This window comes from Schistocerca cancellata, chromosome 1 (assembly GCF_023864275.1).
Source record: "Schistocerca cancellata isolate TAMUIC-IGC-003103 chromosome 1, iqSchCanc2.1, whole genome shotgun sequence".
Classification (NCBI taxonomy): Eukaryota; Metazoa; Arthropoda; class Insecta; order Orthoptera; family Acrididae; genus Schistocerca; species Schistocerca cancellata.
Genome location: NC_064626.1, coordinates 260,856,690 through 260,928,778, shown reverse-complemented (window position 1 = coordinate 260,928,778; position 72,089 = coordinate 260,856,690). Strand labels below are relative to the sequence as shown.

Sequence of the window (72,089 nt, the reverse complement as noted above, 5' to 3'; positions counted from 1 at the left end):
GCGACAAAATATGATGTATGAATAAAAGGGATAGGGAGTCCGGGATGAAAATTATGTGTGAAAATTGGGTCGAGAATATCGAAAGGTTGAGAAACGCTGGGTCATGTCATAACTGATGTACGGATATACAGATTCATTTGGGCACTGCAGAATCATCAAGGGACACAGATACGTGGATGACTTTACTGTTATTCTTTCTTATAATACCGATTTTGTAATTCCACACCGTAAGACATGTAGGCCCACGGAATAATTTTATGTGTTGTTTATATTTTTTTTAAAAACTGATGTCTTTTGCTTGGTATCGTATAGATATTTTTAAGGCAGATGCGTCTCGATTTTTATGTTAAAAGAATCTTCAGCGGGTCGTCTGAAATATATGAAGCACAAGAAGGAAGAATAAAGTTAAACTCCGGCGACGACGAGATCATCAGAGACGGAAGTGAGCAAAGGTTGCCAATCGCGCTAAAACACAGTCCATTCGACGTTTTTCCGTATTCATATTGACTCTGGTCGTTTTCATGTGTTCACTAGAATTTATGCGGTGTGCACTTTGTAGCTGCAAAAAGTTTTATTAGTGGTGTATCCATTAATTCGTACGTTTGACATGAGAACTGTTTTAATTTAGGTATCACATTTGTTTGTTTTGCTGGTGCCAGCTGTTTTATTGCGTGAGCAAATATTGCCAATTTTTCGTTTCTCTCTTTCTATCTACACTGCGGCACACAAAATGCAGTTTTGTTTCTGTAGACTAAAATGCAACAACACAATAACAGTAAGAAATAGATACTCTATCAATCTTTTTTATAGGACAATTTATATACTTTTGTTCTAACGGGCGTCTGTGACTATGGAGTGTGAATTAAGAAAACGAAGTCATATGCCTACACTTTTAAGAATGCATTCGGAAATATAAAAATGTGAACTGAAAAATATCAGATGAAAATAATAATAATCATCATCATCATCATCATTTAAGACTGATTATGCCTTTCAGCGTTCAGTCTGGAGCATAGTTCCCCTTATAAAATTCCTCCATGATCCCCTATTCAGTGCTAACATTGGTGCCTCTTCTGATGTTAAGCCTATTACTTCAAAATCATTCTTAACCGAATCCAGGTACCTTCTCCTTGGTCTGCCCCGACTCCTCTTACCCTCTACTGCTGAACCCACGAGTCTCTTGGGTAACCTTGCTTCTCCCATGCGTGTAACATGACCCCACCATCTAAGCCTGTTCGCCGTGACTGCCACATCTATAGAGCTCATTCCCAGTTTTTCTTTGATTTCCTCATTGTGGACACCCTTCTGCCACTGTTCCCATCTACTAGTACCTGCAGTCATCCTAGCTACCTCAACCTTATTGATACGGTAACCTGAATCCACCCAGCTTTCGCTCCCATACAACAAAATCGGTCGAAAGATTGAACGGTGCACAGATAACTTAGTCTTGGTACTGACTTCCTTCTTGCAGAAGAGATTAGATCGTAGCTGAGCGCTCACTGCATTGGCTTTGCTACACCTCGCTTCCAGTTCTTTCACTATGTTACCATCCTGTGAGAATATGCATCCTAAGTACTTGAAACCATCCACCTAACTTTGTTCCTCCTATTTGGCACTCAATCCGTTTATATCTCTTTCCCGCTGACATTACTTTCGTTTTGGAGATGCTAATCTTCATACCATAGTCCTTACATTTCTGATCTAGCTCTGAAATATTACTTTGCAAACTTTCAATCGAATCTGCCATCACAACTAAGTCATCCGCATATGCAAGACTGATTATTTTGTGTTCACATATCTTAATCTCACCCAGCCAGTCTATTGTTTTCAACATATGATCCATAAATAATATGAACAACAGTGGAGACAGGTTGCAGCCTTGTCTTACCCCTGAAACTACTCTGAACCATGAACTCAATTTACCATTAACTCTAACTACTGCCTGACAATCCGTATAAAGACCTTTAATTGCTTCCAAAAGTTTGGCTCCTATGCCATAATCTCGTAGAACAGACAATAACTTCCTCCTAGGAACCCGGTCATATGCCTTTTCTAGATCTATAAAGCATAGATACAATTCCCTGTTCCACTCATAACCCTTCTCCATCATTTGCCGTAAGCTTAAGATCTGGTCCTGACAACCTCTAAGAGGCCTAAACCCACACTGATTTTCATCCAATTGGTCCTCAACTAATACTCGCACTTTCCTTTCAACAATACCTGAGAAGATTTTACCCACAACGCTGATTAAAGAGATACCTCTGTAGTTGTTACAATCTTTTCTGTTTCCATGTTTAAAGATTGGTGTGATTACTGCTTTTGTCCAGTCTGATGGAACCTGTCCCGACTCCCAGGCCAATTCAATTATCCTGTGTAGCCATTTAAGACCTGACATTCCACTGTATTTGATGAGTTCCGACTTAATTTCATCCACCCCAGCTGCTTTATTGCACTGCGATCTATTGACCATTTTCTCCACTTCCTCAAATGTGATCCTATTTCTATCATCATTCCTATCCCATTGTACATCGAAATCTGAAACATTACTGATCGCATTTTTACCGACATTGAGCAACTCTTCAAAATATTCCCTCCATCTGCCCAAGGAATCCACAGGATTCACCAGAAGTTTTCCTGACCTGTCCAAAATACTTGTCATTTCCTTCTTACCTCCCTTTCGAAGACTGCTAATTACACTCCAGAATGGTTTTCCAGCAGCTTGATCCAAAGTCTCCAACCTGTTTCCAAAGTCTTCCCAAGATTTCTTCTTAGATGCTGCAATTATCTGTTTGGCTTTGTTTCTTTCTTCAACATAACTTTCTCTGTCTACCTGAGTTCTAGTATGTAGCCATTTTTGATACGCCTTCTTTTTTCCTTTTACAGGCTGCCTTGACTGTGTCATTCCACCAAGCTGTTTGCTTCATCATACCTTTACACACTACTGTTCCAAGACATTCTTTAGCCACTTCTAGCACTGTGTCCCTGTACCTCGTCCATTTCTTTTACAATGACTGTAATTGACTACATTCAACTAACTGGTACCTTTCTGAGATCACTATTATGTACTTGTGCCTGATTTCCTTATCCTCCATCATATGGACCTGACCTCCTGCACTTTCGGCCTCACAATACCAATTTCACTGCAGATTAAATAATGATCAGTGTCATCAAAGAATCCCCTGAATACACGTGTGTCCCTCACAGCCTTCCTGAATTCCTGATCTGTTATTATATAGTAAATGACAGATCTGGTTCCCCTGCCTTCCCAAGTATACCGGTGAATGTTCTTTGTTTAAAAAAGGAGTTTGTGATTACTAAGCCCATACTGGCACAGAAATCCAAGAGTTGTTTCCTGTTCCTGTTGGCCTCCATACCCTCTCCAAATTTACCCATAACCTTTTCATACCCGTCTGTTCGATTTCCAATCCTGGCATTAAAATCACCCATGAGCAGAACACTGTCCTTGTCCTTTACTCTAACAACTACATCACTGAGTACATCATAAAAACTATCCATCTTATCTTGATCTGTCCCTTCACAATGCGAATATACTGACACAATCCTAATTTTCTTGCTAGACACTGTCAAATCTATCCACATCAGTCGTTCGTTTACATACCTTATTGCAACTACGCTGGGTTCCATTTCTTTCCTGATGTAAAGCCCTACACCCCATTGTGCTATTCCTGCTTTGACTCCTGACAGGTAGACCTTGTATTCTCCCACTTCCTCTTCTTTCTCAACCCTTACCCGAATGTCACCAACAGCTAAAACGTCCAGCCCCATCTTACTTGCAGCCTCTGCCAGCTCTACCTTCTTCCCAGAGTAGCCCCCATTGATATTAACAGCTCCCCATCTCATTACCATTTGTTTGCCAAGTCGTATATTAGGAATCCCTGGTTTGTCAGTTAGAGGTGGGACTCCATCACCTCCAAAGGTCCGAGGCATTTTGCTCTGATTGTTGCCAGCATCATATTTAAAGTACCAGGGAAGCAGGTTGCTAGCCTTACTTGCCCCAGTCCCGTTGAGTTTTACCCCTAACGGTTGAGCGACTAACCGGTGGATTTGGTAGTCTATGCCGTATGAGCACAAAGGTGACCACGATTCAGAATATGTCCGAGATGCCCAGCCTTATTGCAAAGTAACTGGTTTCCCGACTGTCGGGACCACTTACTTGGCCACTCATACGTTGCCCGTGGTTCATGAACTAGGACATGACAACAGGGACCCACACCATGAACCACGAAAATAATGATAATAGTAATAAACATTCAACATAATAATTTACGTCACTTTACTAGCCTTAATAATGAGCAAGGAATGTGAAAGATGCCTCCCTTTCTCTTCTGCAATATTACCCCATAATTAAGCTGATGTATTTTAATCTTAGGGTGAAAATGAACATCTCAGCTGTTCTAAACTACGAAATCTCACCAACGTGTGTTCATTATTGTGGTTTTGATCATATCGAATGATTTCAATCACCTTTTGGTGACATAACTACGTTATTGTAATGTGTTCATGCATCCAAACTACTAGACACTCTATAACCCTCACTTTCTTTTGTATCATCGATCTGCTGACTGGTTTGATGAGGCCCGCCATGAATTCCTGCATGTATTCCAATCACTGTTTTTCCCTGCAGTTTTCACGCTCTATAGCGCTCTCTCAAAACATGGAAGATGTTCTCTGATATCTTACAGATGTCCTATTATCCTGTTCCTTTCTCTTGTCAATGTTTCCGATACATTCCGTTCACTCCCGATTTTTCGAGGGTCCTCCTCATCCCTTACCTTATCAGTTCACCTAATTTTCAACATTCGTCTGTAGCACCACATCTCAAATGCTTCGATTCTCTTCTGTTCCGGTTTACCCACAGTCATGTTCCACTACCACACAATGTTGCGCTCCAGACGTACATTCTCAGAAATTTGTTCCTCAAATTAAGGCCTATATTTGGTATTAGTAGACTTCTGTTGGCCAAGGAACGCCCTTTTTGCCAGTGCTGGTCTGCTTTTTATGTCCTCCTTGCTCCGTCTTTCACGGGGTTATTTTGCTCCCTGGGTAGCATAATTCCTTAATACCGTCTACTTCACGATCTCTAATTCTGACATTAAGTTCCTCGCAGTTCTCATTTCTGCTACTTCCCATTACTTTCGTCTTTCTTCGATTTACTCTCAACCCATATTCTATACTCATTACACTGCTCATTCCATTCAACAGATCTTGTAATTCTTTTTCATATTCACTGAGGATAACAGTGACATCAGTGAATCTTATCACTGATCGCTTTCACCTGGAATTTTAATCTCTTTCTTGAAACTGCCGTTTACTTCCGTCACTGCTCCTTCGATGGATAGATTGAACACTACGCGCGAAGAACTACGTCCCTGTCTCACCCCCTTTTTAATCCGAGCACTTTGTTCTTGGTCTTCAAATCTTATTCATCACGCTTTTTTCTTGTAGCTATTGTTTATCACTTGTCTTTTCGTATAGCTTTCCTCAGAATTTCGTACATCTTGCACCATCTAACAGTGTCGAACGCTTTATCTCGGGAGACAAGTGCTACGAACGTGTTCTGATTTTTCTTCAGTCTTGCGTCTCTCATCAACCACAACGTCGGAACTTCTCTCAAGTGCCTTTACCTTTCCTACCTTCCCTAAAGCCAAACAGATCATTACATAACAGAACCTCAATTTTCCTTTCCATTCTTCTGTATATTAACTTGTCAGCATCTTGAATCCATGAGCTGTTAAACTGATTGTGTCATATTTCTCGCTCTGATTAGTTCTTGCTCTCTTTGGAATTGTGTGGATGATATTTTTCCGAAAGTCTGATGGTATATCGCCAGTTTCACACATTCTAACCTGAATAGTCGTTTTGTTCCCACTTCCCCCATTCATTTTAGACATTTCGATGAAATGTATCTATCCCTTCTGCCTTATTAGATGTTATGTCATACAAAGCTCTTTTTAATTCGGATTCTAATACTAGGTCCCCTATCGATTCCCTGTCTATCCTTGTTTTTTTTTTCTATCACGTAATCAGACAAGTCGTTTCACTTATAGAGGCCCCCAGTGTCCTATTTCTATCTATCCACTCTCCCCTCTGTACACAACAACGACAGACTCATTGCACTCTTAATGCTGTTATATTCACCGAAGGTTATTTTGCCTTGTCCATATGGTGAGTCAGTTCTCCTGACAATCATTTCTTTTTCGACTTCACATTTATCATGCAGTTATTTCGCCTTAGCTTCCCTGCACGTCTTAGTTATTACGTTCCTAAGTGACTTGCATTCCTGAATTTCCGTGAACATTTTCGTACTTCCTCCTTTCGCCCATCGTCTGAAGTATTTCTTGGGTTGCCCAATGTTTCTTCGCAGTTACCTTCCTTGTACCTACATTTTTCTTTCAACTTCTGTGACTAAACTCCTTAGAACTGCCCACTGAACTTCCTAATGAGCTATTCATATCGCACCCATTGAACTTCCTACTGAGCTATTCATATCGCAGTATCTATAGCCTCGGAGAATTTCAAGTGTGTCTCCTCATTATTTAGTACTCAGTAATTCCATATCCCACTTCACTGATTCTTCCTGATTCGTCTCTTGAACTTCTAATTGCTATCCGAGTCTTTATCTGTGCCTGTAATATCCCTGTAATATCTGATTTCGGAATGTCGGCTTGACCATGATGTAGTCTAACGGAATCTTCCTGTACCTCTCGTTCTTTTGCAGGATGCATCCTACTATTGTGATTCTTGAACAGATTATTCATTATTAGTAACTGAAATTTATTGCGCAACTCTTCTCATTCGTACTATCAAGCACATATTTCCCGTAACCCTTTCTTCTACTACTTCCACTGCAACCGAGTTTCAATCCGTCATGACTATTACATTTTGTCTTTCCTTCTGTATTGAATTATGCGTTCCGTATCCTTATGCTTCTTTATCTATTCATCCTCTGCTTGCAGCATCGGCGTTGCCTGTTGTTGTCGGCAGCCCTCGATGGTCACAATATATCTTCAAAACCTAGCGTGCTATGTTGCTTAAGGACATCTTTTCGCCTGATTTTGCTGTCTTATACTTTTTGCTTCTTACCTTCAAGAGTTACATGGATCATAGATACTATTTCAAATAAGTAATAACCCTAAACCGTTTACAAAGTCTCAGTTTAAAGAACTGAATCGTCTTGTCTCGTGTTATCGATCTTCTGCTGGCGTAAAGATGAAGTTTTCATAACAAAATAAACTTTCTGTAAGTGCCGAATTCGAGCCTGAATCTCCTCCTATTACAATTTAAATATTTTTCTTATTTTAACTTGGTCTTCGTGAAAGTTTCGTTGATTTTGATCCTGGTTGTCGTTCCATGTAGTCAACGTTTAATGATGCTGGTAAAACAGGGATTAAATTGTAAGTGTGACAAAATTTATGGAAGATATCCCGACCGTATAGTAAGCATTTCCAGTGTCTAAAAAGGAGATGATCAGTAAAGTATTAACTGCCCCTGTCATATCTTTGTGCTGCTAGAATATCTAAAACTGAGCGGACCATTATCGCATACCTTGAATATACGGTTAAACTAGTTTCAACCGACTATTTATGATGTGTATCAGAAGCTTGAAATATGAATTAAATAAGTTTGTTTGTCGTAAATAAAGTTGTTAAAAATTTGAAGGTTGTGGCAGTTAACAAAAAAACTTTCTAAAGCCAGTATAGCATAAAATTTTCTTTATTTACAAACAACTGGTTTCGACGGACTCTGCTCTCATCTCCAGGTACGCAATTTTTTGTCATAAAATGTGTGTGAAGAACTGAACAGATTTTCTAATAAAAGGTTTTGAAGACCCGAAGATGACAGCAAAAATGTTTGTAAATGCAGAAATTTTTATGCGATGTTGGCCTTAGAAAATTTTTACCAGGCAAAACAGATCGATCCGTCTGATTCCTCAACACGAGAAAATTCAATTACCACAGTATCCCTTCTGTAAAATACCTTGGAAATATAGCACTCAGAAAAAGGTCGTTGTACTGCCCTAACATTTGAGGTCCATACCGTGGGGGCTATTGTGAGAGGCCGCTTGAAGAGTGCTTTAAAATACTCAATCATAGCAGGAACACTTTATTAATTGAGTTAGCTTTAGTGGTTCTTAATACATAGGAGCAATTGTCCATGTGACTATACTGCACCAGATGATAATTACACATGTATATCAGCGTTTAATATGCGACGATATTGTGCTTCCTTATCTGCTTCTGCTGAGTATTTCGAGCGCCTCAGTTTTGTATGGCCCAGTTAGATGGATACGTGTGCGGCGGTGTTCTTGAATAACACGCTGTACAGATAAGATCGAAACAGTTGGTCTATGAAACCTCTAGTGCCAAGTCAGCGTTCAATTCCAGATCTTCCTATAATGTTTGTGATCTTTACCTTTGGATCTTTGTACTCTTGTCGTAGTACTGCCATTAAGTTAAAATACGACTATTCAGAAAACAAGGTGTAATAGATCGCGAAATGGAAACAACGGTGAAAATCTGATTAAGCTTTCTGCAGATTATTGAGCAGTGTCTCTAGTAAGCCTGTCGATTGCGTTACGTTAATCTTTTCCGTTCTGAGCACCAGTGAGCATGTAAAGATGCCTAGAACGATAGTGTCTTCCACCAAGTATGGATACCCTTTGTGAAGTTTCTCCTGGTTTCATGCATCCACACATAACGTACCAGTAATGCATTTCCTTCTTCATGACAAATCTCCGCCGCACACTGCAAGGCAATGAGGTCGCCCCTGCAGCGTTTTCGATGGGAAGTGTTTCATGACCAACCATATACCCAACGGTTGGGTCCCTCTGATGTTCATCACTGCTCGCACGGTTCGCTGGCTATGAAGACAACGCTTTGGCACAGATAACGAACTGCAGACCGGTGCAGAAGTGGCGGAAGTCACTGGCAGCTGCCTTCCACGACGAGGGTATTGGAAGTTGGTACAATGCTACGACAGATGTCTAAGTCGGAGCAGTGATTATATTCAGAAGTAGCTGGCAGGTATAGCAAATTGTTGCAAATAAAACATTTTTGATTTTCAATGTGGTTTCCATTTCGCGACCGATCGGACCTTACTGTCCGAATAGCCTTCGTACTTCGTGTACCTTTCCCAGTATTCCTAAATTATTGCATAACATTTTAAACATATCGTACGTTTCTTTCTTCACAAGGTTGGTACTCAAGATTAACCGAATGAGCTTGTTGCCGTAATCTACTAACTGCTGTCCTTCAGTATCCGAAAGTTAATGTGTCACAAAATAGAGCACTTGTGTATTACACATGCATGATATGCCATGTGATTAGGAAAATTCTTAGGCGAATATTTGTATTTGCAAGGAGTGTCATATCTAGATAAACATGGATTTTGACTAGTTTACTAACATATATCACTGTTATATAGCGATATGGTAGCTATCTGGTGTCTGCGATGAGGATGATGATGGTTGGTTTGTGGGGCGCTCAACTGCGTGGTTATCAGCGCCCGTACAATTATCCAATCTTTGCTCAGTCCAATTTCGCCACTTTCCTGGATGATGATGAAATGATGAGGACAACACAAACACCCAGTCATCTCGAGACAGGTGAAAATCCCTGACCCCGCCGGGAATCGAACCCGGGACCCCGTGCTCGGGAAGCGAGAACGCTACCGCGAGACCACGAGCGGTGGACTGGTGTCTGCGAGATTCAGTTCTCGGATAAGTGTGTAGATTTCTTCACAGTAATTGTAGTTAGGTGTCTGATCCTCTCTTGAAATGGCGTAATTGGATACACTGTTCCCTGCCCCAAATATAATTTGGATATAAGTATTAGTGAACGAATCGGACATGTTACCTTAGGTTAAGTCGCAATGCTCCACTTACGAACCTGAAGGGATGTTGATATCTATAGGTATTTCTCTTAGGGACTGAGGATTGTGTGCTGAACAACAGTCCATCAGTGTTTCCGCGATTAGAAGACTAATAATTATAGCTACTACAAGTTGTATGTTTTTAGGTTGGATAGTACTTCCATGTACATGTGGCAAGAGCAAACCATTAACGCTTAACTTCCCCTGGGCAGAAGATCGGGTATTTCAGTGAGGATGTGTGTTTGTGTTAGTGTATACTGACAGGCATAGGTCACTTAGTGGTGCAGCTACGACCATGCAGAAAACATCAGGTCATAAAGTTTATGACACGTTTGTGGAAAGACTGCTCGATGAAGAGAAAAAAACAACCACCACAATGATGTGTGTAAATATTAAGGTACCACATATAAGATTATCTGCACTTATACCAACTACATCCTGTAGAAACTGACTGCAACACTCCACATGCTGGGAAGAATGACCTGCATGGCTTATCGAGAGGTTTGCTTATATAGCAAAATTGTACCAGCATCATTATGTATATTTGTAATGGAAATTAAGCCTAAAACATAATCCACTTTTTGAGTCCAAATTTTTACCCAGTCCAATTTTTTTATACAGCCCAATCTAGCCATTGTCACAAATAATGATGATGAGGATGATGAAATGACGAGGACAACACAAACTCGCAGTCCCCAGACCGAGAAAATCTCCAACCCGGCTAGGAATCGAACCCGGGACGCCGTGATATGAGAAAGTTGTACGTTTGCATCACCGCTGTTTGGTATTCAGCCTCCTTTATTGTTTGTTCACTGCTCGATCACAGGTTCTCTTCGTTTTCTGCATCACGTTTGTTGCTTTTATTGTTTAATTTATGAGGTAGTTTACATCAGTGTAGACATAAAGAGGTCGACGATGGGAAATAATTCGTATAGTCACAGATTTAAAATCCTGAATGGTGGGGGGTGGGAGGAGATGTGGTTGGAGGTGCAGTTCAAAATAACTTATGTACGTTTTTCTCAAATAACTCAAAAACTGTGGGCTGTAGCGAAAAGTATCTCTGTACGAACTTAGGCCTAATTCACACAGAAATGGCGTGGAACGGACGTCTGGCGCGGACGTGGCGCTAATTTGCGCCACCTCCACATTAACAAATAGAACAATTCACACAAAGATGGGGTGGCAGGGAGGCGTCGCTTCGTGATCCGCGCCACGTCCGTTTGGCCACTAGTGGCGCACAGAAGGCACGCGTGGCGGAAACGTCCGAGTGGCGCGATGCTGTTTTCATTAGTTTGAAGTCATCCGCGCAGCCTGTAAAAATTGTTTTACGTAGATGAAGCGAAGCTACATCCGTCTGTGTAGCCAGTTTCTCAACAAAACCTTTACTTTTTGAGTAAAAAAGTAAAAATCACTGTTTTGGGATTTGCTCGCCGTCCCTGGTATCCACACTTCTTCATTAGATTTTGGGGAAATTATTCGGCAGACTGATTGTTTGACATCTTATAGTCTGACACCACAGCTTGAGAGTGAACTTGTTTTATTTTCGTTATTTCCCATAGTTATTGTAATACTTTCCAAATACTTAAACCACTGGGCGTGTATTGAAAAGTTTGCATTAAAAAATGTAGTTACTGTTCGTTTTACATTCAGTGTGTTTCAGGACATAGGTTGCTACCTAAGAAGTCTATCTAACGTAACAAAACTGTTTTCAACTGTGGAAGATGAGTGATACTTCTTTCCAGTCCCAAGAAAATAAATGACATATTCTGGCGTTTGGCTGTGATGACCTACGACACGTAACACTTGATATTGTGACCAAGCATTAAGCGGATTTGTGGCTCATGTTTCTCTTTCGTAAGTGGTTTATGAAGTCGGTTACAATAACATTTAGATTAACATCTCATCAAGAGTCATTTTAATTTTCGGTGGCCGAGCGGTTCTAGGCGCTTCAGTCCGGAACCTCGCGACTGCTACAGTCGCAGGTTCGAATCCTGTCTCGGGCATGGATGTGTGTGATGTCCTTAGGTTAGTTAGGTTTAAGTAGTTCTAAGTATGGGACTGATGACCTCAGATGTTAAGCCCCATAGTGCTCAGAGCCATTTTTTTATTTTAATTTTAAAACTAAAGGTACACAATGGCAGATACAGTGGCAGAGTTAGCTACATAGTATATACGTAAATTTCTGTCTACATCAATAGTTTCATTCATGAAACAATCAGTAGTTCGCTTGTTGTCGTACAGATGGCGTGTGTTCCGAGAGCAATGAATGAGAAATGGGATTCTGCGATTGATGTAAGTAAAATATTCTGTGTTCCGGACGTTTTAGGCTTACATAATTGCTATGGCAAGGAAAGCGTGTAAGTAGGCTGTTTATGTTTTCTTATCGGCAACGTTGCGTAGCGCTCGGTATGAAAATCACTGGCTGTGCTGTGTGCAGTCTGTGGCTAGTTTGCATTGTTGTCTGTCATTGTAGTGTTGGGCAGCGGCAGCTGGATGTAAACAGCGCGTAGCGTTGCGCAGTTAGAGGTGAGCCGCCAGCAGTGGTGGATGTGTGGAAGGAAATGGCGGAGTTTTGAAACTACATATATTATGACTATTAAGGTAAATACATTGTTTGTTCTCTATTAAAATCTTTCATTTGCTAACTATCCCTATCAGTAGTTAGTGCCTTCCATAGTTTGAATCTTTTATTTAGCTGGCAGTAGTGGCGCTCGCTGTATTGCAGTAGTTCGAGTAAGGAAGATTTTTGGTGAGGTAAGTGATTTGTGAAACGTATAGGTTAATGTTAGTCAGGGCCATTCTTTTGCAGGGATTTTTGAAAGTCAGAATGCGTTGCGCTAAAAATATTGTGTGTCAGTTTAAGCACAGTCATGTATAATTTTTTCTAAGGAGACGTTTCATATGTCGACCCTTAGCCGAGGATACCTCACTGGAATCTTCTGATTTTTTCTTGTAGTTCGTGTAATTAGTGTAGATTTTGTTTATTGCTATTGAGTAATTGTAGAGAGAATCTCCTTTGTAGTTGCAGTCTTTCATTCTTGTACAGTAAAACAGTTGTGGCATGCATGTAGATTTGCACCAAGTATTTCGCAGCTGCGCTTGCAATTAACTAGATATTATTTTCAGTGCTATGTTAATGTGTTCCCCTAATTTTGCTCTTCAAATTGTGTTTTTCTGTGTTGTCGTGTGAAATATTGTGACAATAACAGTGTGTGAAAAACGTAACACTAGGCTCCAAAGTAAACTGAGAAATGACAGTGAAGACGAAAGCAGTGTGTTAACGCCACCATGTAATGAATTAACTAATATTCAAAGTAGTAATTTGGTAACTGTGCATAGGGAAACGGAGCGGGCGTCAAATAATGGTGTAGACAGTGAAACAGGTAGTAAACAGGGAAGCATTATCGATCGATCGGTCGGCAACAGCTCGCCTCAGGAATTGGGAATGACAGAACACAATATTGCAAATACTGTAGACTCAGGTTTTGGGTTCTCACCGTTTTCTCAAATGAGTCAAGACACATTTTCCGCTTGTCAAAATGTGAATGTTGCCGATGCAAATGCACTGCCGAAAAGCGTAGAGGAACAGATTCGAGACACTAATGCATTGTTATTACAATTAATGCAACAAATGGGACAAAAGCTTCAAAAGTTAGACACAATGGAACAGAATCTTCTAAAGTTAGACACAATGGAACAAAATCTTCGGAAGTTAGACACCACGCTTGAACAAACACGTGAAGATTTAACTACTGAGTTACATAAAATCGAATCGAAATGTCAAAAAGTCTGTAATGACGTAAAAACACAAATCTGTGAGCATTTCCACCCTATTTTTTCGCGTCATGAAAATGCATTACAGAATCACGAAGCAGCCATAAAAGAACTGCAAACCATTGTTCATGAAAATCATGAGACCTTGTGGGCTAAAATTGACTCAGTTGCATCTACCGATTCGGTTACACAACTTGCAAAAACTCAGGAAAACTTAAAGAACACAGTAGATTCGATTTCAACACAAATGGACACTCTGAAACTTGGTTCAGAAACACACATGGAGGAAATTAGTTCATTATCAGAGAAAGTAGTTGAACCTTCGGATCAGCTAAATAATTTATCTACGAATGTAGATGATAATCTGAATGACACAAAACCAGTAGTCTTTAATGACACAGAAGAGTGCGAACAAATTAAGAAACTGAAACAAAATCTGAATCAAATTAATACGCAACGCCAAAGAGAAATCCGCGAAGTACAAGATCAGCTGACACAGGTAATACAAGAATTACGTATTTCAGAGGACACTCGCGCTCCAATACGGGAAGAGGGACATAGAAATACGGAACAGCCACAAAATAATAACTCAGGGCACTTCGGAAATTATGAAAGAAATTGGCAAGGTACACCGAATTTTGAGATGGAACCGCCGACACAACGTAACAATGACCAATATGCTACTCGCCGACACGATGATTTTAACTATAAGCTGTTCATTACTACACGTAAATTCAAAACATTTAAGAATTCTGCCAACGACATTCATCCACAAGCGTGGCTCCATCAATTCTCTCATTGTTTTCCTCCCAACTGGTCATTGGAGCACAGGTTAGAATTTATGTGTGGCTGCTTGGAGAATGAACCAGCTGTAAGAATGCGATCGGTCATTCACGATTGTCACAGTGAAGGAGAATTTTACCATGCATTCCTCTCAGCATATTGGTCTCAAGCTACACAAGACCGAGTAAAACATAGCATCATAATGATGAAACATTTCGAACAATCTGAATTTCCAGTCTTGTGAAATATTTTGAAGACATGTTGCACAAGAATCAGTACCTGTCAAACCCATACAGCCCCTCAGAACTCATACGCATTTGCTTAATCAAATTACCTGAACATTTACGACATATTATTTTGGCAGGACGTTGCAAAGACGACATTGAAACTTTTCAGGGACTGTTACAAGAACTGGAAATTGACACTGACAATCGCAGAACGCGAAAACAGGAGCACAACAATTACAGATCACATCCGTCACAATTCCGCGATGACAGAAATAATATACGACAAGGCTATTCTTTCAATGTAAATCATGACCGTAACAGACACCACCCGTATGACAACCGTTGGCAAGGTAGTAATAATTACAGGGAAAGATCACCTCTCCGCGGTAATGACTATCACAGAGACAATCAGAGAAACAGACAATATGGGAACCAAAATAATTATTATCAAGGGAGACAGAATAACTTTAGACGCAACGGTCCAGCGCGCAGTTACGATTCAGGGAGAAATTCTCCACCACGTGACCGACAAGAAAGAAACTATGGAATCTACCGACATGACGACAGACGATATGATCGTAACGACAGACCTGAACTGCATCAGAACTGGCGGGTTTTAAACAGGGCAGGGCCCTCTCATCACGGTGAATTTGTAGAAGTTAGGTCTCCAAATCCCACTAACGGCGCACGCCAACAAAGAAACAGACAATGACTCGCACCGCAGGCAGCCACCTGCGCCCGCTGGCTCAGGGAAAAATAACATAGACGCTAGCCTTGAGAAAACTTCCAGTATCCTTTACCGACGTATACCACATGATAATTGCGTTAAAGTTGAAACTCTGCGTACTAGGAAGAGCAAAGGGTTACACCACATTTCACATGTAAAACCGTTTATTGAGAGATAATCTGCTTTTTGACTTTGTCTTTGCCATAAAACGTTTCACTTCACATTTCTAGTATGCATTGTCAGACTTAGAAACTGTTACCATGCAACAATGTTTGAAGTTAAATATCCAGTCAAGAACCAAAAGAACTTATTTAAAATATATATATATATGAAAGCATTGTTATTGTGAACAGATGACACAGTGTTAATGTGTGTGTGCATTCTTGCTTGTTAGTTGCACGATTACGTAACGACTATAAGGCTCACATACTTAGAACATTTACCAGTACTGCTAATGAGATTTTAATGCAACATTTTGGTTTACTTGAAAATACATTCTGAATTAAAGTACTTTCTGAGAGATACCAGATGACACAGTGGTTAGTTTATGTGACAGCGACACGATTTGATCACGACGCTACTAATGAATGACCATTTACAATGTTGCTTTTGCAGTGTTTCTGTTTTATATCTGCACAGTTTTTCTGAATTCTTCTGGAAAGGAAACCATGTTTTAGTAGTAACTTTTGTTGTATAGCTACAATGAGACAGCCTTTTCCGTAGCACAACAATACGTTACAGCACAGTACTTTCTTCATCACGGCAATAAGCGTGATAAGTAAGATATCTATACGCAAAGCATTTCACTTTTGTGTATCATGAGGTAAGTACATTGACTGCAGCAGAACTTTGCTTACAGAGGATGATAACTACGACACTTCCATAGAATTAGCCTACAGCAAGACGCACATTTAGCGCTACAGGACATGCATTTGAGTGATTAATTTTGTACTTAAACCATTTATTTTTCAAGATTTTTGAATTACAAAGAAAGTTTTCCGTGATACATTTCATTCCATTCTTGTAATCTGTAACACCTGAGGGTATAATTACATTAATCCTCAGGGGGGTACATGCTTACTTTGTGTATCATGTGTTTGGCAAGCACAAGGAGCCCTAGCTAATATGGTATTTGCTTATACAACTTTACACATCGGTACCATATTTCTCTAACACATAAATTACACAGCTATCTGATCATTTAACTGAGAGAGACAAAGTTTTTTACTACGGCAGTGACAGATGTTTATGTAATTACACTGTTGGATAACTTCACACTTAAGAAATTGAATTTTGTCTGTACTTTGTGAACTTTTCATATTTTTTCAGACCCATTGTGATATTATGAGAACTTTGAATGATATATTTGGTATGGGATCACGATTTTTAAAGTACGTTTGAGGCAGATGACACTACTGAAATGAGCAGAAAATTTCCTTTAGGTTTTGAAATTATTGTAGAAAGCTACGACGGTTTTGAGATTTGACTGAGGTGTTATGATGTTATTTTTACGATGACGATGTGTATTATGCTGTTGAGGTATGTTTATGATCAATAAGCTGATGCTATATGAGTTATTTGATTATGCTACATATCTGTTGTGTTGAAATATTGAAGAAATGTCGACGAATATGTATATGTGTAATAAGATAAGGAATAATGAGTAGTGGTTAGGGACTCTGGTTTGTGAATAAGGTTGTTAGAAACCAAGAATCGTACTTCAAGAGTTATGAAATGTGTATATATGCGTAAATGCATCACAATGCCGACGAAAACGTTTTGAACACTGTTATGTTCATAGGATTTTGTTTCTACACATTTGCAACGTAAATTCTCGACCGGTGAAATTTTTTTATATGAGACTGCCACTGTAGCGGAAACTGCTGTCATAAATATTTCAGTAAGAAAGGTAAGTGACCTTGACATAATGCGTTTTGGGCGCCCAGCTGAGAGGTAGTCGTCTGACAAAAGAAAGCCATTAGTGTGTGCGCCTTTCAGAGGCAGAGGTGGAGAAAAAAAAAAGAGACCATTAACCTCGCTGTTGACATTCCTTTGTAGAAAGCATCGCAAATATGACACGCTCATTACTTGAAAACATATGATTACTCGTACTTTGTGCTAATTACTGAAATGCTTATGAATTGATGGAAATATTCGTACATCTGCACACCTGATAATGACAAGTGTCTTTCTACGAGAGTTGAGAGCTACTGACTTACGAAATGCCACATAGCTATTGAATGATGTTTTTATGCTTTGGTTTGCGTAATTGCTTATTTCATTTGATACCTGTTTTCCAGCTGTGTTGCAGCATTGGTTTTATAAAATAAACTTAAATGCATCTGCTAATGTGAACACTTTCTGTCAACAGATTTATTAAATAATTATTTTCTGATCTACATTCTTCGAAAAAGGAGCTCTTGGAACGGAGAGAACAATAGGAAGGGACTAATAACAGTAACTGCATCTATAATTTTCTTTTCAGGTACTTGGTAATTTTTTGTAGAATAATTTGTGGTGTACGATTTTAATTACATAGACATTAAGATGTGAACATACATTTCCCTTGTCTGCATTATTGTCTTTAGTGTAATGTTTTTTTCTGCTTGAGCTTTGTCATGTATAGATATAAGTTTTATATTTTTTTATATTTGCTGCTGCTGTTTGCCAGGCATAGTGCTACTGAATTTTAATTTGTCTTACTCTTCTAAGCTAGTTTTACTACTGATTTATTTTTCTTGTTTGCTGCACAGTGCCTTATCTTAGTTGTAATATTGTTGCTTCACCAATTTCCATTTTTTTGTCATTGCTGTTTGTATTAATTGTTTTGTGCTGCTGCATTGCCTCGTCCCGTAGTTTAGCATCTGAGCCCAGTAGATTTAAGTTAGCTTAAGAGGGGGTAGACTATATAAGAAACTAACTATGATGAATTGGAAGAAATGCATTGAGAAGCTACAAGAAAATGGTGTGGCCAAAAAAAAAAAGAATTTTGAAAGAGGATATAAACAAAAAAAAGTAGGGTTTAGGGACAACAGGTTTAGGTAGGATTTTCTTGGAAATAAATGTTGAGGTAAGATAATGGTAAATAAATAATGAGGTAAGAAATGTGTGAACAGAATACAGAAAGCATGCTTGGATAGAATTTTTTGGCTGGAGCAAATATCGAAATAAGACGAAAGATCTATGGAATGAAGTTTTGGGTTTGACTGCAGTACCAAATGTTACACTGAAAACGAACCCTGTCCTTTCCTTTTGTGTTATTCCACTATGTGTTTGTGTACCCTTGTGTATTTGTTTTCTTCCTGTCTCTGTGTAGTTTCATAGAATTTTTTCTTCTTCTAATACTAAGCTACATTCACTATGATGAGGAATACTGTTATCCTCAAATATAATTGGCATTAATAATATGTTATTTACCTTGTAAATATGCTTAGACATTATTTATTCTGTTTTGTTTTAATGCTCATGTGTGAAGTTGGTGTTTTAAAATTTATTCTGATCTTTTATGTATCTACTTATCTCATAATTCCTGTAACACTGATGTATATGTTTAGTTCTATTATTTTGTTAAGCCTGTATTACTACAAATGTTATCTGTATTATTATGTTTTTAATTATGTATTTTGTACCTTTGTAATTATATTCTTATGTTATAAACTTGTAATTGACAGCAGTTCATCAAATTAAGTGACTTGTAAGTTCCATTTCACTGCACACTTTCCTGTTGGTCATAGTATATGGGCAATATGTGAGAAGTAGGGACTGTTAGTGTTTGCACGTGTGTTAATAATTCAGCAAGGGACTGGATAACAGCATTGCTGGTTCTAAGGACAATTCCAAAAAGTTTGTGAGTGCACAAATGGTGGTTATGGACTTGCTATATTATCCGCAAGACTCTTCAATGGTGATTGTGCACCTGCACAGTCACAACAGATGGCTGCTGGCCATCTCTACAAGGACTACAGTGGGTCTGCATCTTTGATGACCCATCAATACCATTATTTCTACAAGGACTACAGTGGGTCTACACCTTTGCTGACTCACCAGTACCATTATTTCTACAAGGACTGCAGTGGGTCTGCACCTCTGGTGGCCCGCCAATACCGCAATCTCTACCAGGACTACAGTGGTCTGCTCTGAGATGACCTACCTACCAATATTCTTCAAAACTTCGACTGACTCTGCTGTGGGTTTGCTCTGTTGTGGCCCATTACCTGTCTGCATGTCAAGAGTCAGCACTGTCTTTCCGTTGGAAGGACAACACTACTTCTTCAAGACTGCATGGAAATCCACTACTTCTGTGTGCAATTTCTTTTACTAATGAGACTTTGGAAAAAAACTGTAATTATTATTATGACGAAAGATCAGGACTATCTTTATGGACTGTGAGAAAATTTTAGCTTTTGACCAACATTGTATCAATAAGTGTGTGCATTTGATTTCTTTGTTATTGTAATTACGATTATGAAAAATTTTAACAAATATGTATTGCCCAGTGCCCAAAACAATTTGTAAAATTTTTTTGTGGGGAGCATGGGGGCTATGTAAGTAGGCTGTTTATGTTTTCTTATCGGCAACGTTACGTAGCGCTCGGTATGAAAATCACTGGCTGTGCTGTGTGCAGTCTGTGGCTAGTTTGCATTGTTGTCTGCCATTGTAGTGTTGGGCAGCGGCAGCTGGATGTGAACAGCGCGTAGCGTTGCGCAGTTAGAGGTGAGCCGCCAGCAGTGGTGGATGTGTGGAAGGAAATGGCGGAGTTTTGAAATTACATATATTATGACTATTAAAGTAAATACATTGTTTGTTCTCTATTAAAATCTTTCATTTGCTATCTATCCCTATCAGTAGTTAGTGCCTTCCGTAGTTTGAATCTTTTATTTAGCTGGCAGTAGTGGCGCTCGCTGTATTGCAGTAGTTCGAGTAAGGAAGATGTTTGGTGAGGTAAGTGATTTGTGAAACGTATAGGTTAATGTTAGTCGGGGCCATTCTTTTGCAGGGATTATTGAAAGTCAGATTGCGTTGCGCTAAAAATATTGTGTGTCAGTTTAAGCACAGTCATGTATAATTGTTCAAAGGGGACGTTTCAAGCGTTTCTGAACAAGATAAATTTATTAACATCAGGTATAGATTCAAGTATTGGGAAGCCTTTCCTGAAAGTATTTGTATGCAGTGTAACTGTATATAACAGTGAAACATGGACGATAAACAGTTTTCACAAGAAGAGAAAAGAAGCTTTCGAAATATGCTGCTACAGAAAAATGCTGAAGGTTAGATGGGTAAGTCACGTAACTAATGAGGAGGTACTGAATAGGACTGGGGAGGAGAGGAATTTGTGGCACAATTCGACTAGAAGAAGGAATATGTTGGTAGGACAGGTTCTGAGGCATCAAGAGATCACCAGTTTAGTAATGGAGGGAAGCGTGGATGGTAAAAATCGTAGAGGGAGACAAGAGATGAATGTGCTGAGCATATTTACAAGGAAGTAGGTTGCATTAGCTACTCGGAGATGAAGAGGCTTGTACAGGATAGCGTAGCATCAAACCAGTCTCTGGACTGAAGACCACAACAACAACGATTGCTTACCTGTTTTATGCTTACATACATGAAATTTCTTGATGCAGGCGCTGTATGCAAGACAAACTGCGCATTTCATGTTTCTGTGACAGTTACACAATTACTTATGTCGTCTTTGAAAGAATAACAGTATCTTAGCCGGCCGGGGTGGCCGAGGGGTTCTAGGAGCTACAGTCTGGAACCGCGCGACCTTTACGGTCGCAGGTTCGAATCCTGCCTCGGGCCTGGATGTGTGTGACGTCCTTAGGTTAGTTAGGTTTAAGTAGTCTAAGTTCTAGGGGACTGATGACCTCAGCAGTTAAGTCCCATAGTGCTCAGAACCATTTTATTTGCTGGAAACTTTCGGGATATATGTTCAGTTCTTTCATTACGAAGAAAGTGCCACATTTATTCACTTTTTTGCCGTAAAGGTTGTAGCCAATATCTTCTTCGCTGCCCAGTACTTACGAGTTGCAAAACATCCAGTGCATCAATATCTTCGTCCGATGATGACGTCACATTCTGATCCATTCGTAGCACGACCGTTCCGCATCTCTCTGACGTCCCATCCGCGCCATGTCCGCAACTCGCCGCCGCCAGGCGTCTGCGCCACACCATTTCAGTCTGAATTTGGCATCAAAATACATTCAGTTTACTACAAAAATGGTCCTATTCATTTTTTTCTCTAGAACTAATAGCTTGCGCTTAGAGAGGATGAAAATCTCTCGCAACGCGCATACACTGTAACGTAGACGATTTTTTAGGCCAATTCGATGTATTTAAACCGATTTGATAAACCACAAGTGTTAAGTATTAAACTGTTCGTCTCGATTTCCTCCACTGTCGTACGTTGTAAATAATTTATCGTTTACATCCTGAGTAAATGACTTGTTCAAATGGCTCAAATGGCTCTGAGCACTATGGGACTTAGCAGCGAAGGTCATCAGTCCCCTAGAACTTAGAACTACTTAAACCTAACTAACCTAAGGACATCACACACATCCATGCCCGAGGAAGGATTCGAACCTGCGACCGTAGCGGTCGCGCGGTTCCAGACTGACGCGCCTAGAACCGCTCGGCCACACCGGCCGGCTGACTTGTTCAGTTACAATACGAGTGGCGCTACAAAAACTGATAGAACTAAATATATACACCAGAGAACTGATGGTTATCCACTCACTTCTAGACGTGTATGAGGATTTTGTAATGAATAAATGCAGCAATCACATAAATTTGTCTTATCCAGAAGTTTATGTATGGTGTACAGAAGGCTTTGACCTCATGTGACATTTGGTAAATTTTGGAGGGCGTAATCACCTCATCTACTGAGCTAGGAGGTACACTATGTGATCAAACGTATCAGGACTCTTGGCTGAAAATGATCTACACGTTCGTAGCGCCCTCCATTGCTAATAGTGCAATTCAATACGGTGTTGTCCTACCCTTATCCTTGATGACAGCTTCCACTCTCGCAAGCATACGTTCAATCAGGTGCTCGAAGGTTTCTTGGCGAATGGCAACCCATTCTTTACGGAGTGCTGCAGTGAGGAGAGGTATCGATGTCGGTCGGTGGGTTCTGGCGCGAAGTCGGCGTTCCAAAACATCCTAAAGGTGTTCTTTAGGATTCAAGTCAGGACTTTGTGGACGCCAGTCCATTACAGGGATGTTATTGTCGTGTAACCACCTCGTCACAGGCCGTGCATTATGAACAGGTGCTTCATTGTGGTGAAAGATGCAATCGCCATCCCCGAATTTCTCTTAAACGGTGGGAAGCAAGAGGTGTTTAAAACATTAATGTAGGCCTGTGCTGTGTTGGACCACGCAAAACAAGAGGGTGCAAGCCGCTTCCATGAAAAACACCACCACACCATAGCACCACCGCCTCCGAATTTTACTGTTGGCACTACACACGCTGGCAGATGACGTTCACCGGGCATTCGCCATACCCACACTCTGCCATCGGATGCCGCATTGTGTACTGTGATTCGTTACTTCACACGACGTTTTTCCGATGTTCAATCGTCCAATGTTTAAGCTCCTTACACCAAGATAGGCGTCGTTTGGCATTTACCGGCTTGAGATGTGGCTTACGAGCAGCCGCTCGACCATGAAATCCAACTTTTCTCACCTCCCGCCTAACTATCATAGTACTTGCAGTGGATCCTGATGGAGTTTGGAATTCCTGTGTGATGGTGTGGATAGATGTCTGCCTACTACACTTTACGACCCTCTGCAACTGTCGGTGGTCTCTGTCAGTGAACAGAAGAGGTCGGCCTGTACGCTTTTGTGCTGTACGTGTCCCTTCACGTTTCCACTTCACTATCACATCGGAAGCAGTAGACCAAGGGATGTTTGGGACTGTGGAAATCTCGCGTACAGACGTACGACACAAGTGACACCCAATCGCCTGACCATGTTCGAAGACCATGACTTCCGCGAAGCGCCCCATTCTGCTCCCTCACGATGTCTAATGACTACTGAGGTCACTGATGTGGAGTACCTGGCAGCACAATGCACCTACTATGAAAATCGTATGTTTTAGAGGGTGTTCGGATGCTTTTGATCACATGCTGTATAATTCGTGCTATCTTTTATCCTTAAATCCATACAAATCGAGTCGTTTGCACACGAATCCACATGCGCGTCCGCAGAAACTGTTCCTGAGGGACGAAGTTGCTCAATTTTTTATTTTTTATGCAACACATTTAACTAATTTGAAGATACTTCATTCACCAAGTTCTAAATATGTCAACAAGTACATGGAAAAGCAGTGAAAAATCAAAACCAATGAACTAACTACTGACGCAAACAGGTTGTTAAGATTACATGAAAATATTTTGTACGGTAACGTCGGATAAAATCCGCTACTAGTCATAATTGATGGTAGTTTATTTACATCCCGACCTGTTTCGGGATTATACTCACCTTTTGGTGATTATACGTTCAGTTTCATGCTTCCACGTTCAGTTGGAGTTCACTGTTCATCCTAAACAACTAATTCGAACAATGAATGTGGAAAAACATGAAACTTAATGTATATATCTGAATACAGGCATAATCCCGAAAAAGGTCGTGATTTATATGAAACAGCTTCGTTTCCGACTGGTAGCAGATTTTGCTAAAGGAACCGTCACAGTACGAACTTATCCGTAATAGAAAAAATGCACAAAATATTTTAGTTTATTTTTATTATTATTAAAGTACTAGACCTCTGTGTTCCGTTCAATTTGAGGGTGAACTAGTTATATTTTGTGGGTACGGGATTGGTGTGGTGGGGGAGGGGGACTCGGGGAGGGGGGGCATATACCGACATTAAAAAACTATGAACCTTCTCCAAAACTGACCTCTGGATCGACACCTTCCTCTTAGAGGAAGTGACACCATTTCGGCGCTGTTCTGTAAAGGTTTCCGCAACTCTTGAGTGTTGGACAACTTCAAAAGCACAGCTGCGCCAGAAACCAACACTTCCCATAAACACTATGACAGAGAACCAGATCCATGTTACTTATTGATAGCTGAAGCCACAGTGTTTCCCATCATGGTCGCCAGTACTAAATCTGCAATTTTGCAGAGCCGAAGAGAATTATGTCTACAAATGGGTGAGAATTCATAATTAATTAAAAGACTGCACCCAGATTCCAGGAAGGGGAAGCGCTCCATCTTGCCCCCTTGCGGACACCTATGCTTGCATGTCACGTGGCATTCTTGTAACCAAGACCGCCTTTATGGTATGGTATACATTGATTACAAAAGATACTTTAAAATAATTTGCACGGGTTTTAACCGCCTTATAAATGGACATAGCCTGCAGATGTATCTCTTGTGCGTTGTTTAAAAGTTGTTCTACGAAGGTGGGGAACGGAAAGATGTTTTTGAGGCACTGCGGACGTTTAGCACGTTATACACTGCGGTGGACCGTCGTGTGCACGTATACAGATGGTGGTGGTATCGCCTGCACAAGGTGTATATGGGCAGTGCATCGGTGGAGCTGTCATTTGTACTCAGATGATTCATGCGAAAAGGTTTCCGACGTGATTATGGCCGCACGACGGGAGTTAATAGTAGCTGGCTCTGGCTCTGAGCACTATGGGACTCAACTTCTGAGGTCTTCAGTCCCGTAGAACTTAGAACTACTTAAACCTAACTAACCTAAGGACATCACACACACATCCATGCCCGAGGCAGGATTCGAACCTGCGACCGGAGCAGCAGCGCGGTTCCGGACTGAAGCGCCTAGAACCGCTCGACCACAACGGCCGGCGCTGAATGGTAGTTGGAGCTAGACGCATGAGACATTCCATTTCAGAAATCGTTAGGGAATTCAGATCCACAGTGTCAAGAGTGCGCCAAGTTATCAGATATCAGGCAGTACCTCTCACCACGGACAACGCAGTGGCCGACAGCCTTCACTTAACGACCGAGAGCAGCAACGTTTGCGTTGAGTTATAAGTGCTAACAGACAAGCAACACTGCGACAAATAATCGCAGAAATCAGTTAGGGACATACAACGAACGTATCCGTTTGGACGCTGTGGCAAATATGGCGTTAATGGACTATGGCAGCAGACCACCGACGTGAGTGGCTTTGCGAACAGCACGACATTGCCTGTAGTACTTCTCCTGAGCGCTTAACCATATCGGTTAGACGCTACTCGAGTGGAAAACCGTAGCTAGGTCAGGTAAGTCCTGGCAAGAGCTGATGGTAGAGTTCGAGTGTGGCGCAGACCCCACGAAACCATGGTCCCACGTTTTCCACGAATCACTATGTCAACTGGTGGTGGCTCCATAACGAAGTGTGGACTCTGTTTACGTGGAATTCATTGGAAATGGTTAAGTTTAGCTATCGGAGACCATTTGCTGCCATACAACGGGCTTCATTTTTCCGTCTAGCGATGGAATATTTTTGGATGACAGTGCACCGTATCAATAGGCCTCACTTATTAGCGATTGATTTGAAGAACATTCTGGCAATTCGAGCGATTCATTCGGCCACAGAGACCGCCAGACTTGAATCACACCAAACATTTATGAGACATAATCGAGAGGTCAGTTCGTGCACAAAATCCAGCACCTGCAAGACTTCTGCAACTGTAGACGACTATAGAGGCAGCCTGGCTCAATACCTCTGCAGGGGACTTCCAACGACTTGTCGAGTCCACGCCACGTCGGGTTGCTGCACTACGCTGGAAAAAAGAAGGTCCGACGCGATATTAGGAAGTATCACGTGACTTTCGTCAGCTCAGTGTAGAACTACGTTGATTACATAACCGTAACGTTCTGAGCGGGAGTTGCTATCTTGAAGCCCGCCTTAATTCAGTTATCGAAAATAGTTAACTATTTTAATACCACGCTTCTTTGGAATGACTAGAATAATTCCTTCTGTAAGTCTGACGAGGAAGTTGCTCGCGAATAGTAATTTGTTGAACATATATGTTATTTTTCCCCCCATCAGATGTTATAACGAAAATCAGATTCTATTACTACTCCTTCTCGTCTACATCTACATCTACATCCATACTCCGCAAGCCACCTGACGGTGTGTGGCGGAGGGTACCTTCAGTACCTCTATCGGTTCTCCCTTCTATTCCAGTCTCGTATTGTTCGTGGAAAGAAGGATTGTCGGTATGCCTCTGTGTGGGCTCTAATCTCTCTGATTTTATCCTCATGGTCTCTTCGCGAGATATACGTAGGAGGGAGCAATATACTGCTTGACTCTTCGGTGAAGGTATGTTCTCGAAACTTTGACAAAAGCCCGTACCGAGCTACTGAGCGTCTCTCCCGCAGAGTCTTCCACTGGAGTTTATCTATCATCTCCGTAACGCTTTCGCGATTACTAAATGATCCTGTAACGAAGCGCGCTGCTCTCCGTTGGATCTTCTCTATATCTTCTATCAACCCTATCTGGTACGGATCCCACACTGCTGAGCAGTATTCAAGCAGTGGGCGAACAAGCGTACTGTAACCTACTTCCTTTGTTTTCGGATTGCATTTCCTTAGGATTCTTCCAATGAATCTCAGTCTGGCATCTGCTTTACCGACGATCAACATTATATGATCATTCCATTTTAAATCACTCCTAATGCGTACTCCCAGATAATTTATGGTATTAACTGCTTCCAGTTGCTGACCTGCTATTTTGTAGCTAAATGATAAAGGATCTATCTTTCTGTGTATTCTCAGCACATTACACTTGTCTACATTGAGATTCAATTGCCATTCCCTGCACCATGCGTCAATTCGCTGCAGATCGTCCTGCATTTCAGTACAATTTTCCATCGTTACAACCTCTCGATACACCACAGCATCATCTGCAAAAAGCCTCAGTGAACTTCCGATGTCATTCACCAGGTCATTTATGTATATTGTGAATAGCAACGGTCCTATGACACTCCCCTGCGGCACACCTGAAATCACTCTTACTTCGGAAGACTTCTCTCCATTGAGAATGACATGCTGCGTCCTGTTATCTAGGAACTCCTCAATCCAATCACACAATTGGTCGTCCCGTCGATTAGTACCGGAAAGAGCTCTTGCCAACGGCTATTAAAAAAAATGGCTCTGAGCACTATGGGACTTAACTTCCAAGGTCATCAGTCCCCTAGAACTTAGAACTACTTAAACCTAACTAACCTACGGACATCACACACATCCATGCCCGAGGCAGGATTCGAACCTGCGACCGTAGCGGTCGCGCGGTTCCAGACTGTACAGCCTAGAACGGCTGTTATTGCGTCTTATGTGAACTGGGTGAGAGTGTTACTTTCCTGCTTTCCGTCTAAGTGGTTATTTGCAGGTGGCCTGATACGTATTTATATTAATATTGGGTTATAGGTTACTGAAATATTCCAGTATGTGATCACGTACCTTGATGAGCCAAAACATTGTGATCACCTGCTTAATAGCTTGTTTGTCCATCTTTTGAACGAAATACTGCACTGATTCTGTGTGTCAGGGATCCAACAGTTCATTGGTAGGTTTTTGGAATTAGAAGTCTACTCACAGGTCATGTAATTCGCATAAATAAAGGGCCGCCGATTTGCGTAGGCGGTGATGGCGCCCGATAGAGACCCAGATGGGTTCCATAAGATTTACATAATGCGTGTTTGGTCACCGAGACATCAACATGAGTTCACTATAATGTCCCTCAAACCACTGTAGCAACGCTCTGGCTCCGAGACACTGCTGAAAGATCGCATCGCCCTCGGCGAAGATATCAAGCATGAAGGGAATCAGGTGGTTCGGAGCTGTTAGCCTGTCTTCAATTACTGCCACAACCCCCATGCGAGAGCAGGAGAATGTCTCCTACAGCAAAATACTTCTACCACCAGCCCGCATCCATGGAGCGCTGGACGTTTCGAGCTGCCGTTCACAGTAGCAAAAAACTGATTCACCCGAAGAGCCCACGCGTTTCAATCGACCGACGTCCGAATCCCGATAGCCCCGTGCCCCCTGCCGTCGTAACCGACGTTTGGTCAACATGTGAACACTAGGGGTGGCCTGCTGTGGAGCTTCATGTTCAACAGTGTACGATGTATGGTGTGCTCCTAAACACCTGTGCCTGAAGGAAAAGTATTTTGGTTTTCTAGCTGTCAAGAGCTGTACAACTCTGGCAAATTCAGCATGACACTTCTCGATCTGTAAAGGTTGATAGAATTCAAGTTGCTGTAGTGAAATGAAATGATCGTGTGGCATTGTTTGCCCCGTGGCCCCGTCCGGGGAAGTACGGCCGCTGAGTGTCTTATTTCAGGTGAGACCACATTGGGCAACTTGCGCGTCGTTGATGATAAAGACAACACGACATCAAGGTCCACGGACGGAGAAAATCTCCAACCCGACCGCAAAGCGAACCCGGGCCCACTGCATGGTAGGCAAGCATGTTACCACTCAGCTAAGCAGGTGGATAGTTCCTCTAACTGTAGAATGGGTCGGAGGAAAACACGTGCTCAGAAACACAGGGTTATAATTATTCGATTCTATGATTGATCCAAATGGCTCTGAGCACTATGGGACTTAACATCTGTGGTCATCAGTCCCCTATAACTTAGAACTACTTAAACCTAACTAACCTAAGGACATCACACACATCCATGCCCGAGGCAGGATTCTAACCTGCGACCGTAGCGGTCACGCAGTTCCAGACTGTAGCGCCTAGAACCGCACTGAAACAACGGCCGTGTTATTCGATGATTAGTTTCCGAAAAACTAAGAAACTGATTAAGTGCCACATTAAATGATTTCTAAGCCATATGTTATGGTAGATCATTCCCAACAACTGTGTTTTCTGTAAAAAGATTACACAATTATACTACCTGATGAGCTAACGCCCCTTTCTGTTTTTTAGATCTCCCTCCAAGTTGTCGTACCGATTATGGTTACAGGTGCTTTTTTTTTTTTTTTTTTTTTTAGAATGTTGAACAGAGTAACATGAAATCGACAGAAAACAAAACCGAACGTTCCTTGCACTAGACGTTAAAGTCATGTCACGGACTAGAGATTAAGAGAAGAAAGTGTTTACTAATTCTCGAAATAGTCGGAAGAGAGCTCAGTAAAGTGGGTCTCATAGTGCTCCAGCTAAAGCGATTTCTGCCAGTGCTTGAGATTACATAAATGACAATGGTTGTATATCTTTGATTCTAGTGCTGTCACTAACAGAACGTCTACGCAGAACTATTCTGTTGCTCTTTCTATGAAGGTGTCAGCAGGATGTCAACGGAATAAAATCATCACCTACTGGCCATACCAACGTTGGAGGACACCCAGTGTGCTAAGTAATTTCGTTTTCTTTATCCTCAGTTTCGTCAGTTGACGCACATAACAGAAGATTTACTACTCGTAGAGGTAACTCATGTTTCTATGAAGGTTACTTGTCGTCCACCATCCCGAACAGCCACACTCCTGTCTGAAGACGCTGGTGCACGGAGCGAAGACCATAAGTAGCGATAGCAACTTCCCGATGGAACTGGACCGTCTAAAAATGACTTTTCCTTCCAACGGCTTCAGAACAGACTGAATTAAGAAGGCGCTGCGCTGGAGTCGCACGATTTCAGCGGCAAAAGCAAAGGAGGAGAAAACAGCGGAAGAGCCATCCTCTATCTACATGTTAGCGCAGCCTCATCTACATCATACTCCGCAAGCCACCTAATGGTGTGTGGCGGAGGGTACTTTCAGCTCGCGAATAGTGCGTGGGAAAAATGATTATCGGTAATCCTCTGTATTGGCTCTAATTTCTCGAATTTTCTCCTCGTGCTCAATATGCGAGATGTATGTGGGGAAAAGTAACATGTTGTTTGACTCCGCCTGAAGAGTGCTGTCCCGAAATTTCAATAGTAAATCTCTCCGTGATGCACAACGTCTCTCTTGTAATGTCTGCCAGTGGAGTTTCTTTAGCATCTCCGTAACGCTCTCTCGCCAGCTAAGCCATCCCATGACGAAACGCGCCGCCCTTCGTTGGATCTTCTCTATCTCCTCTATCATCCCTACCTGATAGGGATCCCAGATAGATGAACAATACTCAAGAATCGGGCGAACAAGCGCCTTATGAGCCACTTCCTTCACGAATGAGTTACATTTCCTTAAGATTCTTTCGATGAATCTGAGTCTTCTGTCTGCTTTTCCCACTATATGTTTTATGTGGTCATTCCACTTAAGGTCGATCTGGATAGTTACGCCTAGATATTTTACGGCAGACGCTGTCTCCAGCTGTTTGTCATCAATAGTGTAGCTGTAATGGAGTGGATTTTTTTTTTCCTATGTATGCGGAGTATGTTACGTTTATTTACGTTCAGTGTCAACTGCCAGAGTCTGCACCAATCATCAATTCTCTGCAGGTCGTTCTGCAATTCTTACTATCTTATGGTGTTCCTACTTTGGTATAAACAACTGCATCATCTGCATCCACAAGGATCAATCGAGCTCTGTCTAAGAAAGGTATCACTCACATATTTCGACCTCATGCAAAAATAAAAAATCTCGTGGACAATGTGAAAGGCACCGCGGACTTCGCATATTTGGGACCTGTCACGTCAACTGCGAATGCGGAAAGATCTTGTGTCGGACAAAAAAAGTGATGCGTCTCCCTGCACTGCGTGGAAGATAAAGGGGGTGGACAAAAACATGGAAAAACCAAAAACACTTTACTGTGCCCAGTATGGTGTAAGAAAATCATAGGCATTCAAAACATTTCTAGTCGTCTCGAAATGGATACATACAGGTCGTGCATGGTTTCCATGGGAATCTTATACCATTCTTGCTGCAAAATAACGATGAGAGAAGTCGATAGCGGTCACGCAACTTCCTCTCTAACGTACACCACAAACCCTCAAAAATAGTGAGTTCTACTGACTGTAGTGGCCAGGATAGATGCGACAGTTCATCCTCGTGCTCATAATACCAGTCCGAGAAGACGCGAACTGTGTGAAATGGATTCCTGTCGTCCTGCATACAGCATCACCATTGGGAAACAAACATTGCACCATGGGATGGATCTGATCACCGAAATGGTCATATAATCCTTGGCAGTAAAGCATAAAGCGACGTTGCAGAATAATCATGGCACACATGGAATCACACGATATGGCCACCCAAAATATGGTCGAACCTCCGCCACGTTTCACTCTCGGGACGTAAACTCGGTCAGAAGTTGAAAACAGTGCGGAACAAGACTCACTCGATCAGATGACTTTCTTTCGTTGCTTCTTAGTACAGATGTTATAGCTTCGGCACCATGTTTTCCTGTTACGAGTATTTGTATCACTATGAGTGGGTTTGGAATTCAAGCTCGTCCTGGAAGTTTCTACTTATGGAACTTCGTGCTGTACTGATGCTGACAGGGTTAACGAGTGCGACATTCAATTCGGCTGTGACTTTTGCAGTAGTCGTCGCCTTGTTTTTTGTCACAATCCTCTTCAATGACAATCCGTCACGCTCACTCAGCACACATTTATGATTTCGGCGATGATGTTCTTCCGCTTTCCCTGTACGCGATATACACTACTGGCTATTGAAATTTCTACACCAAGAAGAAATGCAGATGATAAACTGGTATTCATTGGACAAATATATTATACTAGAACTGACATGTGATTACATTTTCACGCAATTTGGGTGCATAATTCCTTAGAAATCAGTACTCAGAACAACCACCTCTGGACGTGATAACGGCCTTGATACGCCTGGGCATTGAGTCAAACAGAGCTTGGATGGCGTGTACAGGTACAGCTGCTCATACAGCTTCAACACAATATCACAGTTCATCAAGAGTAGTGACTGGCGCATTTTGACGAGCCAGTTGCTCGGCCACTAATGACCAGACGTTTTCAGTTGGTGAGAGATCTGGAGAATGTGCTGTCCAGGGCAGCAGTCGAACATTTTCTGTATCCAGAAAGGCCCGTACAGAACCTGCATCATACGGTCGTGCAGAAATGTAGGGTTTCGCAGGGATCGAATGAAGGGTAAAGCCACACGTCGTAACACATCTGAAATGTAACGCCCACTGTTCAAAGTGCCGTCAATGCGAACAAGAGGTGACCGAGATTTGCAACCAATGGCACCCCATACCATCACGCCGGGTGATACGCCAGAATGGCGATGACTAGTACACACTTCCAATGCGCGTTCACCGCGATGTCACCAAACACGGATGCGACCATCATGATGTTGTAAACAGAACCTGGACTCATCCGAAAAAATGACGTTTTGCCATTCGTGCACCCAGGTACGTCGTTGAGTACACCATGCAGGCGCTCCTGTCTGTCATGCAGCGTCAAGGGTAACCGCAGCCATGGTCTCCGAGTTGACTGTGCATGCTGCTGCAAACGTCGTCGAACTGTTCGTGCAGGTGGTTGTTATCTCGCAAACGTCCCGATCTGTTGACTCAGGGATCGAGTCGTGGCTGCACGATCCGTTACAGCCATGCGGATAAGATGCCTGTCATCTCGACTGCTAGTGATACGAGGCCGTTGGGATCCAGCACGGCGTTCCGTATTACCCTCCCGAACCCACCGATTTCATAGTCTGCTAACAGTCATTGGATCTCGACCAACGCGAGCAGCAGTGTCGCGATACGATAAACCGCAATCGCGATAGGCTACAATCCGACCTTTATCAAAGTCGGAAACGTGATGGTACACATTTCTCCTCCTTATACGAGGCACCCCAACAACATTTCACCAGGCAACGCCGGTCAAGTGCTGTTTGTGTATGAGAAATTGGTTGGAAACTTTCCTCATGTCAGCACGTTGTAGATGTCGCCACCGGCACCAACCTTGTGTGAATGCTCTGAAAAGCTAATCATTTGCATATCACAGCATCTTCTTCCCGTTGGTTTAATTTCGCGTCTGTAGCACGTCATCTTCGTGGTGTAGCAATTTTAATGGCCAGTAGTGTAAATGTTCAATACGCTGCCTCTTGAAACACAAAATACATCGGCTACCTATGTTAGGGAAGCACTCACCATACAACTAGCAACAAATTTCCCACGTTCGGAATCCGTTAACTCCGACATAATGGACTCACAGCTACACAGTATACTGTTCAGAACGCGACTGGTGCTGGCAACATATTGAGGGCTCTGCAAATGTGCTGTTCGTGGCCAGATACAGCAGTGCAACCTGTAGGCTTGTCTAGCATCTGCAGTTATGTTCAAGCTTGCGTATCTCGCGCTGTTTCCAAATATTTGTCCTACCGCTGTATACGCAGCCTAAAAAACCGGTTAACGGAAAGGTTCAATGGTTCAAATGGTTCAAATGGCTCTAAGCACTATGCGACTTAACATCTGATGTCATCAGTCCCCTAGAACTTAGAACTACTTAAACCTAACTAACCTAAGGACATCACACACATTCATGCCCAAGGCAGGATTCGAACTTGCGACCGTAGCGGTCGCGCGTTTCCAGACTGATGCGCCTAACGGAAAGGAAAAGTGTTCGATTTCGAAAAGACGATCAGCAAAAGGTTTCTAGGACAGCATTATTAAGGAGGCAATCGAGATACGAGTATCGACTAGGGGAGGGGGAAAACCGTCTGGTTAAAACCGACACTGGTATTTCAGTTCTCAATAACATGTTTTTTTCGATAACTGGTTGGTCTTGGTTATAACAAGTGTCTTTTTTTAATTTTTTCCAATAAACGGGTAGAAAAACCGAAATGTCAATTAGGCACAGCTATTGAAATATCAATTAGTCTTAGCATCAATGCTAAAATTATTTGTTTTTAAAGGAATCTTATTTTTTTATTCATAAAATTTTCATCGGTTTCAAATTATGTATTATTACATAAAATTTTGAAAGCGGTCAGTGCTATTTAAATGACAATGTCGGCAGCAATGAGCACCAAACACTTGGCATAATAACTGGTACAGCACCGCTGAGACAATGATGTCCCTATTGTCGAGTGTCGTGGCTTAAAGTAGGGGAGAACATGCGGTGTGCAAGACTCGCTCCCACCTGGTCTATGCTGTAGTTCCTCGCTGTCTGCAATAGATATCCGTTGTAATGCAGAATGGCGCAAACCGTAGTCTGGAAATATTTTTTGAAATGACGTTGCAGTGAAGTACAATACTTCATTTGCTGTAAAAGATTAAAGCTTTTTCTGCCATTTCTATGAAATAATAAAAGAGGAGAAAATTGTGCTAACAATTTATTCGTCGTATACAATGAAAATTGAAAATAGATGATCTGCTACATGTTGTAAGTAGGCTGTTTAGGTTTTTATATTGGTAACGCCAGAGTTTTGAGAGGTTGCTATAAGCGGACGATCTGGACGTGTCTCCGCCAGAAAAAGGAAATTTGTAAAGATGGATGTCATGAATTGATAGATATATATATATATGATGATTTTTGAACATTATTAAGGTAAATACATTGTTTGTTCTCTATCAAAATCTTTAATTTGCTAATTATGCCTATCAGTAATTAGTGCCTTCAGTAGTTAGAATCTTATATTTAGCTGGCAGCATTGGCACTCGCTGTATTGCAGTAGCTCGAGTACCGTAGATTTTTGTGAGGCAAGTCATTCATGAAAGGTACAGGTTATTGTTAGTCAGTGCCATTCTTTTGTAGGGATTATTGAAAGTCAGACTGCGTTGCGCTAAAAATATTGTGTGTCAGTTTAATGGTGATCAGAATAACAAAAGAGAAAACTGTTTCAGTACGTTGTGTTTTTCTCAGCTGTTTGATGATCAAATAAAGTAAGAGGTTCACCAGCACATTCATTCATAATTTTTCTAACGGGACGTTACAATGTGCCTACGTAATATGCATTTATATTCTTGATGCCCTTGAAAACGAACAAATTCTGGTGGGAAAAAAGTTGTTGAACCGCAGTTCTCACCCTTTAGCACTGACTGTTCGTATTGCTCATATAATGGTATAATAACCGACAACAACACGATTTTCGAGCGTAGTTCAAAATATTAGGATCAGTGGGAGAATACTGGTGATTTTTTGTACTAATAAACCACATAACGCTTTTAGAGAAAAGCAGCGGACGCTGGACACACTAAGTTATTTTTTATATGCCTATTTATTTAAACATTTTGATTCTGTGTACCTTAAAAATGGGAACGTCACAGTTTTTCATTCTTCCTACGATTTCTACATATATTACAGGAAATAACAGGAACAAGAAACCTAAAATCGTTTATTTCAGAAATCGGTTATTTTGAGCGGTTTTAATACTCAGGCTGAACTGGCGTGAAAGAGAAAAATCATATAAACGAAAATCAGTTGTTTCGGCGATAAACACCACCCCTAGTGCAGACGCATCTTGTTAATCGAGGTTAGTGTTCTCTGCTCGGTGCAAGGTGTCAACCAGCCTTTGTAGTAATATTAATAAGACGGGAATGGTCGCAGTTTGTATCAAGCAGGACATCCGATACCGGACACGAGTCGCAGATTTGAAAGTCGACTAAGAGAGGAGGCGGACTGTGGTACAGAGCCATTTTGCCGGTAAACGGATAGAGAGAGTATGGCGCGCTCACACTGTGATCTACTGTCACGAGAAACCCGTAAATGTCAGCATCGGCAGCTGTGGGGTCAGCGTAGCAGGTTGCTAGCAGATGGAGCTCGGAGTATATTTCCAGTCACATCGCATATTTTATCAGCACTGGGTGTTTGTTGCCTTTATACTCATATCGTCACAACTAACATTAAAGTCGCTTCCAATACACTATCGTATTATCTTTCCACTACTGAGATGGCTGTATGGGTACGAAGCAGAAGCCAATAAACTGAAAACTGAAACATAAACTGTACTCCTTCGCTGATAATGCAAAGAGTCAGTATTTCCTTTACGAGTGCCCCCCTCTTACTGCTCTCAAATTACTATGTTTCCCAGCTTAAAAGTCTGCCTAACTTCCTCATCAGCCGGCCGTTGTGGCCGAGCGGTTCTAGGCTTTTCAGTCCAGAACCGCGCTGGTGCTACGGCCGCAGGTTCGAATCCTGCCCCGGGCAAGGATGTGTGTGATGTCCTTACGTTAGTTAGGTTTAAGTAGTTCTAAGTCTAGGGGACTGATGACCTCAGATGTTAAGTTCCATAGTGCCTAGAGCCATTTCAGCCATTTTTTTCCCTCAACAGACAGATACTTCCTTCAAGTGCTTCAAGAGAAATTAGTTTTTTTTTATGATAAGGTGAATAAAAAGTCTTAGGCACATGCCTGTGACCGGGCTGATCTAAGGCCCAAGCGATTCAAGCCGCCGCTGGGATGCTAAGCTGAGAGGGGCGCCAGAGGTTCTAGAAATGTACCGGTAATATTTTACACAGGACGTATCGCAATTGCCGCCTGGGCCGCGAAGCTGAACGGCGTGCCCAAGTGCAAGATCGTTTACAGTGGGTGTCTCAGTTGGTGACGGAAACTGGCACGGGTGAGAGTAAACGATGGAAAGGAGGGTAGGGAGGGGCGCCAATCATAAGTCATTTGTCCGAAGAAAATGTCGTCGAACCAGCCCATGGCAGAATGCAGCCTTTTTGCGCTGCTGCACTAGCAGGGGGAGGGTGGCAGGCGAACATTCCCCGCCGTGTTTTACCCCCCGGAAAGAGCCCGGTACTCAAAAGCAGGCTGACATTTATAGTAAAGCATGTGAATTAAAAATCTGCTATGAAATACACGATGATAAATTGGATTCAGTACAATAAATAATAACAGAACACAAAATAAAAAGCATCATTGTGAAAAATGTAGGGAGCAACGGGCGATGCTAATCTCTCCTTGCAAGATGAGCGTCGAGTTACTCGGTACTAAGCGGAAGAATGGCGAGGTGATGCCGTATCCGAGGGTAGAAGGCGGTAAAGTAATTAAGCCGCCTGCGTCCCATCCCCCCCCCACCCCACCCTTTTGTCTTTGAGAGTAAAATAAGCCGGCAGTGACGGCGCGTAATCCTGCACACCTCTCTCGCCACCGGCCACTTTTTCACGTTGCATGCGAACGCCGGCCTTAATGTTGTTACCTACCAGCAAAAAGCTTAATTTATTTGCCTCGTAAGCTTAAGCGTGGGAGGAGGCCGGTCACAGGTGCACTCGTATTTTTTTCCCCTGCAATACCGGCTTCCTTTTTCACGCTTCTCCGTTGCACTGCACTTTTCCAGCAGCAGGAATATTTTCTGCAGGGTATGGTTGATTGTGGGTAACTAACGGCTACTGCAATGCACCGCAATGGATTAAATGGCTTGACAAATTCATCCTCATCATAATCATAAATCATTAACAGCGCTTCTCTTTTCTATGAAAAATTCGGCGTTACAAATAGCGGTAAAGGTATCTTGAATTAATGGCAGTGCCCTAGCGACAGATATAAAAATCCCACTGTATTTACTGTCACTTTCTGTGACGTTTAAAAGGATACTGCATTTTTTGCACATGTTTATAATTAATTGTAAAATAACTGTGCTAGACGAGGAGTAACACATGCATTGGGTTGTGTCAGGATGAGGCTAGTAGAACTCTCGTAACGCCGTTTCTTAGTCCAGCTTACTTCTGAATAATAGCGAGTGTTTTCTCCCTCTTTCTCTCTCACCAAAACCCTTTTCTCTCTTCCACCATCGCCATCTCTCTGCCACTCTCTTTCAGCACAAAAAAGCGCGAATATGTTCGCACGCCATATTTTTGGTGAGGAAGGCGGAATGTGGATTGCGGCAACCGATTCCTCATTTTCCCGCCAGAGTTTTTTGAAAGAAGAATATATTCACTTTGTTTGTGCTCCGACCGGAGCATTATTTCGTTAGTGCCCTTCCATTCTCTGCTACAGCAGGGGAGGGGGGGGGGGGTGCTGTTCATGCCCCTAAAACGAATTCTATAAATCAGTAAATTTCTGACGGTTTATTTGCTCACTTCAACAAGTATGTATATTTTGACACACATAAACAAGAAATAAGTACGCATAATATAAGGTTAACACAAAATCGTTTGCTTTACACTTTCTCTGGATACTTTGCCCATCATCTACATCTACATCTACATGGATACTCTGCAAATCACATTTAAGTGCCTGGCAGAGGGTAACCATCAACCGCAATTCATCGAGAACGCACGTCTTACGAGTTGTATGTAAAAAGAGTAAAAGCATTATTAGATTTAGCAGTTTTTCCTGTTTTACAAATTTTTTTCAATCAAATGGCTCTGAACACTATGGGACTTAACTTCTGAGGTCATCATCCCCCTAGAACTTAAAACTACTTAAACCTAACTAACCTAAGGGCATCACACACATCCATGCCCTAGGCAGGATTCGAACCTGCGACCGTAGCGGTCGCGCGGATCCAGACTGTAGCGCCTAGAACTCCGGCCGGCTTTTTTCAATCAGTTTAAGTTCTATTCAGAAATTTTGAAGTTGTTTGCCTGCTTAGCTGGCTGGTAACGTGCTTGCCTCCCGTGCAATCTGACCCGGGTTCGATTCCCGGCCGGGGTGGAAATTTTCACTTGTCGTGGACTGGGTGTTGTGTTATCATCATCACATCCTCATCACCGCCGTGCAAGTCGCCCTATGTGGCGTCGACTGCAGGAAGACTTGCACTTGGCGGCTGAAATTCCCCGAATGGACCCTCCCTGCCAACAATGCCATACGCTCATTTCATTTCTTTCAAGACCCTTTTCAGTCAATTTTATGTCATTCCAGTACCGCTTAGCGGCATGTTTCTATAAGCGTGAGGTGCCCATTATACAGAGACAACGCGTCGTGAAAATCTATTGGTGAAAAAATGCTGACTAAACATTTTGTTTGGTGAACTCAGAATTCTTGTGATGATCCTAGAATCTTCCCCATGTGACCACTAGGTGAGCCGAAACTACATTTACGCCTCAGGGCGGCTATTATGTGTATATTTTACGTGCATAAGTACGGTAACTTTTTAGAAGTTCTGGATCTCTGAAACGGATAACGATATCGAAAAAAGTTTGAAGTGCCCTGACTAAATCATCTAAAGAACACACGATAAAAATTTCTACGATTTATAGAAGTGCTCATCTGCACAACTTGTGATTTTAAAAGATCATGGTTTTTCGGGTGTATATTCATAATCGATACGGATTTTGCAAAAAGGGAAAATGGTGTTTCCAGTTGAATGTTTAAAAAATTTTGCAGTTAAAATTTTAGCCATTTGTTATTGTTAGTTATTTAGATATGTGTGGCCCACAGTGTAAAACCGACTAAAACCCAATATGCGATTTTCTGCATAAAACTTTAAACCTCTGGATCCTGGTAAATGTTTACAAATGCGGAGTTGGCAGATGCCCATTTGATGTATGGATTAGCACGGGGCAATAGCCGTGGCGCGGTACGTTTGTATCGAGACAGTTTTCCAGAACGAAGGTGTCCCGACAGGAAGACGTTCGAAGCAATTGATCGGCGTCTTAGGGAGCACGGAACATTCCAGCCTATGACCCGCGACTGGGGAAGACCTAGAACGACGAGGACACCTGCAATGGACGAGGCAATTCTTCGTGCAGTTGACGATAACCCTAATGTCAGCGTCAGAGAAGTTGCTGCTGTACAAGGTAACGTTGACCACGTCACTGTATGGAGAGTGCTACGGGAGAACCGGTTGTTTCCGTACCATGTACAGCGTGTGCAGGCACTATCAGTAGCTGATTGGCCTCCACAGGTACACTTCTGCGAATGGTTCATCCAACAATGTGTCAATCGTCATTTCAGTGCAAATGTTCTCTTTACGGATGAGGCTTCATTCCAACGTGATCAAATTGTAACTTATCACAATCAACATGTGTGGACTGACGAGAATCCGCACGCAGTTGTGCAATCACGTCATCAACACAGATTTTCTGTGAACGTTTGGGCAGGCACTGTTGGTGATCTCTGTGATTTGAAGAGAAGTAATAAAATGAGATCTAACATGGAAAGTAAGCGTTTCCAGACACATGTCCACATAACATATTTTCTTTCTTTGTGTGTGAGGAATATTTCCTGAAAGTTTGGCCGTACCTTTTTGTAACACCCTGTATAAGTACTATCAACCACCATTTGGCATCGCCTTGACCTCCAAAATTTTGTAAAAGTGTATGGAAAGACGACACAGCACATTCCAGCTTGTGTGAATTATCTGGAAGATCCCATTGTCACGGGACGATGCCACCATCCGCACTGCAAAACCTCCATATCCTCTTTACAACAGTGCAGGATACTGGTCTGCATTGTCGTTTGAAGAAGTGACGATTTTTTCAACCAGAAGTGGAGCAGTTGACGCTCTGGTTCACCAAAGATGGAATCTGTGGTGTCACCGCCAGACACCACACTTGCTAGGTGGTAGCTTTTAAATCGGCCGCGGTCCGCTAGTATACGACGGACCCGTGTGTCGCCATTGTCAGTAATTGCAGACCGAGCGCCGCCACACAGCAGGTCTAGAGAGACGTACTAGCACTCGCCCCAGTTGTACGGCCGACGTTGCTAGCCATGGTTCACTGAGAATTACGCTCTCATTTGTCGAGACGATAGTTAGCTTAGCCTTCAGCTACATTTGCTACGACCTAGCAAGGCGCCATTACCAGTATAGATATTGAGATTCTATTAATGTATCATCCAGAGCGATGTTCTACAAATGTGGATTAAAGTTAAGTATTCCAGAAGCTACGTACTTTTCTTTATAGCATTCATTACGTATCCTGTTTCATACCTCACGCCAGCCTGCGTGAGTTTAAGCGCGTGCCTTTCGGCTTCCTCTCATTGTGTCTAGACTGTCTTGTCTAGACACAACATATTTGGCGACGAGTCTCAAAAAGGGTCTTCTTCTTCTTTCTACTTGCTTAATTTACTTGTGTCATGGCTTCGCCACATTCTCCAGATGTACTGTCCGAATTTTATCGCTTGCAGAATCAGCAGACGCAGGCCTTATTGGATGCCCTTGGACAGCTCGTCCAGCGTCAACATGCAATGCAAAACGATGCGGCCGCCGCCGCTTCATCGCTACCGCAGCCACAACACGCAGTTCCACCACCTTTCCGTAATTTTCATGCGGAAGTGGAAAGCTGGACGGAGTGGTCACACCAATTTGGATTCCATCTCGCCGCCTACAGAATTCAAGGTAACGAGCGGCAGCCTCATCTCCTTTCTTGTGTAGGTGTGTCCACCTACCGTGTGATAGTGAAATTGTTTCCCCGACGCGACGTAGCAGCTCTGTCCTACGAAGAAATTTTGTCTGCTTTAGATGCCTATTTCAAAGAATCAGTCAATGTAGTTGCAAAAAGGTATACGTTCTTTCGTACAAAACATACGGCCGGTCAGACTAATAGGGAGTGGGTTGCAACGTTGCAAGGCCTTACTAGGGATTGTGCTTTTGAGTGTGAATGTGGACTCCCTTATTCAGATACTATGGTGCGTGATGCAATTGCACAGAACGTTTCTGACGTTCGTATATGGGAATAGATTTTGAAACTAGTCAATCCCTCCCTTCAACAAGTGATAGACATATTGGATAAGCAAGACACCATTGACTTTGCTCAGGAATCATTTGAAACTTCGCCAGCTGTGTGTCACATTAACCGGCCTGCCGGGCGAGCTGCACGTAACTGTAAACAGCCCTCACACCCTTCCGCGCAGCCACGTGTGCTGCGTAAGCAAGCAAGTGCAGTGATAAAATCACGCCCGCAGTGTGCTACTAGACATTTGTGTGAGAATTGCCCGTCACACCAAGCTATTTGCTTTTTCTGTAATAAAAAAGGACATGTTCAAAGTGTTTGCCAGAAAAAGCTCCGGTCAGACACTCACAACCATTCCAGGCCCTTTGCTTCGCGCCGGAATCGAACCACGAATACTCAGGCTCGTGAACCTTCGCCCATGGAAATTCATGTAGTTAATGCCACTCCGCCCAGTGCTCATCTCTCTAACAGTGCCGGTGTTCGTCCCACAAATAGTGTGCATCGACGTTGACGGACATCCCGTCGAGTCGCAAGTGATTCTGTACCAGTGTCAGTTCACGTTGCACGAGACAGTCGCTCTTGTCGTCAGCAGGACAATAAACTTTTTGTAGACTTGGACATTAATGGCGACGTGATCCCATTCCAGCTCGATACCGGAGCTGCAGTTTCATTAATCAATCACGACACGTACATACAGCTGGTCAAACCTCCGTTGCATGCCGCAAATGTTCAGCTAACTACATATTCAGGACAGCAGATCCCTGTGTTAGGACAGTGCAGCCTTCTTGCAACGTACAAGGGACAAACACAACTAGTGTCTTTTTACGTCCTTCGTTCTTATTCTGCAGTGAACTTGTAAGTAGGCTGTTTATTGTGTGTCAGTTTAAGCACAGTCGTGTATAATTGTTCTAAGGGAACGTTTCAAACTTGTTTGGTTTAGATTTATTTCAGTTGTTTAACTTGTCTATAGTAAATCAGGTCCTATCAGTGAACCAGACTGTGCCTTCAGCCAGTGTTTCTCGTCTATGTGAAGAATTTGCAGTCATTTTTGCCCCGGGCCTTGGTTGTGCTAAGAACTATGAAGCACATTTGGAACTGAAAGTAAACGCGCAACCGAAATTTTTCAGAGCGCGCAATGTTCCCCACACATTGCGTGATGAGGTCGCAAGAACATTACACGATTTATAATCAGAAGGTGTAATTGAACGTGTGCAGGCTTCTCTCTGGGCTTCACCCTTAGTAATTTTGCCAAAACCTTCCGGACAATTGAGACTTTGTGTGGACTTCAAGGCAACAGTGAAACCACAACTAGTGACTGCAACTTTTCCTTTGCCCCTCCCGGAAGATCTTTTTGACAAACTGTGCCCAGGTAAATATTTTTCGAAGTTGGACCTAGCCGATGCGTGCTTGCAAATACCGGTGGACAAAGAATCCCAGCGCATATTGGTGGTTAACATGCATCTTGGTTTGTACCGATTCAAAAGACTGCCATTCGCGTGTGCATCCACCCCTGCATTGTTTCAGCAATATTTACACACTGTTTGTGCGTCGGTCCCTACTGCAGCAGACTATCTGGACGATATTGTGATCTCCGGAAAGACGGAAGCCGAACATTTAGTCAATCTCCGAACATTATTTCAGGTCTTGCGACAAAATGGTCTTCGCTTGCGGAAGGACAAATGTGTGTTTTTTGCTCGTGATTTGCCATATCTGGGACATGTCCTCAACGCCCGAGGCATACATCCCAGTCCAGAGCACCTTCATGCCATACAAGACTTGCCTTCGCCGTAGAATTTGAAGCAGCTACAGGGTGTGCTTGGAAAAATTAATTATTACATTAAATATATTCCCCATGCCTCTTCCATTTCAGCTCCGCCATAAAGGTGTTCCGTTCGTCTGGTCGACGGAATGCGAACGCGCCTTTCGCCAGTTGAAATCGGCGTTGCTTTCTAATACTTGCCTTACGCCATTCGATCCCCAGAAACCCCTTTTGTTGATGGTAGATGCATCAGATTTCGGGATCGGAGCTGTGCTTGCGCACAAAGATGGTTCGCATGATCGCCCTATTGCCTTTGCGTCCAAATTGCTCTCGTCAGCGCAAAGCAATTATTCACAGATCGAGAAAGAAGCTTTGGCTCTCGTATTTGGTGTTACCAAGTTTCATGATTTCTTGTATGGTCGTCACTTTACCATCATCACAGACCACAAACCTTTGACATCACTTTTTCCTCCGACCAAGCCTGTACCTCCACATACAGCGCAGAAATTCATTCTCTGGTCTGTTTTCCTCTCGCAGTACCGCTACGATATCTTGTATCGGTCCACTGCTAAGCATGGAAACGCCGATGAGTTGTCACGTTTGCCTGTTGCTGAGGATAGAGCATTCGATTCTTCTGAACTTGCTTGCATGTTCATTGATTCGGAAACTGATGACGTGGTCGAATCGTTTCCGATTGATTTTCGTCGTGTAGCTACAGCCATAGCTGCTGACCCTGTCCTTACTACGGTTTTGCGTTTTGTTGCTACGCAATGGCCCTTGTCAAAGTCACGGATCGAGGATCCGTTGGTTCGCCGATTTTTTGCTCACAAGGAGAGACTTTTTGTACGACGTGGTGTTTTGCTGTTGCGTTCTGATAATGATCAGTCCAGGGTCGTGGTCCCACGTTCGTTACAGTTCTCTGTCTTACAGCTTCTCCACCAAGGACATTGGGGTATAGTGCGAACGAAACAGCTTGCTCGTCAGCACTGTACTTGGTTCGGAATCGATGCTGCGATTACGAATATGTGCTCTTCTTGCATGGCGTGTGCCGAACAACAATCCGCACCACTGCGGAAATTCTTTGCAAGGCCGAAAGCCACTTGCCCTTGGCAACGCTTACACATCGATTTTGCTGGTCCATTCTGGAATGCTCGATGGTTGGTTGTGGTCGATTCCTTCAGTAATTTTCCTTTTGTTGTCAAGATGTCTTCCACGACGTCTTCTGCCGCAATCCAAGCGTTGTCCGCTATGTTTTGCATTGAAGGTCTTCCGCAGACTATTGTTTCCGAAAATGGCCCACAATTCATGTCCGCAGAATTTCAGTCATTCTGCAAAGCCAATGGTATTCAACATCTGACATCCGCGCCGTTTTCGCCTCACTCCAACGGTGCCACTGAACGTTTGGTCCGGACTTTCAAGTCACAGATGTTGAAGTTAAAAGAGTCGCATTCTCGGGAGGACGCGTTTTTGCTCTTTTTGTCCTCGTATCGCTCTCAGCCCCGCGATGGTCGCTCGCCAGCTGAGTTGCTCCATGGTCGTCCTCATCGAACCTTGATGTCTTTGCTACATCCGCCGCATCAGGTTCCTGTGCAGCGGCAGACACTTTCTTTTGCTCCCGGCGACGTTGTATACGAGACTCAGACAAAAACAACTCAAAACATTTTTTGACTCGTGTTCATATTCTCTAAGATTTTCACCAAATCAGCCTTTAAATAGTAAAGCTTCATTAAGTGTATTGAAGAAAAATGCACCATGGTTGTGAACAAGTGACTGCAAAAAAGATTTTGATGCAATAAAGAATGCTTTGGTTAATTTTCATATTTTCCACCATCCTTAAAGGACCAAAGATTTTTTGCCTAGTGACTGATGCCAATTTTTTGCCTGGGAGCCTCTCAGTTTCAAATACACAAGATAGCAAGCACAATATTAGTCATTAGTTTTCCAAGGCACACATTGTCGGAGTGTTAATGCCTACTCTACTACCAGGTAGGAAACTCTAGCGGGGTTATGGACCTTTAAAAAATTCACTTATTATATTTATGTAAAAAACAATGAGGTTTACTGTCATCATCAGACATTAAGCTTTCTTATGTCATGCAAACCAGTCCAAGCACACTAACCACGTCGGTCTTTCTTTTCATAAAAATATAGTTTTGAGATCACTCACATATCAGAAAAAGATAATGTAGAGGCATGTGCTTTGTCACAACTACCATAAGATTTACAAGAATACACAGAACTAACAAAAACACGTTGACTACCATGTCTTTCACTGGAAGGATGGTAATTACCACCAATATTATTTAGATACATGAAGAAATTTAGTGTGTTTAAGATTTACTGCGATCGTCAGGTATTAAGGTTTCTTATGTCATGCAAACTAGTCAATGCATCCTTAGCACATTGGCCTTTGTTTTTACAAGAGACAGTTTTGAAATCATTCACATATCACGAAAACATAACATAGTGGCAGATGCTCTGTCACGACTACCACAATGTTTACTAGAATACACGGTGCTTCTTACATACTGGCGATACTTACAGTCTGCTCCCTGCCACTTGGCATGCAAGGATCGATCTGAGTATGTGTAGAAGTGTCTATGTTCTGACTCTGCCCAGTGGGGAGCATGAATCGCGAAACTGTTTAGAATCAACCTGTTCCCTGCCCTATTATGCATTTTTATTGTCATGTCATGATTCAGGACAGAAATGGTTTACTGATAATTAAACTTAAAAAATGACACATGAATCTTGATACAGGTGTCAGACAGCTATAGATGACTATGCTTTGCTACCCTGCAAGCAAAAACGAACAATTACAAAAAGAAATAAACTCTGAAGACATATATTCTTCAATATACTATACTTAAAGATCATTAATTAACATTTCTCACTGATGTTCAACATTACGATCTTGATTGCCTGAATGCAACACGAAGGAGGTTAAGTATACTGCTCCAGCTATACACTGAACTGGACAAAGAAGCCCGCTTTTGGCAACATCATATGCAACATACTCCTTGCACGATTGCAGTGTGTCATTAATCTTTGTTGCATGGTATGCCGTTGGATGTGTGGTATGTCACATGACTGCATCCGCTCTGCCCTGCCTGTCAATCTATAAAACTGCTTATTATTGACAGAAATGTTAGTAATATATTCTTACTGTTTCTCCTGTGAAGCAGAGGGTTGTTTGTCCCTAGTTTGTATATAATGACTGTATACACTCACCTGATTAGTGGGGCGACAGGACTAGTGATGCTCTCGTAGTTCTCACAATAATGTGTTAGCTAACATGACTCTTCTTGATCTTTCCACTTGGAGAATGCATGACACTCTCAGATTATTTAACTCTCAGCTATTTAGAGTACATTAATATCAAAGTGACCACAGAATAAATCTCTGTGGTGCAACAAGCTATGCAACTCTGTCAAGACCCACTGTGTATCCCTTGCATCCATGATGTTTCTGATCCATCAATATCCTTCGACAAGCAGCTGCAAAGAAAGATGTTGCGTTGTGCCTTGTCACCTCCTCTCCATTCCAGTCTGTGTTGGAGCGTTAAGCACTCCATGTATCAACACAATATTTCAGAGAGAGAGTGCCCATTCTTGTGAACAAATTGCATATATCATTGCCCTTTTCCCTTCTCTGTGAAGAACATTGCCTCCCTCCAGAATTGGAGTCTGCCAACCAAACTGCTTCACACAGGAATTATTTCTCCCACTCTCAAAACATTACTTTGAATTGTCATGTTCTCTAACTCCACCTCAGTAAATAAATGACATAAAGGGTCCAGTCTCTCTTCGCTTGAAATTTTCAAACTATTCTGGCAATGACAAAGCTTTTTAAAAGAGCCCCAGTCCTTAACTGGCATTCCTATACGCAGATATCATGCACAGTTAACATGAATGGCTTATGCTGTTTTAACTTCATTTTTCTTTCTCTGCATCCGAAAATGCGGCCCCTCCAATTAGTGTGACTGTGAAGTCATCACCTCTTCCTTGGAACACCTGAGACGGTAAACGCACTGTTGCTCCCCTGTGGTGCAACAAGCTATGCAACTCTGTCAAGACCCACTGTGTATCCCTTGCAGCCATGATGTTTCTGATCCTTCAATATCCTTCAAAAAGTAGCTGCAGTGAAAGATGCGTTGTGCCTTGTCACCTCCTCTCCATTCCAGTCTTTGTTGCAACAGACATACATGTGCTCGCAAGTGGGAAAAGGGTTACTTAGTATCGTATTCTGATCAGCCAATTACACTTTCAATCCTATTTCATATGCAAATTAAGTCTGTTATACCTGAAGTAAGGTGTGTGACATATTCAGTTTGTCTGGTCAAGGAGATACCCATGGAAGGTGGAAAGTGAACTGTCAACAAGGAAGGTGGTAAAAATGGACCGCGATTTTGCACAATGCCTTCCTTCCTAGTTAATTTGGTGCTAGATTTAGTCAATGGTGGAGGCGTTGAGTAAAGCAGAGCGAAATTAGATAAATGTCCTTATTTGATTATTGAGCCATCTTCTGCTTTGTCCAACTACTCTGTCTTAAGGTGAGTCATCTTACAATATTATTTATCTTTAAGACATAAAAATTTCAAAGAAGTGTTTTGCATAATCCTTTATTATATCTTAATGTTAATATACTGAAATATTATATGTTCATGAACTAAGTGTTCACTGTTATAGTTTAGTTTTTGATGATTCTTTATAAGTAAATACACTATAATGTCTCATTCACACTTGAATCAGTATCTCACTTATCCTTTGACTAGTTTAATTATGTTTCATTCATTCAACTTGTTAGTAATGATGATGTATATGGTTGAAGTTGAGGAAACTTTGTCTAACTTATCACATTATTTTCTCTCAGCTTGTCACATTACATGTGCATTTAAAATACTTGAATCTCTGTATCTAAATATGGAATACTACAAAATTGACTCTTGCTAATGGTAAACACAACATACATACATAAGATAATTGTAGATTAGAAGGGTATACATATACACAAAATAATTGAAGTTTACAAGATATGTATTACATCAAACAATAGGTTATACATTGACATGCAGGTGGTTTGACATAATGTTTCTTGACACTTGTAGAGGACAATTTTTTCCTTGTGTGACTTAGTACTGAAATACACTTTTTCCAATACTACAGCTGCACTCTTACACATATTTGGAGACTGCAATACACAGTTCCCATTGTACCCCAACACTTGTACATTTCCTGTAGGTTGAGTGGTTATGTGGATAACAGGGTCTTGTCACAGCTTTCTGGCTCATGTTTTGATGTAGTAGAGAAGTATGTAATGACAGTTATGATAGCTGTAGTTGTAGTGGAGCTGGATAATATGGCACAAACTTTGCTGGCAGTGTTTCTTGCTAGGCAATCAGTTAGATGTATGTTTGTACAGACACTGGCATGACTTACATAGCAGTATTGTGTTACCAGGGTCAACACTTTGATAATGTAACAAATCTTGGTTTTGCTGGAGATCTTGGCCCTCGTTCTTGATGATTTGCCCACATTTCCATTGTATGAAGACCAGCAGCAGCTATATATTGAAGTTTACTATTTGACGATCAGAGTGCTTCATGTTCAAATTGTTGGCTGAGCATTAAATTGTTGTGTTATGGAGTTTTTGCATGGTATTTTGATATATTTGGCTTATGATGTCCCATTAGAGGATTGTGGAAGGTGAATCTTCATTCTTCTAGCCCAGGTCTTCTTTTTCTCCCTCATGATCTTCTTTCATTGCATCAACTTCTGCTCTTCTGACTTGTAATTTCACTCTTCTTGGGCTAGGATAGGGTGTCATCCCTCAATGTGTAAGTTGACGATATTGGATAACTTTACCAGGTTTTATGTGGGATTTTGATAGGACTGAAAAAATATTCACGCTGTGCTTCATAATTCTTTGCTCAACATCATGGCGTTGGTAGCACTTTTGCTCCTATATCCGTTGCTACATGGATGTATCGTTATTCATTGGTTGCCAAAGGCTGTCGTCCTTCAGTGTGGTTCCTGTTGGAAGTAAGGTTCCTCATCACTCATTTTTGACTTCATTCGTTCTCATACTACCGCTTTTGGTTTCATTAAATGCGTTTTATTGCTGGTAAATTATCATGAGTCACTGATTTCTCCCCATTTACCTGCGCTGTCTCCTTGATGTTCCATTATGTTGTCCCACAATCATTCGGCTCCTGGCTCGACGTCTCAACACCATTGTCCTCTTGCTTGTGTCCACATCTCGTATATACAGTCTTCTATACAAGATTGTACTTAATCTATGTGATAATCTAACTTTAAGTTACATGTCGCTCTGAAAGACAAAGACTTTCACAACAGGTTGTACGTAATGTTATTAAAAGAAGTTAACTCTGTTACACCTTTTGCCCTTCTCTTTAGACATTATACATACGATGGTTGATTCTTGAAGTTTTGGATTCCATTTAATGCTATCAGGTTTCCTCATCTTCCTAGTTCATAGCTTATGATTGAAAGGTCTTTGTGATGCATGGGTTTGGGGTTATGATTTGCACACTGTTAGTATTCATTTCCTACTTCTATTTAATTATTAGCTGTGCATGCTGTGTAAGTTCTTATTTACTCTTTCATCGTGTCTTCTGTCCATCCACATTGACAATCATCGATCAGCTGTCTAACTGCAGGTTTTTTAAAATCTGAAAGAGTTTCTCTAAGTCTAACCATCCAACTGATTCACGTACATGTATTTTTACTTACTGCATCGTTTTTATCTATTATTTAGTTATGTTCTTCTATATTTACATACACATCCCCTTTTTCCACTCTTTATTTGACTCATGTCTACCTACAAAAATAAATCGATTAGCTGCGCATACATTGTGTGCATTCATTTACAGATGCACTTGTGACGTCACATATTGTCTCTGGTTCCTTTGTCAACTGCTGTTTCTGACCTAATCCTTCTTAATCCCCATCTCCCAACACATAAGGTAGTTTTGCTGCCATATTAGCCTTGCTTTATTTTCCCCTAAGCACGACATATCATTTGCGGTTCATCCTGCTCAACATATTAATAATAATTAAGGTCCTCACATTCGGAAGAGTCTTACTAATTACTGAAGCCTCATATCCTTTGCTATGATCCTATAATACTTTTACACCTTCCACCACTATCTGTGTACAAAATATATTTCACATATTGATACTTGTGGCCCTTAGGTCCACCAGCCTCCTTTTATGTTATTACAACAAGTCATTATCTTTTCATTCAGCGAGCTCTTGACTTTGGTGTCTTAAACATTATTTACTTACATATTCATTAAACCATTGACATACATCTTCATGCATAACGGTTGTTCTTATTTACATCAATTCTCGATTCTGTGAATATAAATATATATGTGCAGTGCTAAAGAAACTGCGCACCGACCAGTTCAGTATCACGAAATGGCGTCAAGAAGGCGCTGACCCAAGTGCAATGGAAGGACCACGCAGCACCACAACTCCAGGAAGACAGAGATCAGCGCCTCCTATCAACACTGATAGCCAGCCACCCATTGCTGGTCGGCCCCAGTTCAATCACAGGCTTAAACAGCATCAGTTCTCAGTGATAGGAAGATGATACTTAGCTTGCGTTCTGCAGACAGTAATGGTGTATATAAGTAATTGTACATAGGAGGCACAGGAAACTTTAAGCCAACTCATATCAAGAAGTTAAGTTATGTTTCTTTTCTTTATAGAAATGAAGTGTCCTATTAATTAGAAAATTTAATGCACAGATCATTTTGGATTTCTGCTGTTAGGGTTGTCTGTCTCCCTTTCTCCTAGCTTATTCTTTCACTATTGTTTCAAAATACTCCTTATGGCTTTGTAGCGTCGCAGCTATTACCCGACTGCAGATTTTTGCAGTAAATTTGTTACTTTATGGCAAGCTGTTTTGGAAGCCTGCAGTATAGTAGCGTTTGGTGGTGGCGGGCATGTGGCCTGCGGCATGCGTCATAGCCCCACCTGCCGCTAGAGCTGACTGTGAAAATGCTCACTGTGGCACGTACTAAAATCACTTAGTCACCTCACCTAAGAAACTAAATAACTACTTTATATATTAGCTGTTTTATTCCAAATTTGTTACATGACCTTTTGTTAGTCAGACGAGCTTAGTGTTGAAATTTGATACCGCCGCCTATAAAAACCTATTAGACACTTAAGAAAATAAATTCAGATAGTAATAACAACAGTTTATATTTCTTTTTGTTATCAGAAAACAGTAGTAGCACTCTTAGTGCGCTGATTTATTTTATAAAGATTTTCAATTCTAAACTTTCGATAATTTTTCATTCAAAATGGAAATAACAGTTTAAAAGTTAATATTTTTATTTTGTGTTAGGCTGAGAGTAAACGAGAGTGAATGTGAGTGTGTATGTGGGAGATACGTCAAATTTCAATTCTATATTGTATTACATCTTACGTAACTAGCAAGTGTTACGCCACCAGGATGTCATGAAAAAACTGTAAATCCCCCTAACTGGCGGATGACGTTTGTCTATGAACGTTTGCTTTTGTAATAAGGCACCCAGGAAGGTAGTAAGAGGATAATCAGTTCTAAAGAATATTTAAAGCATAGTTTTCTCTTAGTTTTGGTTTCGTTTGGTTTGGTGGAACATTTTGTTAATACTTGCAGCATGAAATGACGTAGATGCATCTGCGAATGTTGACTGGAGTAAAGCAGTTTGAGCGCGAATATGATCATGACAGATTAATCTGGTTGGCTCTTCGTTTTGATCAACCAGTGAGAGTAAAGTCTTTCCCGCGCATTGGAATGAGTTATATGCCCTGAAATCAACGGCATTCAGTCAGTCGTGGACTAGCTGCCGGACGAGAAGGTCATGTTAGACGTATCCGAAGAAATTATTTGAAAAATGAAGAAAAGACTGTTATATTGCGTTCGGTTTATATCGCTGTTCAAGCAGATGCAGTTACGGACAGTTCTATGAAGTTTGGGAGATTTTGGAGTGTTTGTCGTAGAGAAAAGCGCGTTTCAAACTATCAGCTCTTGTAAGGAACTCTGCGTGGCGTGTAATGTATGCATTTACAGAACATTTTTGGCGAGCATCTTCTTTTGAAGAATCCACTGAAAAGGACCGAGTGTGACACTCGTTCCGTAGCAGAGTATTGACTGTATTAATCTCGTAATATTTCGGGTTGGATTTAGTGCTGTTCTAGCTGTCTAGTGTGTGACATAAGCTGTATGAACTAGTAGTGGATGTGATATTGAAGTAAATGTGGGCTTGTTTAAAGACATTAAAGAACATAAGTATTGATAAGCGGACCTTTTCAATGAAGGAATGAAGCATCCATTTTTGCCCTTAGTACTAAAGATTCACAGGTTTATTTTGTTACCTGAGTTACGTGGACTTTGCACTCGAAAGTACGGACGATGGTTTTCTTCAACGCTGCTTTTAACATCATCTACATAGTACCCTCGAACGCAGAGCAATGGGTGGTGAACGAACGCTATACTGAGGTGAGCGGACGTTATTTTTGCAGCTTGCTTCACTCAGCGCTAACGATCAGAGTGTCAAACCGCCCCGCCGCAGCTTGCTTTTGTAATGGTCGACGATTGCACTGTTGTGTCGTAACCAGAGTATATTATGAAATATGTTGCCTTGAACACATGGTCATCATTTACTCTTTTACCAGAATTTATTTTGTATTAACTTTGCTAAACATGCCTTACGTAATTATTCTTGTCCTGTCTTGAGGTGGCTTATATTATTCACTACTAATGACTTTTGTGTTTTGGGGTCGACCATTTCCACTGAGTTTGCTTGGGCAATTGGGCAATATGACAGACTTCACCTGGACCCCCATATGCAAAAAAGAATTTCTGACACTCTAGTTTTCGCTTATTTGACAGGCATTGTGTTTCGATTAGTACCTTCTGTACTATTTTAAATCCTAACCTACTTACATTTCTGTCTACCCTGTTTTATCAGATAATGCCCGCACAGCGAATATTACATATTGCATGTGCTATGTCTTGCCTGTGTTGTTGCCTCGGACTTGATAGGAATTTACGAGGGTAAGTCAATTATTATCCACAGTTTAGTTATATTTTTGTTTATTTAGTACTGTCGTTTTAGGTTGATGACTCAAGCTTTGTTTATTTGTTGTTATATCTTTGCAATTTTCAAGCTGCTAGGTTAATTTCGTTATCGCTGCTGTGCTATTAATCATGACTGTTCCGCTGTCTATTTACACCAAAGAAGAGCAACGTTAAGTGATCCGTTTTTATGTGGTCGGCAGGTGTATCAGGGACCGAAATTCATCGAAGACTTTCGGTACAGTACGGGAAAAGTGTTTTGCCACAAAGCAGTGCCTACGAATGAGTTGAAAAATTCCGAAATGGTCGCACAAGTGTTACGCACGATGTAGGAGCCGGACGACCGTTTACCGCCACAAATGAAGAAACCATTGAGCGTTCACGTAAAATGATTCTCTTAGACAGACGATTAACTTTTGACGAAGTGGCACATCTTCTGCAAATTAGTCACGGTTCTGCCTACGAAATCATCCACAACAGACTTGGGTTTCAAAAAGTTTGTGCAAGATGGGTCCCAAAACAACACACGCAGTTGCATAAACAAATGCGCTTGGACATCTGCAAAAAACATTTGGATCGCGATGGTAACTAAGGGACAACGTCTTAGACAGCATCATTACTGGCGACGAAATATGGATCCATCATTACGAGCCGGAGGGTAAACGGCAGAGTATGGAATGGAGACATCCAAATTCGTCATGCAAGAAAAAGTTCAAGACCCAACCGTCCGCAGGAAAACTGATGCTCGCGTAACACTTGTGCCCATCCGCATACTGCTGCCCACACTGCTGAAACTCTCCGGAAATTTGAACTACTGGATCATCCTCCATGTATTCCCGATCTTGCCCCTTTTGACTCTCACTTGTGTTGTCCACTCAAACAGTGGCTGTCGATTTGCCTCAGACGAAGCAGTGAAAGAAGTGATTCGTTCCTGGCTGGCAGCTCAACTGAGAATCTTCTTTTATGAGGGCATCAGGAAGCTTGTACGACGATAGACCAAGTACATTGAAACGCAAGGAGAGTATGTCGAAAAATGATGTTCTTGTAAGTTTCCTATTTGATTACAATAAAATTTTATAACTACCTTGCGTATAATAATTGACTTACTCTTATCTTCTCTGGTGGCTATTGATTGTTTAGGACAGTTGTGGGTGGCAGTTAAGTTGTGGTATGAGGCAATTCATTTACTGTGTCTTGGAAGTCTCGTAAATGGATATCCCAAGTGTTGTGCCTTTTGTCGCGCCTAAATCCTTCATTGTGCAACCTGATGGATTAGAATGAGGACGATACTTCGAAATATATACAGGTTTGATTCTGTGCCTTTTTAGTATGTCTCGTCGTTTAATCAACCTGTATTGCGTCCAAGTTGTCAACATGCCCTACTTGTTTTACAAAACCCTGTTTCATGGCTTTACTAATGTTCCTTCCTCTTGCATGTTTCAAAGGTGTTAGTGTTACATATTTTGAAGTTAGTTCTCTTACCACAAAAATGTATTTATATCCCTTTGTTGAACAGGGAAGAAGCCCCATGAGGTCTGTTGTAGCTAAATGTTTCAATTTAGTAGATACTACAGCATACATTGGTGCCCTTGTTTTGCTACTGCCATTGTAATTCGTCTTTCCAGCTTATTGAAGTGACATGTCCATTTGATTTTGAGAAAGCCTTTCTTTGATCCAAAATGACCATAGCTTAGATGGGTGTGCCAGATGTGTTTGTTCATTTATTCGTTTGGCAGACAAACGGCCCATAAGGTAGTACCTACACTTTATTGATAAAACAAGATATCATTTCACAACAAATAATGTTGATTGTCTATTTCATTCTTATGCTTCCACTTGTGGCTGATCTTTAGGATTTCTGAATCCTTGTATAACGCTTATGTTTGTACGTTGTGCCAAACGTGACCTTAACATACAATATAGCATTACCCTCTGGGAGGAATTTTGAAATTGATCGTGTGTTAACCTAATGGATAGAGGATATCGAACACGAATTTCGTACTATGGCAATTAGTAGAAAGCAGAAAGACTTTAATTTTGTAAGAAATGAAAGCAATAAAGTTCCCTCAAATGAAATAATAAACCGTCACTAGCCTAATTGGGCATAATAATATGAAAACATTATTTTCCGTGGATTTAAATAAACTCTTGCAAAAGGGACTTTCATAAATTCTTTCTTAGTAAAGTGCAATGAACACACACAACTACTAGGCGAAATGCACAGTGGACAGCAGTAGCTATTAATAGCACAGGTTAGCAATCACAGAAATATAAAAGAGACTTTACTTCTGTTAAGTATAATTACTACCTCAACCATTAATTAATTCAGCACAATATATTCTCAAAGACCTCACAAGATTAAGTGGAACCTGACAAGAGTTCAAGTTTGACTAACACATACACATCACAAATGCTATAATTTACACTGTACTAAGGTATTTCATGTTTACTCTACTGTGGAAATGTTCCAGATTTTAATGGCAAAAATCGAATTGAATTTAACCTTTTCCTGCTAGCAAAGATTCGAGTGGGAGCCCCATAAACTGTTCCTTACTTTATAAGCAACTATGCACACATTTCAGAAACAATTTGAATCACATAAATGCTGACTTACAACCCCACTTAAGATTATTTAGTTCTCAATGCTTTATAACAATTTAACTAGCAATTTCTTATTTAGTTTCGGAAATAAATTCAAGGTAAAGTAAAGTTTCAAATAGGTTTAGCATTATGTGCCTTTTTCATTACTTGCTAAGCAAGTGATTTTAATTATCAACATTTATACTCTTTAGCACTACACTTTGGCACAATCAAAGTAGTAGCAATTCAAAGCAAAATAAAGCTTTTTAACGTGAATAAAATAATGTGCCTCTCTCTTTATCTATGAAACAAATGATTTAACAAGCGACTTTTATATACTTTAAAACTGAAACTTAGGCACCTTTAAATAAAAGCAAATTCGCATTTCTTCATAAACAGGATACTCGGTCTTTAGCACTTGTAGGAAAGGACTCTGCTTGATATCATGAAGAGGACAGTTTCAAAGTTCAAACAAAAATTTGCAACACATGAATTATTATTGCAAAAGCACACACAAGCACACCGGTTCATACTGGCAAACATATCTGTTTTCCAAAGTAGGTGAAGCAGTGGCGCAATAGAGTTGGCAAGCACTTGATGACTATCCGGTCTCCTTCTGGCGGTTTTAAGCTCTATTTAATTCTTCTTGCTGACCTATTCATCATCTTTAAAGGCTTTACAAATTCGAGAGCACCATTTTACAGCCGGAGCCACATCCGAGGCCATTCCATCACAGATTTGGTTTCAGAATGCCTCACTTGTCACCTTCGGTGTTGACTATGAGACTGCTAGTCGCTGACTGCCTAGCGTGCTATCTCTCTTACGGTGCAGACTGACCGCCACTTCCACCTTTTCTCGCATGCCAAGCCCCTTCCGTAATGGAAGGGGTTCCCTACGTATTTTCTATTTCACAATACAAGATCCCTAAGTATGAATCAGTTTTCTACATACAATTTTGTTTTTACAAAGACATATTTTATAAAATTCCATTATTTAAACACACCGTTAAATATTTACAAAGTATACATCACAAATTTCCACTTCCCTCCAACAGTTCAAAGATCTTTACTCATACAGAATAAACACTTCATAATATAACTACATGTACCAATTACTCACAATCTATAATGGTGTTACACTTGTCTTGTCCTGTTTTCATCTTATTAAAAGCATTAGTGATAAAGTTTTCAAATGGAACTCGCACAGCAGATCGAGAAGTGTTTCTCTTGTGAATTTTGCCTTTTGCCGTCTTTGCTACACCTTGGCGCCTGTTCTTAATTTTGTTGCCCCAGGTGCATAAATGACTGTGAAACCATATTCTTGTAGGGTATGTACCCACCATGTAAGTCTGCCATACATTAGTTTCACCCTCACTAAACAGTCTAGCGCTTTGTGATCGGTGTAAACTCTGGTTTTTCTACCAAAAAGGAAAAATCTAAATGTTTAGAATCCCCATACTACAGCTAAAGCTTCTAGTGCTGTTATGGAGTAGTTTCTTTCGCATGTGAATAGAACCCTACTTGCAAATGCAATGGTTTTTTGAACTGTTTTCCCTTCTTGTTCAAATTGTTTGATATGTGAAGACTCCCAGTCAGTGTTGTACCAGCTATTTCTTTGGAGGGGGGCAAACAAACCCATTTACTGATTTCGTCTTCCAGCAAAACTGTTAAAAATACATGCATGCCGATAGTGTGAGAAGGTGTGTTGGGCAATCAGCGCTGTGTTTTCTGTAGAGAGAAACAACTCATTAATACTGATATGGACCCAATTTCATAGGTCATGTTCTCGAAAATAATTTCGTTGCTTCAATTTTGAAAAAGACACCACTTATCTGGGAAGGCATTGGTCCTACATTGGCTTGAGACCATTTACGAAAAGGGGTACATATTTACTGTGGACTGCAATAGTAATCGGCCAGAGAGAAACCTTTTGTTATTATTGGTATTTTCAAACACTTTGCATCACTTCTTAATGGAAAAAAGAAGAACATAATTTGTTTGAAAAAGAAGAAAGCATTTATTTTGACTAAAATAGTTTACAAACAATTTTCAAATGTAGTTTTCTCTTCCACAGTTGGGGATACAAATTCTACAGGCATCCATAAGATTAATTTTTCCAGCCCTGCCTTGATGAACATGGAACAGGAATAGATGAGTGAGTCTCGACTGAGTCATCGTTGATGTGATGCAAATTTTGATTCGTCTCACGACGCTGAATGACCTCTCGAGGATGCTGACGATACTGGATCTGTCAGAATCAGAACGATGAGGCGAATAGCTTCCTGAAAGAGTTCTTTAACATTATCAGGTTCCAATAGATAATACATTGCATGGTTGTATACCAGTTGTATTGGTTCGTGGCATTTCGAGCTGTGCATGAAGCCTATCCAGGTTAGAGCCTGTTGTATTGTAAGTAGGCTGTTTATGTTTTCTTTATGTAAGTTTGATGTTTATGTTTTCTTATTGGCAACGTTACGTAGCGCTCTCTGTATGAAAATCACTGGCTGTGCTGTGTGCAGTATGTGGCTAGTTTGCATTGTTGCCTGCCATTGTTGTCATGAACTGCTATAGCTGGATGTGAACAGCAGATAGCGTTGGGCAGTTGGAGGTGAGCCGCCAGCAGTGGTGGACGTGTGGAGAGAGATGGCGGAGTTTTGATAATCTGTAAGACTGAATGTCAATTATGAATATTAAGGTAAATACATTGTTTGTTCTCTATTAATATCTTTCATTTGCTAACTATCCCTATCAGTAGTTAGTACCTTCAGTAGTTTGAATCTTTTATTTAGCTGGCAGTAGTGGCGCTCGCTGTTTTGCAGTAGCTTGAGTAGCGAAGATTTTTGTGAGGTAAGTGATTTGTAAAAGGTATAGGTTAAAGTTAGTCAGGGCCATTGTTTTGTAGGGGTTATTGAAAGTCAGATTGCGTTGCGCTAAATAATATTTGTAAAAGGTATAGGTTAAAGTTAGTCAGGGCCATTGTTTTGTAGGGGTTATTGAAAGTCAGATTGCGTTGCGCTAAATAATATTTGTAAAAGGTATAGGTTAAAGTTAGTCAGGGCCATTGTTTTGTAGGGGTTATTGAAAGTCAGATTGCGTTGCGCTAAATAATATTGTGTGTCAGGTTAAGCACAGGCTTGTATAATTGTTCTAAGTGGACGTTTCATATGTATAATTTGTTTTAAGGGGACGTTTCATATGGCGACCCTGCCAGGATTCGAACCTGGAATCTTCTGATCCGCAGTCAGAAGCGTTATCCGTTGCGCCACAGGGCCTGCAGTTGCATGTGTTGTATGCTGATGAAACTGGTATTCATACTTGTCCTGGTAGTAATTTTCTTCAGGGTAACTACCAGCAAGGTCTATGTCACTGCTACAGTCATGCACAGAATAATCATCAGTATCACTGCTGGCATCACTGCCAGTACATATCACTTTAGGTCTATTATGTTCCCTCATTTTATTAGTGCTCTAAACCTGATGTTGTCCAGATTGCATTTATTGCTCCTCAGATGGTTTATTCAGTCTCTTCTTCTTTTTCTCTTTTTTGATTATACGTGTCAGTCTTTTGTCATATTTACTTAGTTTTGAATGGAGGTGGTGTTGAGTAACAAATTTATCATCAGTTTCTATCTTCGGCAAATTTTCGAAATTAGAAATCTTTCCATGTCTTTCTATAGCACTCTTCTGTGATAAAACTTCCACAGTAGGATCATCTATGACTTTTTTACGTGATGGTGTTTCAGTTGCAGTATACATATTGTTTTCCTCATGAGGGCTGTTAGGATGTTTTCTATAGTGCTCCATGGGGTGTGTATTGTGGTGATAATTAATAAAAACCTCATTAATGAAATCAGAAACAGTGCAAACATTACTTCTCTCAACATTTAACACTGCACTTCCTTTTGGATTTAAGGTAACTTCAATTACCTGCAGGGAATCCATAGCTTTTTCTAAGTGCAGTGCATGGAGGTTAACACTGCTAAAAATTTCATCAATTTTTCTTTTGTCGGTCATATGAGGACTGTTTTCCAGGACTGAATAAAGCATGTCTTTAATATACTGCAGATGTGATTTAAGTTTTGTGGTAGCTTCCATGTTTAGTAATAGTGCTGACTTAAAAATTGGAAAGCTTTGCATCAATTTCTTTGCTTCATTTCTTATATCCCTTATGTCATCGTGATGCAATGCAAGCATAGATTCAGTGATTTCCTGGACAACATTTTTCACAATATGTTTTAACATACTTTTGTTTGGATCTTCTGTACTAACAGGTGAGTCCTTGGAATCAGTGGCAGCTTGACATCTTTCAGAAATGTGTGTAGATGTAGATATAGAAATTTTAGATGGTGACTTAGCTAGTGAACCAATCAGCTCTTCTGACAATGCACTTTTTCTTGTTTCCGCTTGGCCTCCCACCCTCACTTGTGCACTTTCTGGAATACTTGTCCTTGTCATGTGTTCATGTATTTTCTTCTTAGAAGTGCTTTGCTCTTGTGTTTTTACTGTTACACTTTCAGTGTACGCATTAATTTGTGAAGAACATCCTTTGACTGTGACAGTTTCTGTTGTTTGCGAGGCTGTGGCAGTCTGTCCCTTTCCTTGTGTAGTAATAGTTCCTCCCTCAGTTTGAAGTGCTTTCTCTGGAGAGTTCATGTAGTCAATAACTTCACCTCCCTTGGAGCGATTCCGTAATAGATTACCAATTCTGTCATGAAGCTCATCATCAGAAATGTGACCATTGAGAATATCCTGCCGTAAGTCATCCAAAGATGTTTCAAAGCCTGACACCTTAGCTTCAGTATGTGGACAGGTAAGATTTAGCAAAACTGTAAGGAACACACCATAATTTTCATTAAAATGTTTCAGTTCTGTATAAGCATTACCTGTAATATGCATTATATGATTGTCATAGTTTTTCAGTGTCAGGCAAATGTGATTCTTTAGTTTGAAGTTCTCAGCTTGCAATTTCTTCACTCTTGAGCCCATGTCGTTCACCTCCTCTGACTAACCAAGGTCATGTCCTACAGCAAGTCCTACAACAACTGAAGCTTATTGGCAACGTTACGTAGCGCTCTCTGTATGAAAATCACTGGCTGTGCTGTGTGCAGTATGTGGCTAGTTTGCATTGTTGCCTGCCATTGTTGTCATGAACTGCTATAGCTGGATGTGAACAGCAGATAGCGTTGGGCAGTTGGAGGTGAGCCGCCAGCAGTGGTGGACGTGTGGAGAGAGATGGCGGAGTTTTGATAATCTGTAAGACTGAATGTCAATTATGAATATTAAGGTAAATACATTGTTTGTTCTCTATTAATATCTTTCATTTGCTAACTATCCCTATCAGTAGTTAGTACCTTCAGTAGTTTGAATCTTTTATTTAGCTGGCAGTAGTGGCGCTCGCTGTTTTGCAGTAGCTTGAGTAGCGAAGATTTTTGTGAGGTAAGTGATTTGTAAAAGGTATAGGTTAAAGTTAGTCAGGGCCATTGTTTTGTAGGGGTTATTGAAAGTCAGATTGCGTTGCGCTAAATAATATTTGTAAAAGGTATAGGTTAAAGTTAGTCAGGGCCATTGTTTTGTAGGGGTTATTGAAAGTCAGATTGCGTTGCGCTAAATAATATTTGTAAAAGGTATAGGTTAAAGTTAGTCAGGGCCATTGTTTTGTAGGGGTTATTGAAAGTCAGATTGCGTTGCGCTAAATAATATTGTGTGTCAGGTTAAGCACAGGCTTGTATAATTGTTCTAAGTGGACGTTTCATATGTATAATTTGTTTTAAGGGGACGTTTCAGTATGCACTCCAAGAAATTCTTTCAAATGTCGTGTAGATGGAGGACGTGTTTGTTGAGGACGTAATAAATATCTGTTCAAGATGGGATAGTCGCTTAAGATCCTGTTGATTGAATCTTCGGTCGATCTCATTCGGAAGACGACCAAGAATTTGTAACAAGTCTTTCCTAAATTTTAGTTTTTGAGACAATTCTTTGGGAACAGAAGGTGTTTCTGTGTGCTGCAATTTCGCTGCTATTTTTCTTGGCCGTGAGATATTTAAGTTTAATATTTAAGTGTTTAGAACAATCTTTGGATATCTCTAACAACATACGATTTCCTTTCGTCCTCTCAAGATTTTCAAGAGTTACTTTTAGAGCTTCTCCAGAATGTTTCACTACAGCTGCATTAAAATTAGGATTCTGTAGGGATCTCGCCAATTCCCCACACTGTCCAAACATTTCAGTTGTTACCGTTATATAAAAAACACTCAAACGTTTCGAGGTGCTTCGCAAATCCCCACAGGACTGACCTTTTTTCGTTCCTAATTGAGCTTGCTACATTCAATATTTCGGCCACCGTTTTCTGGACCCACTCGTAGTTTTCGCTGAAACTTCTCAAAGATTTTTCTCTTACAACCCATCGAGTTGGACACATTGAAATCAGTCGCTGAGCTTTTGGGTTTGAATTCGTCTCATCGACACCAGATGGTGGTACAACATCTGCATACATGTTTTTCCTTTTTGCGGATTCTAGAATTATATTCGAGACGTCTTCCACAGTTACCCATCCATCATACAATGGATTACAGCTTACTGAAACTTCCTGAGTACCAGATCCAAACAATGACTGCTGCAGTGGACTATACAAACCCAGAAAAGTTCTGTATTTCGAGCGTCTCAGAGTCAGCACAACGTACACAAAGAGTGAACTGCTCCTGGCCAGCCACGTCCGTCGTTGAATCAGCCATAATTCCGTAAGGCGCAGAATTTTTTATTTGCTGTACAATTTCCCGCTGGATCATGTGAGCCATTATTTCCAGTATTTCGTTTTGTATCGCTGTCGCAGACCAAGCGTCATGGCATTTCTGACACGTCTTCAGTTCTGGCGCATCACTCTCCCTCTCACCTCATGAGGTTCCCAGAGACAGTGCGTTTTCTGTTCGTCGCAGGAACGTGAGTGAACTGATAATTGGCTTTCTCCTAATCACTTAGCAGATGTTGCGCGACTTGGGCAATCACAGGTGTGCTAATTTCATGTTGCTGAATAACTGCTAGAGATTCTCGGTGAAAAATACTCTTCTCGTGTATCTTGAAATTTTCCACAGCTTTTTCCCCTTTACAGAAAACTTCTATAAGAAAAGTCGTCTCTTTCTGTGGTCTTCTATTGTTCGCTAAGTGAATGGGTTGAATGCAGTCATTTCTTCGTAATGCAGCCACAGATAAGCCACAAGCCATTCCGATTTACAAGATCGCCCATTTCTTCGCGGAAACTTATACTTCTCTGATGGGTGAAATTTTGTTTCAGTATCAGGTATACTTGAACCAAAGCCCATTGTGTTTTCATGTCAGTAAGAGGTGTCTGCATCCTTCGACAGACCTATGCCACAACTTTTACGTACATCGCCTCTACCTGAAATAGTTAACGATAAAAACGTGCAACACGAGGTATATCGCACAGATCACACTAACGTAGAAATAGCTTTCAACAAGCAAAGTATATTAATAGTGAGCACATAGTATAATGGAACAAGCACAGGAAGGAACACTCATAGTTGACTGTAAAATTCAACTTACCAGTGTCAATGTTTGTGCTTTCTTGTATCTTTGACTGGTATTATTACTATCAGACAGACTGGCCACTGTCGAGGGTAATGCTTATGCAAAGGAACTGACATGTTTTGGTGCTACTACCACCTCCAAAAAATTTCTTGATAGATTTTTGTGACACTGTGGACTATCACACCTAAAATAACAAAATAGTAATAATAGTATATAAATATCATCCATGATCTGTCGATCGATGTACACATAAAAAGGGAACAAAAAGTTAGATACTGTAATTTAAAAATGACGTTATAGGTCACTAATTATCTGGGTCGCAAGTAAGTGGAATCACTATAAACATTATTGAACATCTATATAGTGAATTACAAAAGATGGTGCAAATCAGACCTTAAAGCAATACTGCAGTATAAGTGGAAGAACATTGACACCAGACATAATAAACAAACTTGCACAATTCATAACAAATCGATTGCGACTGGTGATTTATTAGAAGGAAGCTCACATGGCAAACAAAATATTTTCGGCTGCAAAGATAATGTGTACTACCATATTTTTTCAATGATTAACAGCCGTGTAAGCCCTGTGTTTTTGTGTTTATTTGACATTCAATTTTCAGCTGTTGAATCAATTTAAGTACATTGAGCAATGTTTGTACCGTTATACACGTAACATTTCTGAGGGAACTGGTATGAAATACAAAGAACTCAAAACTCGTTTTCTGTGTACGAATGCTTTTCTCAGGGGCTGTATAACAGACACGAATGAAGCCGCACTTGCAGTATATTAAAACTTCTTGCCAGAAGTAACTATATTTTTACTTCCTGCTGTTTTTGCGACAACTTTTGTTGTAAACATTGACTTGCATTATAACTCTGTATTTTTCCTTTCATAAACTAACGAACGGCATTAATATACTTCCACATTATGATAGATAAAAACAGCTCAGTATTTATTGTACAGAGAACTACTCATCACTTGGCGTACTATTATTTACTGAAAACGTTTCAGTATCTCGAACTGTTTATGAATAGTGACTTACCACGCTGCGCTCTGCATGGTCACATTGTACGGACGGTGGTCACAAAAAACCTAAACGAGGTGAGAAAAGAGTGTGAAACGAATCTTGGCAGCTTAGAAACGCGGTGAAACACGAAGCGGACTGATGTCTTTGTGCGCGTAGATGAGGAAAGTAAATCATCGATGGACACACGGACACGAGTGTCAGTCCTCGAGCAAGAAGTGCCTGCAATTCGACAACGAAATATCCCTGTAACGCAGGTCACGCCACCGAATTTACAGGCCGCGTTCCCGATGCACGGGGTGGACATACCACTGCCCAGATTCGGCGGAACTCGCAGTACTCACCCGAAGGCATACCTAAAGAATTTAGACACATATCTGCGTGCGAAAGGAATGGCGGAATGTAACACTTTACTCGTTGCACGCCAGACGCTCGATCAGGAAGAGGCTGCCTTGTTTGACATTACAATTTGCGAGAACAATAGTTACAAGGATTTCTTCACTAAGTTTCTGGCAACATACTGAAACCTGGCCGCACAGGCAAGTGCAAAAATGAGTATACATCGTGGACAGTATGTGCCACAGTCACGCCAATCCATGGTAACCTACGCTGCTCACTTTGTCGTTCTGGCGGGATAGTTGCATGACAAAAAGTCAGATGAGGAATGGTGCAGCGCGATGCGCTCACACTTTCCTGTTCAACGTGCACTCATCGGGGCACTGTGGAGAGAACAGTTCCTCGATATTTTAAGGTCCCTGGACGAAACAGAAGAGCAGGAGAAGCAAAGGACAGCAAATGGGCACCCAATTAGGACAGAAAATGGGGCGCCGCAAGGGTTTTTGCACCGCAATGACAGACAGAATTGGCGCAATAACGGACGAAGGAGAGAAGAGGGGAATAGGCGAGAGCGAGTAGACGTCATGGTCCACATCACGGAGAACAAGACAGGAACGAAGTGCCAAACCACAGACACCACGTGAACTGCGTGCACCCGTCGCGTTATGGGAGAGACCGTGAGAATAATGCAGGTTCACCGCCTCTGACCCCACCTCAGGCAGAGGAGCATGAGGTCACGCAAATGGATGATCAGAGAAAATGAGGTATTTTAGAGAAGCCACGGTAAAGAAGGGCCATCACATACGCAATGTGCGGTAGTGGCAATCACAAGCGTAAGACGACATTGACCAGTACTGTGACGACCCGGAGTTGCTGGAAAAAACTGACAATCGGTGTCCACTCACTGAAATAACTGAGGAAGGAATTAAGACGAGAGCATGTCTGGAGTCTGGGTCGGAAATGACAGCACTTTCAACATTTTTTATTTCTCAAAGTGGAAGTAAATTAGCTGAGATACCCGTAAAAGTAATCTCACTAATTCCCGCTTTTGGGTAGAATGTAGAGAAACAGAGAATGTAGAGAAACAGATCTTGGTGTCGTTAAGCGACGGAAGAAGAACCTCCCAGATGAATGCAATTGTCATCTGGGGGTTGTCGCTCGATTTTATAATCGGGAATGACATACTTTCGAGTAGAGCGGTGGTCATGGATTGGACCACTAAAACCGTGGTCAGTTTTTTCGCATGGGGTACAGAGGGCACAAAGGGCACAGTTAATTTAGTGAAATGTAGAGAGAAAGAGAAAATTTTCATAGATGGGTCACGGAAGCTAAAAGGTGATTTATTAGAGGGAACAGGGGTTCCAGATGAAGTTAATTTGCCGTTCGCAAGTCGTGATGAGAATTCCACGCACACAGACGACGAAAATGAATCTGACGGACACGATGCGACTGGTCATGGGTTATAGACCCTCGCGCGTGTTCTGTTAGAGTTTAGAGGGCCAGGGGCCGTAAATGAGTACGCTCCTGTGATACCACAAGCCGCCCATGCGATTACTGGCGACACGATCAAAAAGGAACAAAATAATATGCAGAGCGGGACCATTGTCAAATGCCGTAACGATGAGCGCGCTGAGAAAAAGAGAAAGGTTGAAGGTGAAGCCGCCACAGCAACAGAGAAGCTCATGTGGAGTGCAGAATGCGAAAGCGAGTGCCGACTGGCAGAGAAGCACTGGGAGATGCGCCACAGAAGTATTAATGCCCACCCGCCTGCAGTGGAAGACGATGTTGTTTCCTTCACGGTCGCAAAATTTGCAAACGTAAGACGGTTTTCGGAGGACTGCAGCTGTTTTCATGCGTCGAAGCGGCGAGATGAATTGATCACGTCTCACACAGAAACAAGGTACACAGTAAATGATGGCGCCCTGTGCACAGACAATAAGCCAGAAGTGTGCGTGGATAACTCAGAGGTTGATCTGGAGGGAATACTTAGAAAGAGTATTCAAGTTACCCAATGGTTAAACCTGCAGCAGAGGCAACAGGTAGAGAAAACAATCATGGAATACCAGGATACATTCTCGTTTCTACCGAACAGATTTCAGGGAGCGGTCCATAAGTTTAGAGTAATGTGTGACCGGCCGCCGACAGGGAAAACGTACCCAGTGGCCTGGCCTGTAAGCACCGAAAAGCTACTAGGGAAGCGATACAGACGATGGAAGCAGCCGGAGTCATATCGCGGGCTGCGTCGCAATATGTGAATCCGCTCGCGATTGTGCATAAGAAAGATGGGTCGGTACGTTGTTGCCTCGATGCGAGGATGTTAAATGATCATATGGAGGCAAATGGAACAAGGCCAGAATCTATCCAGGACATACTGCGCCAGTTCACTGGAAAAATTTGGCTGTCAAACTTTGACATTACAACCGGTTTCAATCAAGTTGAGCTCGATCCACCCTGCCGAAAATAGACTACCATCTTATTCGAAGGGGAATAGAATGTGTACAACCGAGTACCATTCGGGCTGAAGGACTCCGGCATTCATGAGGGCTCTGAATGCTATGATCATCCAGAGATGAGGGAATTTTGTGTTATCTACATCGACGACATAATTGTCGCGTCTGCAACTTTTGAAGAATACATGTGGCACATAAAGCAGCTGCTGGCAGTACTCCAGAGATATGGAGTGACCCTCAGGCCTGACAAAGCGAAACTGTGCGCAAATAGGGTGGTATATCTCGGGTTCGAGCTCTAGCCAGAAGGTATCCGTCAGGAAAAGTGCAAACTGGAGGAAATCAACGAAAATGAAACGGCCCTCTCACGTGCAAGAATTAAGACAGTTCTTGGGGCTGATTTCTGTCAATTTTTCGCAGATGTTGAGTCCTCTATACGCGCTGTTGAAGAAGGGCAAAAAGTGGAGCTGGGGAAAAGAGGAGGAAAAGTGTTTGAGAAGGTTAAGATTGCGTTTCATGGCAGTATTTGTTTGGCGCATCCTGATTTCACGACATCTTTCCAACTCTCACAGACGCAAGTGCACAAGGCATTGGGGGATGTCTGCAACACGAAGGTAAGGATGGGAACGTGCACATTGTCGCCACATGTAGCTGGAAGCTACTGGACGCAGAGACACGGTACTTCATACAGAATTAGAAATGCTGGCCATAGTCTATGCGACGGAACAGTTTAGGAGTTACCTGCTCGGTCGAAAAACTCATTTGTATGCAGACCACCATGCTCTAACGCTCCTAAGAACCATCAGATAAACGAGTAACAGAGTGATGCGTTGAGCTCTGGCGATTCAGGAATTCGATATGGAAATCGCCTATTGCCAGTGTAAACACAACAAATTTGATGACTGTTTAAGCCGAAATCCTTCGCGGGAAGATGACGACGAAGAAAATGTCGCTCATGAAAATAGTTAAGTTATAACGGCAATGTTACAACAATGGGACCAGGCGTGCAACTGACAATACAGGAGGGAGTTAGCCACAGCACAAGATCAACAGCCAGAAATCCGGAGAGTAAAGGACTGTCTGATGTGCGGCGTTGGTGCAGAGCATGTGCGAATTAGAAATATACTGCTCTATTGTGCAGGATAGAGGGGAGAGTATGTTTCCTGTGGAATGTGAAGGAACGAAGGTGGAAAATGTGGCTCTCTGACGCACTTTCAGAAGATTTAATCGAACGCCATCACCAGCACCTTGGCCATTGCGGGGCTACGAAGTTGTATGCAACAATCGCCAAGGAGTGGGAACATACCATTCTAAGACGGAAAGTTTTAGAAAATGCGACATGTGCCAGCATGTAAAACATCCAAACGCAGTTATGCGAGGTGAAATGCATGCCATCACACCAGAAGCACCGAATGACCTGGTGTGCGTTGATCATTACGGCCCTCTGCTGAAGTGACAGTACTGGCGGCAGTTTGTTTTCGTTGTGGTGGACGCATTTACTAAGCACGCCAGGCTTTACGCCAGAAACCGCACCAAAACGAAAAGCTGTGTAATAATTTTGATGGAAGATTATATGCACACGTGAGGGTAGCCCTAGAGAGTCCTTTCAGCCCATGCCACAATTTTTACATCACCGTGATTGAAGGCAGGATTGGAAAAGGATGGGATCAAAGTGACATTCTCCTCAATTAGAAACCCCCAATCAAACTATGCAGAGCAATACATGCGTCAGCTGGGCGTTTTCTTTAGAATATTGGTTCCTGACACTAACAATGCCTGTGTACAGCACCTACCGAAGATAGAGAGCCGGCCAGAGTGGCCAAGCGGTTCTAGGCGCTACAGTCTGGAACCGCGCGACCGCTACGGACGCAGGTTCGAATCTTGCCTCGGGCATGGATGTGTGTGATGTCCTTAGGTTAGTTAGGTTTAAGTAGTTCTAAGTTCTAGGGGACTGATGACCTAAGTTAAGCCCCATAGTGCTCCGAGCCATTTGAACCAGCTGAAGATAGAGAGGTACTTCAACGAAGGCGTGCATTGCAGTACAGGATGCAGACCAATAGACCTTCAGTTCCAGAAACTGGAGAAGTATGCGGCTGACAGGATCGTCAAACCGCCGACAGGAGGAGAGGCAGAGACACACCAGCAACGCGTGAATCGAGCCCGAGAGTTCATGACGCAGAAGGCGACGAAGGGAATGGAAAGGGAGCAGGGAAAAAGGGACAAATACTTACAGGATTGGGGACCGAGTCCTCGTGAGAATGCATAGGCCGTCGGATGCCGAGAAGAAAAGAATAGCAAAGTACTTCCACATACAGGGCTATTACAAATGATTGAAGCGATTTCATAAATTCACTGTAGCTCCATTCATTGACATATGGTCACGACACACTACAGATACGTAGAAAAACTCATAAAGTTTTGTTCGGCTGAAGCCGCACTTCAGGTTTCTGCCGCCAGAGCGCTCGAGAGCGCAGTGAGACAAAATGGCGACAGGAGCCGAGAAAACGTATGTCGTGCTTGAAATGCACTCACATCAGCAGTCATAACAGTGCTGCTAACTCCATTCGGCGATGGTATGCGCAGTTTAAAGCTTCTGGATGCCTCTGTAAGGGGAAATCAACGGGTCGGCCTGCAGTGAGCGAAGAAACGGTTGAACGCGTGCGGGCAAGTTTCACGCGTAGCCCGCGGAAGTCGACGAATAAAGCAAGCAGGGAGCTAAACGTACCACAGCCGACGGTTTGGAAAATCTTACGAAAAAGGCTAAAGCAGAAGCCTTACCGTTTACAATTGCTACAAGCCCTGTCACCCGATGACAAAGTCAAACGCTTTGAATTTTCGGCGCGGTTGCAACAGCTCATGGAAGAGGATGCGTTCAGTGCGAAACTTGTTTTCAGTGATGAAGCAACATTTTTTCTTAATGGTGAAGTGAACAGACACAATATGCGAATCTGGGCGGCAGAGAATCCTCACGCATTCGTGCAGCAAATTCGCAATTCAGCAAAAGTTAACGTGTTTTGTGCAATCTCACGGTTTAAAGTTTACGGCCCCTTTTTCTTCTGCGAAAAAAACGTTACAGGACACGTGTATCTGGACATGCTGGAAAATTGGCTCATGCCACAACTGGACTCCGACAGCGCCGACTTCATCTTTCAACAGGATGGTGCTCTACCGCACTTCCATCATGATGTTCGGCATTTCTTAAACAGGAGATTGGAAAACCGATGGATCGGTCGTGGTGGAGATCATGATCAGCAATTCGTGTCATGGCCTCCACACTCTCCCGACTTAACCCCATGCGATTTCTTTCTGTGGGGTTATGTGAAAGATTCAGTGTTTAAACCTCCTCTACCAAGAAACGTGCCAGAACTGCGAGCTCGCATCAACGATGCTTTCGAACTCATTGATGGGGACATGCTGCGCCGAGTGTGGGAGGAACTTGATTATCGGCTTGATGTCTGCCGAATCACTAAAGGGGCGCATATCGAACATTTGTGAATGCCTAAAAAAACTTTTTGAGTTTTTGTATGAGTGTGCAAAGCATTGTGAAAATATCTCAAATAATAAAGTTATTGTAGAGCTGTGAAATCGCTTCAATCATTTGTAATAACCCTGTATATCAGGGCCCACACTCGGTTCGACAGGTAGTAGGACCCAACGCCTGTGCAATTTATGAAGGAGAACGCGAGATTGGAATTTTTAATGCCCACAGCCTCAGGGTGTACGTGACCCAACAGAGTATTGTACGGCACTAGTGGTCTAGAATATTGTAAATGTCTGTTGACAGCACACTGTATCTTGTGAACAGACTTTCTGTTGTAATAATTAAGACGTAGTTTCTGAGCTTAAGATAGTCATTTTTGAATGTGTCTGGGTTGTGAGCCAGTTGGTGTGAATGTGGAGAGATGATATAACGGTTGCATGTGTGTGTTTCTGGCTTCCGTGCGCCATCGCGACGCGCAGTGAAAGGCCCCGAGGAGCCGGTCGCATTCGACAGAATGATGCTCCCCACAGCACGGGATTATCATGCAGCTCTATCAAGCGCATTGCCATTTCCATGTCATTCAGTTTTTATTTGTTTATTTGTTGTATATATTTAATTGTAATGGAGTGCGATGGATCCATGTTTTAGTGTATTACCATCCGATATGTTCGGTGCAATGCCACTAGCGTGAAAGATGAAAACCAGACACGCAGTAATATTTGATGAGATTTCTGTTGCAGCATCCAGAGGCATACCATAAGTACCTTGCAGCCTGCAGAGAAGACTTTTACCTTTGCAAAGTAGGCAGGAAGCGTTGATTGAAGCATGTTAGGATTATTTTGCACGTTAGAATTTAAGGGTTGGGTGAAATATCGTGAATGTACAAAGTAAGGTACACAAAAGATTTGTTATTTGTTTTTAGATTATTGACATTCTAGTAGGCGTCGACACAGGTCACACAGCTGACACTATTGAATTTAGATTTAAAAAAATTGCATTCTTAAGTTAAG

General features: G+C 41.7%; 1 protein-coding gene and 1 non-coding gene across 2 annotated transcripts; one reads left to right on the top strand and one right to left on the bottom strand.

Moving 5' to 3' along the window:
• Window positions 1-59,446: 59,446 nt before the first annotated feature.
• Window positions 59,447-59,519, bottom strand: Trnar-gcg (transfer RNA arginine (anticodon GCG)). The gene has a single exon. It is a non-coding gene; the product is annotated as a tRNA-Arg (tRNA).
• Window positions 59,520-67,465: 7,946 nt separating this feature from the next.
• Window positions 67,466-68,567, top strand: LOC126168908 (uncharacterized). The gene is made up of 4 exons (XM_049920600.1): window positions 67,466-67,585; window positions 67,643-67,876; window positions 67,919-68,212; window positions 68,448-68,567. The coding sequence occupies exons 1-4, from the start codon at window positions 67,466-67,468 to the stop codon at window positions 68,565-68,567; spliced, it is 768 nt and encodes a 255-aa protein (XP_049776557.1).
• Window positions 68,568-72,089: the final 3,522 nt, after the last annotated feature.

Bases quoted from the DNA above. Each gene is read 5' to 3' on its own strand.
- LOC126168908 (XM_049920600.1), top strand. From the start codon at position 67,466: ATGTTAAATGATCATATGGAGGCAAATGGAACAAGGCCAGAATCTATC. The intron at 67,586-67,642 runs GTTGAGCTCGAT...GAAGGGGAATAG, and splicing joins TTACAACCGGTTTCAATCAA to AATGTGTACAACCGAGTACC. The intron at 68,213-68,447 runs GTAAGGATGGGA...CTGGCGATTCAG, and splicing joins GGGATGTCTGCAACACGAAG to GAATTCGATATGGAAATCGC.